The sequence below is a fragment of the Populus alba genome, chromosome 17 (assembly GCF_005239225.2).
Source record: "Populus alba chromosome 17, ASM523922v2, whole genome shotgun sequence".
NCBI classification, from domain to species: domain Eukaryota; kingdom Viridiplantae; phylum Streptophyta; class Magnoliopsida; order Malpighiales; family Salicaceae; genus Populus; species Populus alba.
The window spans coordinates 3891238-3953529 of NC_133300.1; the positions used below are offsets into that span (position 1 = coordinate 3891238).

At 34.2% G+C, this 62292-nt stretch overlaps 1 protein-coding gene and 1 long non-coding RNA gene across 6 annotated transcripts; both read left to right on the top strand.

The window, feature by feature from the left end:
• The first annotated feature begins 4259 nt into the window (after positions 1 to 4259).
• On the top strand, positions 4260 to 5850 carry LOC118041012 (UPF0481 protein At3g47200). Its single transcript, XM_035048104.2, has one exon. It carries the CDS (start codon positions 4359 to 4361, stop codon positions 5682 to 5684), a length of 1326 nt encoding a protein of 441 aa, XP_034903995.1. The 5' UTR covers positions 4260 to 4358; the 3' UTR covers positions 5685 to 5850.
• Positions 5851 to 11649: 5799 nt separating this feature from the next.
• Positions 11650 to 60545, top strand: LOC118041011 (uncharacterized). Of its 5 annotated transcripts, XR_004686236.2 has the most exons (7): positions 11650 to 11832; positions 11931 to 12115; positions 12376 to 12618; positions 12710 to 12786; positions 13460 to 14244; positions 60045 to 60126; positions 60207 to 60545. It is a non-coding gene; the product is annotated as an uncharacterized lncRNA (long non-coding RNA). The 5 variants fall into 5 exon arrangements; XR_012168557.1 differs by lacking the exons at positions 11650 to 11832; positions 11931 to 12115; positions 12376 to 12618; positions 12710 to 12786; positions 13460 to 14244 and adding exons at positions 55438 to 55621; positions 55720 to 55904; positions 56165 to 56575; positions 56938 to 58044; positions 59634 to 59717 and having other exon boundaries at positions 60045 to 60545; XR_012168558.1 differs by lacking the exons at positions 11650 to 11832; positions 11931 to 12115; positions 12376 to 12618; positions 12710 to 12786; positions 13460 to 14244 and adding an exon at positions 58759 to 59717.
• The last annotated feature ends 1747 nt before the right edge of the window (positions 60546 to 62292 follow it).

The following is a 62292-nucleotide window of genomic DNA, read 5'->3' on the forward strand; positions in this document are numbered from 1 at the left end:
AAAGTGAACAGTACCGTATGGATGAATAGTGCCGTATAGGTGAATAGTGTCGTAGACGTGAATAGTAACCGTATACACGAATAACTTTTGTGTGTTAACAACACCAACCAGGAAGGCTCTGATACCACTGTTAGGATACTGGCATGCAAACCCGACAAGATAAAAGGCTTAAATGAGAAATGAGACACACAAGAATTTACGTGGTTCACCCAATTAGGCTACGTCCACGGGCAAGTATAGAAGGATTTTACTAGTAATGTGGGAATTACAACCTCTCTCATATAATAGGAGAACAACTAAGAATCTCTCTATTACTAGGAGAAAACACCTCACTTACTCTCTCACAAATACCTCATAACTTTGTGGGATTATTTTCCCTCTTCACTCTCCTCTTCCTCTCTTGTTTCTCTCTTATGGTGTGTTTTCAATGCTTGGATGCATTGCCTATTTATAGGCAAACATCCATGCAAATACAAGGGGCAAGGCAAGTGGCATAAGTTTGGCACAAGTTTGGTGCCTACAATTTGTGACTAAGGAAGGATGGCTTCACCACCATTGTTGACTCCCACCATTGTTGACTTAGGTGGCTCGTTTCACATTGGCTGGTTTCACAGAAAAGAATCCACAATTATATGTTTTATGTTAAAAACACTATTTATACTAAGAGAATCGAACACTAAATATGATAATACCCACATTCCATAATTCGAAATAAAGCTTTCTCACATAATAATGCAAGAATTCCAATTAAGATAAATTTAATTTGTTGTTATAGATTTTTTTTTTTTTGTTGCAATTGATTTCTTTTATTTTAATAAATTTATTCAATTGCTAAATTATTTAATACAACTTATAACAGGTTTTTGGCTAATTTATTAAGCCAAAAACTTAGTTCTAATTAAATTCAACTTGTAAAAATTAGCAATATAAATTTAACTCATAAATATCTATAATATTTTTAAAAAAAATTTAGCCTGATATAATATATTCAATCTAAAAAAAATAAATAAATTGGGTTTATAATTTATAAAAATATAAGAACTTTGAGTTGGATATAATTATGAGCTCAAATCCAACCTAACTATATTATTAATACATTTTTTTCCATCCACATACAATAATCTAAAAATTTAGCTTAGATTAGAAGACTCTATATTGTTAACGATACAAGATTCTTTTAGATAATTACTTCAATACTTCAATTAATCATGGTAAGAGATGTGGATTCTATTAATTTTTTTTTTTGTGTTTATATACTCGGCATATCATTAAAGTTATTTTTATATGTGGTATCATAGCACGCTTCTTACTATATTGATATTTTACATGTGGTATTATATCCTCCTTCTCATTAGTATATCGATTAGTGTTAATTTGATTCAATATTCGTGATTATTGTATATAATTTCTCAAAATAATTCACCATAGTTCTGCAACTGATGGTAGATTGTATATATGTCTTCATGATCACAACAGTCTCTTTGAAATCCAATGTTTTTATAGTCATTTTGTAAGTGAGAAAAGAAAGCAGATTTAGGCTATGACTTATCAATTAAAATGCTAACTGATCATATCATTGTAGTTACTTCCCACCCGATCTTACTTTTAATTTTCAACATTTTAATTATAATCAATTATTGTGGGACCCATGGGGTGCAGATTAGAAACTAAAAAAACTTGATAAATATCTTAATATATATTTATCTCTTAACTTCTCAACTTAATTAATGTTAATAATTTATTTACTATTTATTGATATATATGATTCTTGGTTTATTTTATTAGAAAAGTGGTTATGTACATTCAAAAAGAAAAGAAAAATGAAATATAACCTATATGAGTGTGAAAAAAGTTGTCTTGATTCTTCTTATCAAACTCATACATTCTCAAAAACAAAAGAAAAAAAGTGTTCATATACTTTCAGAAAGAAAAGGAAAGAAAAGAACAGAGAAGTGAATTATGCTAAGATCCTAACAAGCTAGGGATAAAGTGTATAACAAGTTATTCTTAATTAGTTAGCTTCTGGCTGTCTGCATGCAATCCCTGACATACCAAGTTATAAGACGATTAAGTACATGTAAACTAGGATAATGACAACATTTAAAAGGGTTTTTTTTCTTTGTTTTGTTAGAAAAAAAAACTCTTAATTCCGCACGTGGAGAGTGTGACTGTTTGATCATTTAAAAAAAAAAATTACTATAAAATTGCTTTTTAAAATATCTATCTAACTTACAAAATGCATATTGTATGTCTCAAATTTCTTTTTCTCAACGCCATAAAAATACAATATCATATGTGATGTGATATATTTTTTTTTTTAAATTTTTTTTTTTTTTTGTGAAAGGCAGATCATGAGAGTTGATAAGGTAAGGTTGTCTTTATTCTTCTTATTAAACTCATACAGTCTTAAAAAAGAAAAAGAAAAAAGTGGGTCATATACATTCAAAAAGAAAAGAAAAGTGAAATATAAACCCATATGCGTGTGAAACAAAGGTTGTCTTGATTCTTCTTATCAAACTCATACATTCACAAAAACAGAAGAAAACAAAATGGTCATATACTTTCAGAAAGAAATGAAAAGAAAGAAAAGAGAAGTGAATTAATGCTAGTGTCCATGCTAAGACCCACCATTGATGGGAAACATACACAATAAGAACAATAATTCAAAAGTTGCTTTTTATAAATAACTTGGGATAATAATAATAAGTTAAAATAATCTTAAGTTAAAAATATGCTTGATGACAATGATTTGAATCAATTTTTTGAAGAAGAGAAGAAGTATAAGAAGAATCTATAAATTAAAAGTTAAAGAAAAAAACTTAAATCAATTTACGAAAATCATACAAAACAGAATCTAATACACATGCCTCTTTATTATTGTGATTTTCAATTACTGGTCCTGGCATATATATTTGGCGCAACCATTTGGCTTGGTAAGAGCAAGAGAGAGAGAGAGAGAGAGAGAGAGAGAGAGAGAGAGGGTCGCTGCAATATATAGGAAAAGAGGCTCGGTGCTTGGGAACATATATATAGAGATACAGTCGTCTGATCTCGCTCAGGTCAGCACTAACTTGTTTTGTTCTTTGAAATGTCTGGTTTTTTTGAGAGTTTACGTTGTGGAATTATTTTAAGCTCTGCAGACATTACGTGCATGGTTCAATATATGTATAAGCATTCCAAGCTGACTTCATCTTTCTTTCTTTTTTTGAGATAGTGCCAACATCATTTTCAATTCAATAACGAAACACAAATATCAAGTTAGCTTTTAGTTAATCCATTTTAATAATAAAAAAAAAAACTTAATTTATAAGAGAAAATATAATAGATATTAGGAGTGAGCATCGTTCAATAAATCCTAAATTATCCAAACCAATAGGGTATAAAATTTAGATAATTTAGTTTACCAGAATTACTCGACTTGTTTAATTGATTATAAAGATTCTGAGTAAAAAAAACGAATAAGAAATCAAAAAATTCAGAAAATGACAATTTTCTATTCAAATTACCTAGATGCTAACCCTTGGTAGATTTTTAAAAGGTGAGGTTATGTGTTAAGATGAGAGGGATGGAGGGAGGAGTGAAATAGAGTGTAGGAGACAGAGGAAAAGAGAATTGGTTGGAATTTAAAAGAGATTGATTTAGAGCAGAAGAGGTGGATATGAAGAAAAATTGTATGTTTAAGTGATAAAAAGAGAGAAAAGAATGAGTTACATTGAGGGGGATACATAGAGAAGAAGAAAATGAGTTAGAGGAAGAGAGGTAGAAAAAAGAAGAAGAAAAGGTGTTATTGGTGAAAGATATAGAGTCGTCAAAAAGGACATGAAAGTTGAGTTATATGTAGGATATAAAGATTATTGATAGATTGTAAATGAGAAAAATAAAATAAAAATGTATGTGCAACAATGGAGCCATAAGGAGTCCTTTAAAATGTAAAGACATCTCTGGTTTAAATTTATTTTTTGTATTTTTTAACTCACTTGCAAGTGATGACGAGTTTTCCTCAATGATTTGGTTTTTGGGAGTAGTTATTCACCAATTGATGGCATCTAAAAGTTTATGCCTTGAAATTTTGATGTAAATTTAAATTTAAATATAAAAAAAGATGTAAATTTTGAATGTAAATTTAAATAAAAAAGATGTAACTTGAAATTTCAAAATTTTACATTTTTTGTGATTGGTGCTACTAAATTTTAGGAACATAAAATGTCATGAATAAAAAAGTGCCTTAATTTTGTGAAATAACACAGAAATTACTATATTAGTACATATATCTCAAAAAAAAAAAAAATCAAAATTGAGCTATATATATACCCCTTCCATTCATTCTTGGTTTGTTTCACCGAACCTGCAGACCGGAAATGGTTAAACTCAGTACTGCATGTGCTTCAAGAATGAATATCGAATTTGAAGGAGCAAGAGCATCAAATGGGGAAGATTATGATATGACTAGAAATATTATGACACGGCTTAACATTAAGTTGGATTCGTCCCCACCTCAACAGGACCTGTCTAAGCGCTGTATCTACAAGGTTCCCAATTTGCTTAGAAACGTAAAACCGGAAGCCTACACTCCACAACTGATTTCAATAGGTCCTCTTCACCACGGCGATGCCAAACTAGAGATCATGGAAAGGGAGAAATTGATATGTTTTAGAGAGTTTAAAAGGAATCATAGGATGAGTGAGGAGAGAATTATGGATCTTGTGAACATCATTCGGAATAAAGAAAAGAATATCCGACAATATTATTCAAAGAACTTCGACAAAATTGGGGGCATGGATTTCATAGAGATGATCCTGCTGGATGCCGTCTTCATTATTGAGTTTATAAAGGAGTCAAATGATGGTCCTAAGAATTTAGAGCCTTGGATGATGTTCGACATAAAAGAAGACTTGAAGCTACTTGAAAACCAACTACCTTTCTTCATTATTGAGGAAATATATGACGAGGTCCATAGCGCTCGCCAAGAGTTACCAAGCATTCCTTTTCTTCGTCTTGCTACCTTACATTTTGGAAAGAATGCGTTTCCAGATTTAATGCGGGTAAACAACGACCCGAAAGTAAAGGAAAGCAGGCACCTCACTGATTTACTTAGGAATTTAATGCTGCATGGAGTCAGTGAGAGAGATTTTACTTTCCGTAATATCAAGCTGAAATATAGCGCCGTCATGCTTCGCAAGGCAGGAGTGAGGTTTCGGGTCGCCGAAGAGAAATGCATGGTTAATATAAGATTTGAGAAAGGAGTGTTGGAAATGCCACGCTTGGAAGTTGATTACAGCTTCGAACGTTTTGTACGAAATATCATGGCCTTGGAGCAGTGCTACAAACCGTTTGAAGCTTACATATGCAATTACATTAAGTTTCTGGACCATCTTATCAACAGTGCAGAAGACGTGGGTTTGCTAGTCCGAAAGGGAATCATTCTCCACTGGCTAGGTGACGATGCCGCACTTTCAAATATGATTAACAAGCTTAACGAAAATATTGGCGAAACTTCCACTTGTTACGATGATATCTGTCAGAAGATGAATGACCATGGAAAGAACCGCTGGAACTATAGAAAGGCAACCTTGAAACTTGTATATTTCACCAATGTTTGGAGAAGTACGGCAACTGTTGCAGCAGCTATCCTGCTGATCCTCACGTTGATACAGACTATCACTTCCGTAAAATCGCTATTCTAGGATTTTATCTTGTTTAGGTTCATTATTCCTACGTAATGATGGGCTGGACTGTTATTGTTTAGATTGCCGTTTCATTTTGGGTTTGTGTAGTTCTGAACTAATAACATCGTATCAAATTCTTGTTGTATTGTCCTAAAATTGAGTTTGTACTTGTTTCCTCTCAAAATTCTCTTCTTTTAAGATCATCTTCAGATTAAACGAAACCTCAATAATTAATGCATGATCTCGGTTTCAATATCCCCATCTCACCACCAACGAATTTATCAGGTTTTATATGTTGTTGATCACTTTTTTTCTTGTTTAATACCTGGATATTTTTTTATTATTATTATTTATTATGTAAGTCTCTAGTGAGCTTGAAAATATTTAAACTTGTAATTATTAAAAAATAAACTCAAAACATGATCAATTAAATTATTTCTTAATGTTATACCCAGGAATTTTTTATTTTAAAAGGAAGTGGATAGCAGCAACGGTACTTTTCCATGTCTCTTATATAAATAGGGGATAGAGGGACCATTTCTTGTACTTGTACTATCTTCTATTTTTCATCTTTTCTGCTCATGAACAATTACATGTCCATATTTATTAAATCTGTCAGGTTTTATTCAATCAATTTTCCTCCTGTTTAATACCTTAACTTTTTTAAAAAATCTTTTTAATGTAAGGTATTAAACCTTAAAATGTCTATAATAAGTGTTATGCTTAATATAATGTTGTTACTAAACATAGAGATGGATGTACCTAAATATCTAAATGCATATGTGAAGGATGAGACTTGACTTTGATATGTGAGATTTAGGCATATAAATTTTGATAGCTTGAAGATAATGACACAAAACAAGATGTTGAAGGGTCTACCATCCATTATACACCCAAATCAGTTATGTGAAGGATGTTTAATGGGTAAGCAATTTCATAAGAGTTTTCCGAATAAGGTTACATCAAGAGCAAGTCAACCCCTACAAGAAATATGTATCGATGTTTGTGGTCCCATCAAACTATACTGAAATTTCAGCAAAGTCTTCTCTATACCAGGAGATTCCACATTATCAACTAGAACTTGTTCTCAATTTAACAATCATCAAACACAACTTAAACATCATCCAATCATCTTGGACATTCTTGTATCAATGGAATTAAAATAACATTCAATCCCATATTCCAACACTTCCATCGTTGTAATTTATTTATCATATAAATTTTATAAATAAATATACAGATTATCATAAAAACATCAGAAGTTAATTATATGCATTCATAATTTTGTCATAACAAAGAGTTATAAATCATAAAAATTGATTAACATATTCTAATTTAAATAGTTTAGTAGGAAAAAAAAAGATTCACGTTTCTTACATGCCAAGTAGATATTACAAAAGAAATATAGATTACATAATTATTAATTTTAACAAAATAAGATCCTATATATTTATCAATTTGCTAAGAGGGGAAGTACCTTTAATTTAATTCAACATAAATATGGCAAAGTTACTTAATAAACAAAACAAACAGCCTTAAATTTTGCTTTCATTGCAACTATATTATTTCATTGTCAATTATTTCTTTTACAAACCAATTAATCTTAATTAATTCAATACAAATTGTAGTCACCCTCAACCCTGAGTTACCGACCCATTTTTGGGTCTTCGCTCACGCATTTGGATATTTATTTTCATCCTTCATATCTAGGAGATAATCCGTCGTCGGGCAATTAAGTCTCTCTACCTATTTTTTGGGTGCTAGTTTCCTCACTAGTTAATTAGTTCCTCCACCTATTACCGGATATTAGTTTCATTTCTGAGAAACTATCTCCCATGCTTATTATTGAGCACGAGTCCCCTTACCGGGAAGCTAGTTCCTTCGCTAATTATCGTAGTTCCATTACCAAGAAGCTAGTTCCTTTACTTATTAGTGAGCACTAGTCCCATTACCGAAAAGCCAACTCTTTATCTTCAATTTTTCCACATGAATTAAAATTCTACATTGATAATTGATTCACTTTTAAAAACTTGATAAATAAAAGAATTAAAGTGTTAAACACCAACCTATTGTTGAAGCTCTTGGCACGTCCCCCTGCTGCTAAAGTTATAAAAATAAATGTACCACTGTTAATATTAAGACCTCTCCAGTACCAACAGGTATACATCATTATATTTCATTTCACTCTTACTACCTTAACAATTTAGTTCTAATATTACGACAACTCTTAAACAAAAATAAATGTTAGCCAACCCCGCTCAATCTATCTTAACGATTTAAAACACAGTTTCTTATTATAATTGTAACTAAAGTTATAAAAATTCAGTTTTGGGCATGACTTGTTTCTTTTGAAACCTAAGATTTGAAATTGTCCATTACAATTTTCAGCTTGACCTCCCCTCATATTTTGATCTATATTTGGATTTTTAGAGTTCCAAATTAAGCAATGTCAATCTTGTTGGAAAAAATAACACCTCAGGTTATAACTCCCATGAAGAAAAGTATCTTAAATTTTATCATTTTCATGCCCTAATCTACTTTATACTTTAAAAGACAAGGTTGTCCAGTTTTCCTTTCTATGGCTTTACAATAAACCGAACATTCTTATTCAATTTCTCACCATTCAAACAATCATTTCCATGTTATTTACATTATAACATCATTAAATACAACTCTATAAAACTTATCAACCCAGCTCATATTTATTTAAAATAATCAAAACTATTTCAAGAAAAAAACATGCTTATGGTAGGAATCCATACCAAATTTACATTCCAAAATATTAGCATAGTCGTATATACTTCCAATTCATCACAAACATTTATCATAATTCACACTAACAATAGTAGTGTAATGAGATAAAAATGTATATTTTCCATTAATTTACCCCTTATATGCAAAATCAACCAATCACAACGATTCTCATCTCTAAGTTCTATGACCATTCTCAAGGTCTCAATTCACAATGAAATTAACCCCATCTTTTCATTTAATTCTCAAGTCCCCCCCCCCATTTTCTAATTGATTTCTCCTCTTATCATTTCATTTCAATTTTTCCCTTGTCATTAAGTTTTAATTCCCTCAATTTTAATTTAACTCATTTTATTTTCAGGTTAAAATTTTTAACATTTCATAAAGAATTTAATCGAGAGTTTATATTAAAGTTGAACAACGCCTTGTATAGATTGAAGCAAGCCCCTCGGGATGGATTTTTTTTAAAAGAATGGACTTGTTAAATGCCCTTATAAATATGCTATCCATGTGAAGATTAAAAAAAAAGAAAAAGTAATGATACTCTTATTGTATGTTTATATGTTGATGATTTGATCTTTACAAGAAACAATCCAAAGATGTTTAGAGACTTCAAATAAGCAAGATATCCGGTATTTCATGATAAAAGAAAGCATATTGACAGAAGATTTCATCATCTATAAGATTACATTGCAAATAAGAAAGTTAAAGTCAAGAACGTGAAGACACAAAACCAAGTAACAGATATATTCACAAAGTCACTCAAATATGATGTTTTTATCAAGATAAAAGATGTGTTGGAAGTTATGAAGAAATCAAGTTTAATGGATGTTGAAAATAAATCAGATTTTGGTTTTGAAAAAAAGAGGAACCGGTCCACCGGATAGAATAAGTTCAAATGGTGGACCATTTCAATTAGCAAAATATATTTTTTATTCAGATTATGATTTTTTTTATATTAGTTTTAATTCTTTGATTGACTATGATTTTGTGCCTATAAAAAGGCTTGTAATTTAGCATTAGAAAGCAACATAAAAAAGTGAGAGAATAACTTAATAAAAATATACATTCCTCTCAATCTTCTTTTTATTCTTGAGTTTTTGAATTTGCATTACTATTTTGATCTTATACCACACATGTTCTTCTTCCAACAAAAATCAAACATTTAATTTGAACAATTTAAAATTATAATACTTTTACTTGACAAATCACCCCATGTTGGTACAAGTCTACACAGTTCCAATCTAGGAAGCAAGAATTGGTCTTGTCAAGTAATTAAACATTGTATAAACTGAATGATACTTAGTTTTTTTTTTTAAAATATTATTGAATTAAGTAATAACTTTACTATGTTCTGCTAGATGTAGTTTATCGGCTTTACATTATGAGCCCTGCTCTCTCTACGTTGCTTTCCAGCTGAGTCTGCGTGGTGGCCAAAAAGAGTGACCCTGCGTCGTGCAGTCGGTGCTCAACAAAGCATGAGGCTGGTGGGGGTATGTGTGAATAGTGAAGCAGTAGATATGGCGGTGAAGGAGATAATGCAAGGTGAGAAAGCAGAGGAAACGAGGAGTAGAGCAAATAGTTTTGGGGATATGGCAACGAAAGCTGTTGAAGATGGAGGCTCATCTTACGATGATTCTAGTCCGGTGGATTTTACGAGTGATATAGGGAGACGATGTGAAATTCACCCATCTGTTCTTAAAATGTCTCATCCACCAAGAATACTATCCTGAATGGCAAATGGAATTGGTAGCAGTCTTTGTTAGCTTTCAACAGTCTTGATGCTCTCTTCCTGAACAGATTGAATCACGGCGGGCTGAGCATCGGCGGATTCTGTACTCCTCCGCTGTAAAATACATAATATGTGCTCAGAGAATGATGATCTTGCTCCTTATCTAGACATTTGCAATCTCGGAGTTTTTGCGTTCATTTTACTCTTTCCCGCCCCTTATCTTGGAGTTTTTGCTCTTTTTGCAAATTATTTCCTAGCTCAAAAGGGATTCTACTTGCTTGAAAATAATACTAATCAAATCAATTTAGAACTCAGAACTCCTCAAGTGAGAGACCAAGTTCTTCGAGGTTGAGTTGTTGTCTCCAAGGCTATTTCTGTCACATATAAAGCCTCTTAAATCGCGACTCTTCTTCTCCTTTTCCTTGTAGGAAACTCTCTTTGTCCAGTTGCCACAAGAAAACTTCCTCTGTTTTCCAACTTATAGAAAATGGAGTTCGATGGTGGTTTTATCTTGTAAATAATTGTGATTTGTGAGTGTTTTTATTCTAATTGACTTATAGTTTTTAAATAGATTAGAAGATGTTTCGCAGTTAAAAATAAATTTATTGAGATTTTTATAATGTTTTCAAAATATTTTTAGATAAAAATATATTAAAACTTGGTATTTTAAGATACACAAAACTTTGATAATGAAAAAATATTATTATAGTATACTTTAGGCATAATTTTCAAATCTGACCAAGAATCTTACTGAAAAAAAGGTATTGATATTGGTTCCTAAGTTAACTTATGGGTTATTAAATTATTTTTATTAAAACAACATCATTTTTATTTTTATTTTAAAAAAATTAATATTAATCTAGTCATGTCTATATTAGGCATGACCAAATCGGTTAAATATCTTTTTATAATTCAACTTAAAACTCAAACCAGATCGAACTCTCAAATATAAATTTCTCGAATTAACTCTATATTTAACAAATGTATTTTTAAAACATCCTAAGAAAATAAAAGATACAAACTAAGTTTATTGAGTGGTTGTTTGGGATTGTGGTGACAATTTCTTTTTAAAATGTTTTTTACTTAAAAATATATAAAATAATTTATTTTTAATATTAACATATCAAAATAATTTAAAAATACTAAAAACTTAATTAAAAATTAAATTTAAATAAACAGTATTTTCATCACAATATCAAACACATTTTAATTTCAAAATATGTTTAGCAAATTAAAAATGTGTTTAGTAGTAATTCACTATTGTTTTATCAAATTTTAATTTTTTTTATTTTAAATTAATATATATATTTTTTATTTTATTTTTATTTTAATATCAAAAATAAATTTTAAAAATTAAAAAAAATATATTATTTTAATATATTTTTAAATAAAAAAAATATTTTAAAAAATAATAACCCAAAATTAATTTGATTGCAATTTCAATGGAAATGAAAACGAGGCAAAAATGTCACGTGCATCACACGTGACAGGAAGGCCAGTTTATGTGACAGAGAAAATGGAGAGAGATTGCGAGACAGCATAGGAGACCTGCTAAAATTCACTCTTGAATCCCACGTTAACCAAACGCTAGAATTCAATCTGGGACTCTCCAAAGAGTTCTGCATTGACCTCCTAGAAGAAGACCCAAATGACATGTCATGTCATGTAACTGTCCAGCAACGGGTAATGAAAAACCGTGAAAAAAAGTTTTCTGTGTTTTTTTTTTCAATTATTTGATTAAAGATTTGATTTTTATGCATAAATAATTGAATGGACTGCAGATTCTTTTGATGGGGTCGCTCAATATCCTTTGTATAAGCGTTTAGTTTTGTATCATTCTGTAAAGTGTGGTGCTTTATGGAGAACTCATGTGAAGATGATGTTTTGTGATGAAGATAGTAACTTGAAGTAGAAATAAGAGAATTGGAATCAGTTGATTAAAGAAAAGGGACTTGAATTGATAAATGTAAGCATTTTCTGTTGGTTATTGAGTGTTTTTAATTAATATTGATTGGTGATTTACGGGTTTTTCTTTGTCGGGTTTTGGAGGGTGTATTTTGTGAAATTCATGTTCAAGAACCTTACTTTTCACTCTTGAAAGGTGTTGTTTTTGTTTCTTTGATATGTGGTTTTTCCATCTTTTTTAGTTTTCATTTTTTTAATATATTATCTGCTGTTTATGTGGTTCAAGACATTTTCTTTTGTAACCTGGGGTTGTGTGTGTAGATGGGAGCAAAACAGTCGAAGGAAGGTGTGCTACTGGTGATTACATAATGTAGATGGTTTGCCATATGCTTCAAGTACATCATCATGAATATTTGCAAGTTTATGATTGTGCAACCTTTGAAGAACTCTCTTCAAGAAAGTGGATGGATGTCTTTATTTTCGTATATATTTTTGTAGCTTATATTCAGTTTGTTTTGCTATAGAATTGGGCTGGGAGATGTGATACTCATAAACAAAACTGTGGTGAGTTGAGCCTGCATTGTCGAGATATAATCATTCATTTATATTTTCAGTATGGGCTATATACTTTTATCTGTTTCCTGAATGTTCACAGATATGCTTCATTTTTTAAGATGTTGCAAGCTGAGAGTCTCAAGAAAGTCCTTCCTGGAGTTAAAACTGTTGAAGAAGGTAAACCTAGTTCTGTGTTGATGTTTATGCGTTGCTGTCGAAATGATGTTCTCAGTTGAGACATAGCGAGGATGACTTGCTAGAATAAGCTGTTATACCTTGTAACTGCCTATAATGCTGGTAAAATCCAAGATTTTAGTTTGGCTAGTTAGGGATAAGGAGTAGGGTTTCTGTTATTTGTGCATAACAGTTACTGGGTAGTAAACTTCTAAATATTTCGGTTTGCATTTGTGCAAGAATCTTTACATTACACTCCTTGCTCCCAGAAATCATTTAAAACCTGTATTGTTTGAAATGAGAGACTTGTTGAAAAAATTGTTACTGGTGATTGCGTTCTTGAATTTATAAGGTCTGAATTGTATAACAGAGCAAACCGGGTGTCAAGATTTATAGGAAATTATATGCAGAAGAAAAGGAAGTGTCTAATGGTGTCCTGGCAATCTGTGTTTCAAAACTGGCTGCCCAGCCATACCTTTCTCTGGATAGCATACCTTCCTGACCCTTTTGATTCCTATGTTTCATGTGTGGGACTTAAGTTTAATTTTATAATGGAGATCTTTGGGATACAGATGTGACATAATATTTATCATGTGGATCATGTTTTGAAATAGTCATACCTGTAAAATGGCTTTTAGAGTTAAAAGTTCTGGTTATTTTGGTGTCTCTAATGCAGGGATTGAATTATGAAGGTGTTTAAAGTCAACAGGGTACTGCAGGTACTGGTTGAACAGTTTCTAATGCCCTACCTATTCCAAGATCGACACTTCTCTCATCCTTCATTTTTCCATATAATCTGAATGTAAGATCATGGTGCATAATGTATTGTTTCATGCCGTAAGCTATCTCAAGAGATTTTTTTTTAGCTTTTTCTGGGCCCTATGATAAGAAATTGGGTTGCATTGAATTGATCTGTTCAAAATTTGGATTCAATAGAAAGTCATAGTAGAGAAAGCTCATAGGAGAATTTACTTATCTCTTAAAATGCAAACAATGACTATTCTAGGGAGAGCAATCATCTACCTTGTTTTTTCTTAATATCTGATATGTTAATCGATCTTGTTCCAATTTAGTCATCCGTGAGAGAATTATTTTGTACAAAGGGAACAATTTCTTGCTTGCTGGACTTAATATTCATGTTGCCTTTAGACCCCTCAAGTAGTGGCAACCAAGGTTGATTTTCAGCATTCTTTGTGGGTACATTTCCTAACGTTTTTTTCCTTTTTGTCAAACTGTCAAGGAAGCAGCTGTCTTCTCAGTTCATTATATGTTTGAGCAGGTTTATGCATGCCAATTGTAGAATTGTTTCAAGCTTGATTTTGTAAATATATTGTGGTTCATGATTCTAAGGTTTTTTATTTATTGGCTTGAGATCAAAGGCAGTGCCTTGGCAAAGCATGCTGAAAGGAGCAGCGATAGATTTCAGTCCACTAACCGCTTGGGGTGTTCTTGGTGGAAGTGGTGAGTACCTTTCAGGATTTCAGTCCTTGATCGAGATTTCTTACTTCATTATTCTGTATGGAATTTATCTTACAACTAACCACTTTGCAAGACTTGTCATTCATTTCTAGATTTGTCAGTGACACAAACATCGCCCACTCACACTCAACAACCACTGTTACATAGATACTCACTTTCCAATTCCATTTGCAGTACTATGGTTGAATATTATAGTGGTAATCTTAGTGCTATAGCTAGGATGTTGTGTTTTAAATAAAAGCCAAAGCATAAGTTTCTCTTGAGGAAATGAAGACGAAACCTCTTTGATATGCATTTGAAAACTCTTTCTGCAAATTATAAGGTCAAAGGTTCAAACTTTTTCCAACAACCAAACATCCATAAAACTCTTGCTAAATGCGTCACTTATTATAAGAAAATGGATGTGTCTTGCAAGTTACATGGTTGTGCAGGGCTATGGTCCATTGTTAAGGAATTGAGTTTCTCATGACCAAAAAGAACACATGGACTTTTCTTTTGTTGGCCTTACCATTGCATGCTTGGTGACTATCTAATATATTATCATCACTTTTATCTTACTAAATTCTACAAAAAAATAGGCTTGCAATGGATGTCATAAATCGCTTAATAGCTGCTTCTTGCTGGCAAAACATTCATGCTGTTCCACAACACGGGGCTGTCTTTGGGATAAGGGTAGTTGATGGTTATGGAGCAGCATGTTGATCTAAGGATGGAACGAAGGTATATTTATGCTATTGTAGTGATCCTTGCAACTTCATGTATACTTGCATTGATGGATAACGTGCTAGGAAACAGAAAAACATGTACAGATGAATAAGGGTTGGCTTAGGCTTAAAACATGCTAAATTTTCAAGAAAAACATGAAAGTTATGCTAATTGAGGCCTCTTTTTTCTTGTGGATAAAAGAACAAATTCCAAAAATCTGGAGAAGACATCCAAAAGAGAAGAATAAGAGAGAGAGCACCAAAGGCAATGTATAAGAGCACCTAAATCCCATTAAGACCCTATTCTATTCTATACTGTTCTTTTTTTTTTGATAGTAAACGAGATAATTATATATTAAATAAGCAGCCCTATCAAGTAAGTGGGGCTGAACGAAAGATAGAATACAATGGGAATATGAAGAAAGAAAAGACCAAAGTGATGAGGGACTTAATTAGTTAGTCCAGTTCATAATACATTCAGGATTTCTAAAAAGATCTGAGCCTGTATAGCTGAAATTTGTAACTGAGGACTTCAACCAGAAAGCCAAACGGTGAAAAGTGAGATCAAAAATCATATCCCAATCAGGAGCCTTGGATTCGAAGATTAGGCGGTTGCGCGCTATCCAAATTGACCAATACAGACCTTTACAGAGGAGTGTAATAGCACGACGCTGAAATTTTCCATTAATCAATCCGGACCATTCCTGCAGATTTTGATTTGGGTCTTTGTGTAGACAACCTGAGCACCCGAACCATTTCAAGAAACGACCCCAAAGAGACCATGTTATAGGACACCAATGGAAAAGATGATTAATTGTCTCGGTTTCCTTGCAGCAGAATGGGGCAGTGAGATTCCTCATAATTTATGATTCTCCTCTCAGCTAAAAAACTTCTTGTACTCAAACCTCCATGAAGAAGAAGCCAAATGAACACATCCACTTTTGGGGGGGCATAACCATTCCATAGCAGAGTAAGGGAGTGATTATTTTCAATGACCGATAGACTATCAAAGAAGAGGCGACCTGATTGAGCTGAGTACATGCCAGAGCTGTGGAATTTCCATAACTTGCAGTCTGCACCATCTGAGAAAAGGAGACCACGCTGCACCTCTGCGATCAAGCTCTCCCTTTGGCAGATCTCACGAGGCCGAAGGGTTCTTCTCCAGGAAAGGTTTAAAGATGCATCTGTCAAATTGTAATATATCTGCAAGGTTGGTGTTTTGCTGCAAGGAGAGGTTATAAAGTCTGGGGAATAAGAGTTGGAGATTGGTTGCAGAGCCGAGCCAAGAGTCAGTCCAAAACCGGATGTTCCTCCCGTCACCCACCTTGACCCGACATTTGCATGTAAAAGATTGGCTATGTTTTGTGTTGAGAAGATTGCCGAAACAATGCCATGCCAAGTTGGAGATAAAGAACCTGCAAACTCAGGGATACCATTTATAAAGTGAGGTCCGGTATTTTAGAAGAATGTGTTCTTGCCAGCCTCCTGCCACTCCATTGTCTAGATTCCATATCCATTTAAAGAGCAAAGCCAGATTTTTGTTGTGGATGGATCCCAACCCGAAGACCACCAGAAGATTTATCCTTTATTACCTTATGCCAAGCCACCTTAAAAAAGGCCATGAGAAGTTGAGCTTCCTTTCCAAAGGAAAGACCGGGTTAGAGAAGAGATGGCTTTAGTAACACCCTTTGGCATAGCAAAAAACTGACATGTAAAACAGAGGAAGAGAGCTCAAGACTGATTTAATTAGACATAACCTTCCCGCCATGCTCAAAAAATTCCCTTTCCATGTGAGTAGCTTTGCTCTGATAGTGGACAACACTGGTTTCCAAGTAGAGATTCTGCTGGGATTGGCTCCAAGAGGTAGTCCAAGGTACCTAACCGGGAAAGTATCACTACGACAGAAGACTGAGTTCGCCAGGCTAGAGGTGTAGTCGTTGTCCAAGTTGATACCTATTAGTGAGCTTTTATAGAAGTTAACTTTCAGTCCGGAAATGATCTCAAACCAACGTAGAATCCTCTTGGCATGTAGAAGAGAGGGAAAATCATTTGGCAAGAAAATCAGAGAGTCGTCGGCATATTGCAAATGAGTTAAGTAATGACTTGGGGTAGTCTGTAAGCCTTTGAAGTAACCTGAAGCTGATGCCCTATTGAATAAAACTGTCAATCCCTCAACTGCAATGTCAAATAGGAATGGAGAGAGTGGGTCCCCTTGCCTGAGACCCCTCTCCAAACTAAATTCTCTACTAGGAGAACCGTTTATCAAGATGGCTAATTTTGAAGTGGATAAGCATTCGAATATCAGCTTCCTCCAGTGTGAGCCAAAACCCATGTATCCATACTTGTGTCAATATGTTCCCATAAAAATTGAGTCAAAGGCTTTATGGAAATCTACCTTCAATAAGAGACCATGCTTCTTCTTGCTACGCACACCATGGACAACCTCATTTGCTATCATGAACCCATCTAGAATCTGACGCCCAGCAATAAATGCAGACTGGTTAACACTGATCACATCTGTCATGACATGACGAAGCCTAGTGGACAGTAGCTTTGCCACTATTTTGTATAGCCCGTGAATCAGGCTTATCGGACGAAAATGGGAGAATCTGCTCGGCTCCTTTGATTTCGGAATCAGAAGTTACAAAAGAAGAGTTGATACCCTTTGGAAGTTTACCAGTTCTGAAAAAACTTTTAACCAACATAAAAACCTCTGAGCTGATGATATTCCATACCTTTTTTATAGAAACAAAAGGTGAAACCATCAGGGCCAGGGGCTTTGGAACCATCACAGTCCCACACAGCTTGCTTCACTTCTTCCATTGAAGGTGGTCTTTCTAGCCAAATTGATTTGGCTTCTGAAATTTTAGAGAACCCCGAACCTCCCATTTCAATTCTTTTGCATGTTGGTTTGCGAAACAAGGATGAAAAGAAGTTGACAGCGCCTTCTTTTATATCATTTGAGGAGACTAGATGACTGCCATTATGATCAATCTTACTAATGTAGTTGCGACCCTTCCTTAGACTTGCTGATATGTGGAAAAAACGAGTGTTCTTATCCCCCATTTTACACCAATTTTGACGAGATTTTTGCCTCCACATATCTTCCACCCTTCTGTTAACTTCCCATTGCTCAGAATTCAGCCCCTGGAGCTTTGTTTTTTCGGTCTCCGATAAGAGACGCACTTCGCTTAAGTTCTCAAGCGTTGTGATGGAGTTCTGGATGTCTGCAAGTTTTAAATTTTGATCCCCGAAAGTGGATTTATTCCATTGTCTCAGCTTTTTTCCCATGTTCCCCAACTTCTTAATCAAACTAAACTCACCTGGAAATTCCTTGCAGCTTTCAGACCAGAGGGCCTCAAAATCTGTTAAGAAAGAAGGGTGCGACAGCCAGCAATTTATGAAACGAAACGGCTTCCACCCCCAGTCTACCTCCGGGCTTTGGAGAATCAGCTGACAGTGATCGGACAGCCCTCTAGGGTAGCGGCAGAGAGATAGAGACGGGAACTGTAGATGAAAGTCCGGGGAAGCGAAAGCTCTGTCAATGCGGCTCATAGAACCACCCCTAAACCAAGTGAACCGATGCCCTTGCAAATTGAATTCAACCAGTTCACAGTCTGATATGAATTTGCGGAATGAAGTTGAACCTGAAGAATTGAGGTGACCACTACTTCTCTCATGAGCGTGTAAAGTTTCGTTGAAGTCGCCTAGCACCACCAATGGCAGTTCGAAAGCAAACTTAAGAGTGGTGATTTCTTCCCACATATTAGCACGGTCCTTCACTGAAGATGCAGCATATACACCAATTATCATACAAGTAAAGGAAGAGGGAATATGCGTGCCGCATAGGCTGATCCACTGCCCCCCAAATTCTACCGAGCTAACTTCAAAGACAGAGCTATCCCACATTGCTATAATCCCTCCTGATTTCCCTATAGATTCTAGAAAAGCCCATTTGACAGTTGCAATATTCCACAGATTTCTAATGAAGGAGTCACAACAGTTGTTTTTCTTTGTTTCTAAAAAGAAAACAGATGCCAATATTATTTTTTATAAGCCTATTCCGGATTGAATTTTTCTTGTGTGACATGCCTAAACCACAGCTGTTCCAAGCAAAGATATTCATAAAAAGAGCAAAAGACCAAGGCAGGCTAGACTTATCAGGATAAAGAACTTACAACTGGTTAACTGATGTCCACTCATCAACTTCTCTATCAATATTTCTCATTATTCCTTCTTTGAACCCTTTTAGTTCTTGCGGGTTTCCCAAACCTAGAGCCACAGCATCTTGTATCATTTCTTGAGTCTCCTTTTCACTGTCAAACCCATTGTCTTGATGCTTCGTACAAGTGATCTGAAACCGAACATTTCCTTGTTGGATTCCTGAGTTTAAGGAGTCAGAAGAATCACAATCCTCCATAGTGTTAGCAACACTACCACTGGCTTGCAACAACTTCAGTTTTCTTGTTTTGCTGCTTTTCTCGTTTGTGTTTTCAATGGTTGCGTCTGAAAATGTTTGTGGGTTGCTTTGAGGGTTCAACAGGGGTGGTAAATGGTGATGCATGACACTGGTTTCATCATCCGTGGAGGCATAGTTATGGTTCTTTCCAATGTCGGATGACTTAATAGCAGGGGATGGTGTGGTGTCTTGTAGAGGTGTGTTGTTTTGGGTGTTGGTTACCTTCATTGCAAAAAGGTTGGGTGCTCCATTAGGTATATGAGCTGCAAAAGATTTAACTTTCAACACATTCTTCTTTTTGTTGAAAGAAGATTTAGGCGCAACCCTTCTAGCTCTTCTAAGCTTTTTATCTTTCATCTTTCCTTCCAACTCCATTTCCACTACTTCTTGTGGCTCTGCTAGGTCACGTATGAAGGCAGAGAAAGATTGCTGATGTGTATTGTGGCTCCGGCTTTTGGCTAGTATCATGGGTCTGGTTTGTTTCGGGGTAGGCCTTGTAACTTGGACAGAGGAGGCTTTAGTTTGTGTTTGTTTTTTTATCGAGGCCCACTCTCGAAAAGGATATTGATGCTGAGTCATCTGAGTTGCTGTAGCTGGTTTCTACCACTTGAATTTTTTCCTTGATGGTGTCGTAGCATGGCTCTATAAAGGACAATTGGTGAGAGGCAATGTGTAGTTGCTGGTTTTTTGTTTGTAGCTTGAGTGTTTCCTTAGTTTCAGGAAAGAGGCAGAAGGTTTTGTATGTTGTGTCAGTTTGGTCTTGGTTGTTGAGTGATTCAGTGTATCTTGTGCAGAGAATGAGAGAGGGGTCATTTTGCATGTCCTTGTCATGTTGCTCTGTTGAGGTTCGGTCAGCTTCTGGTTCATTTATACTGGCTGGCGGACACTCCTCTGAAGGTGTGATTTTACTGCATGACTCTTCATCTGATTCTTCAGTGCCTGATGTATCCATTGAGTATTTAATTGTGGTAAGCATGGGGCTAAAACCTGGCTTCATTTCCATGACTGATATATCAAATTTCTCTCCGTCTAGAATCAGTGAAAGCTGTTTGTTTAAAGTCGTGAAAGAGGTTGTGCACAAAAGAACCTTGACTCCCATAAGTGAACCTTGACTCACACTTGTAATATCGTAACCAATCATCTTGCCTGCATCTTCAACCATTGATTCAATACATCTTCGGTTCCAGCCAATTAGAGGAAGTCCCATAATAGACACCCAAACAAATCTATCCACTGCTTTTACTTCCCTCTTCCATGGTTTGATACTAGAGAAGTAGTTTGCCAAGGCAGAGCTACTGTTTGTTAACTCTTTCTCCATAGTCTCTCTGTCTGTAAAGGTGATAACTGCTTGGCTTGCTCCTAGGAAGCGAAATCCAATTGCCTTCTTGACAGTTTTCAAAACCATATGCTCCAGTTTTGCATAGTCCACTTCTGTGGCTATAGAACCGACCAGACTTCTCAACAGCCATTCCTTGTCATCCTGAGTGGACTCATACATCACAGTCTTCTTTGATGGTTGTTGGACCAAAAGAGCTTCAACAAAGGTCCTGTTGTCTCTAAGGGCTAGTTTGGGTGGGATTTTGATTTCTGGCTTTGTAGAGTGGACTGTCTTTTTCTTGGAATCTATAGGTGTTTGAAATCTTGCTAGGTTAGCACGAATTTTGAAAGAGTCGAACCATACCAGGTTCAATCTATCACAAAGGTCTGTATCTTCTAAAAGGGAGAAGAAAGATACAAAACCAAACCGTCTCCCTTGTTTTGTTTTTTTCCTGGAAACAAAGAGGTTGGTGACAGGACTTATCTTTGAGAAAGCCTTTTTGAGATCTTGGTAATCAAGCCAAGACGGGAAACGTTCAAAATAAATCTTAGCAGAGACAGAGGGAGTGAGAGCTGTTTTAGGTAAGTGCTTGTTGTTTTGGCTGTTGTTTGTGTAACATATAGGTTGCAAAAAGTTCAGGGTGGCGGGATTAATAAGGGCATTAGCAGGTGTTTGTGTGGTTGGATTGTAAGGGGGAGGTTTGAAGCAGGTTGCTAAGACCTGGGAAGCAGGGGAGGGGAGGATCGACATAATTGGAGGTTTGTTTGAGGGGGAGGGGAGGATAGACAGAATTGGAGGCTTGTTGGAGGGGAGCATTCTGAGTTTTTATGGATTTTTTATTGTTTGTTTCTATGCTTACAGCATTATTGTTTAGCTTTCTCTGGTTAGCACCACCTCCTGGGTTGTTACAAGCAGCAACACTAAAATGACTATCATCTTCATCGGCATTCTGTCAAACAGCTAGGGTGTGTTCTTAACTGCACTCCTACTCCATCACTGCTTGAAAAGGTTAATGGCCCAATATTTGTTCCCGAACATAACACTCAGCAAAACATACTAGATTCTCATATAGCGAGTGACACGCATAAACATCAATGATGAGGAGATCTAGCTGCTGTAACTTAGAAGCAGAGAAAACCAAACTCTCAAAGAAAACCAGACAGCATCATCTAGCAACGAGCAAAGCAATTCAAGCTTGAAGTAGCAGTACAGAAAGAGAGAGACTTACTCCGATCTCTCTTCACATTCCCTTCATGTCCGCGTCATTCCCTTCATGCTAACTTAGTGATGGCTTGTGTTTCGTTTCTTCATCTTTCTCCAGTCTTTAGTGATGATAAAAGAATATGGAGGTGACGGTGGCTGAGAGGCTGGTTTGGTGGAGCCTGCAGATGAGATCGGGGGAAGAGAGGTAGAAGAGAGGCTGTATCTTCTTGTGGCTCTGCTAGGTCACGTATTCTATACTGTTCTCTGTACAATATCTTGGTACGCTGCTGAGTACTCCTAATCTGAGTGCATATAACGATGGATTCCTCATGAAATCGACAGATTGGTGAATCCAATCAGCTATCAGAGTAGCTTATTGTGAGATTTGCTGGTTTTGTACAAGAGAGTGGAGTTAACAAGTGACTTTTAGTGTTCTTAAATTGACTACTCAAAAGTGCCCATATATTATTGAAAAGCATGCATATAACTGTTTCTTTTAGTGCTAAAACCTATTATTGGATTGTAAATTTTGTCCTAAAAAACGCATCCTGTAACAATGCAAATTCTGTTGGCTTTTTGCTGACACAGAACCTGACCCTGTTATCAATGCCCAAGTTTCAACTCACCCATTGTTTTTGTTCATTTCACTCAAAGAAATGGAAGCATTAGTTTGCTTGAGGGGGCATTTCGACTGGCATCCTTGAACTATATACTGTCTCATTGTGCAACTTAAACAATTAATTTTTAAAAATAAATATAAAATCTAACTAGTTAGCTCATTATGCATTGTTATTATAGCTCGAGGCAAAGACATATGTACGACAAAGCCACCATCGTCGTTTTCTGGGTTTAAAGAGAGAAAAGAAGGAGAAATCATAGAAGACAAAAGAAAATTAAAAAGAAAAGAGTCTAAAAAAATGGTATTTAAATTGTGATTAAACGACACCGTTTTATATTTATAGATCCATGTGTTAGCCTGTAGCCTGACCCAAGGGTCCGCTCCTCGACCCGCAACTAGCTTTACTCATCTACTTTATTTTGTTTGTTTACAAAACTGCCACCAACCTTTTTATTTTGTTTTGTAATTAAAAAAATTGAAATTATATATAAAAAATATAAAAAGAAAAAAGAAAATCAGGAAGAAAAGGAAAGAGAAGAGAAAAAATAGTGAAGTGAAAAAAAAAGGAAAAAAAGAAGAAAAAGACTAAGAAAGGAAATTGACGAATTTCCATCCGACTGTTTATGCTCTTGTTTTTTTAGCAAACTTCTCCGGTTGTCCAAGTAAGCAAATTTTGATTTATTTGTTTATTCTTTTATTTCTTTGTTGTTAATTCTTTTGAGAAACAAAAGAATTTTTGAAGACAATTGCACTTTAGCTGATGTTTTATTTGGTGTTGCATTTCCATGAACAGAACCATTTCCTTACCAGTCTTGGCTGATATTGATCTCTGGTTGGTCGTCCCTCTGCTGGATTTAGTGGTTTCTGATGGCTGACTTATGCCATGTGTTCTGGTTGATGCTGCATGCCATGCTGTGCTATATATGTTGCTCACTCCTGCTCTCATCGCTGTATGGTCATGCTTTTGTAGTCCCTGGCTTGATGGGCATAAATGGATGTATGCTGCATGCCATGCTGTGCTATATTATATTTATCAATAATAATAATATTGTTATTATAATCATAATAACAATATTAATAGCAATAAATGAATAACACCATTAATATTTTAATAGCAACAATAAATTCTGACAAAAATAATTAGAAAAATTATTACTCTCTTGGAAAAAATCTCACGTAAATGAGAAATATTTGACGACACAATTCTGGCAAAATAATTACTCGCGTGGAAAACATCTCACGTAAATAAGAAATATTTGTAAAATATTCTCACGTAATTTTTAAAAGCCAATTTGTGTTCTCAGCCAATTTTTTTTTAAATTATTTTAAATCAATGTGGGTATCTACTTGAGAAGGAAAAATAATTATAAAAAACATATTCAATTAAAACATGATTTAAAATTTAAATTGTGTCAACTTTGATCAAACTATCAAACCTGTAATCCATATCATAAATTCGAGAAATTTTATAAAAAGTAAATAAAAAAAATTATAAAATTCAATTAAAAATATATTTAATTTAAAAAAGATCCAAAAAAAAATCAACATGGGTCCACTTCCCAATATCATGGCATTGGTTATATAAGAGATGGAGATAACCTTACACAAAAAATATAAAAAGTATTATGATGCTCTATTTTTAACGAATTCAATTTTAAAAGATAAAATCAAGAAAAATAATTAATTAATAAAAGATGTGCACAAAAAATTACTTAAATTAAACTAGGTTAACTTGTTAAACTGAAAACATGAGTAATGAGATAATGATAAGTTCATAAAAAAACATATCAAAAAAATATATGAAACCATCTTCAACAAATCTAATATTGAATGTTAAAATCGAGAAAAAAATTAAATTCATGGGATCAATATATAACCTAATAAAAAAATTATGAAGCATAATTTTCAAAAAAAAATCTAATATTAAATGAAGAAATATAAAAAAAGATGGTGTTGTTAAAGAGTGAAATTAAAATAAAAAATATAAAAATAAATATAAAATGTTATTCCAATAAATAATATATTATAAGTATAGATCCTTTAATAGTTTGATAATTCAATGTTCACGAAGCAAATAATTGGAGATCATAGTCTACAATGACAGCTCTTTTTGGCTGTTTTCCAAAAATCAAAGATTAGTTGTTGGCTTAAATTAATTCTTACCTTTAGGTTAATTCTCTCTTTAAGGTCCCTTTACTGAATTCAGATGGAAAATTAATCAAAGATCGGTTCCTGATCGGTAAAAGATCTTGTTCTACTTTTTTTATTATTATTTTATTATTATTGAAGCTGTAAAGATTTTTTAAAATATGCATTAATTACATTGAAAAATGGTTCAAATTAGAAAAGCGTTAACTTTAGTTTTTAATTTATATTAATAAAAAATAGATGGAATTATACAAGAAAAATATTTTGTTTTGATAAAATTTAAATTATAACTTTTCTTATAAAAAATAATTTTATTGTTGTATAATTAAATAAAATAATTTTGAAGAGCTATTCTCAAGATTAAATATCTTAATATATATATATATATATATATATATATATATATCTGAATTTCTGGACTCAATCTTTTAGCTAACATTAATAATTTATTTAATATTTATTAATATATATAATTCTTAGTTTATTTTATTAAATGCAAACATAAAGTTTTTAATTTCCAATTAATTTTTTTTATATATACTAGAAGAAAAACATTGACAAAACTTAAAAGGTTTTTTTTTTTGTTGCAAAAAAAACTCTTAATTCCACACGTGGAGAGTGTGACTGTTAGATCATTTAGAACAAAATCACTATAAAATTACTTTTTAATGTATCTATCTAACTTACAAAATGCATATTGTAGGTCTCAAATTTCTTTTTCTCAACGCCATAAGAATACTATATCATATGTGATGTGATATTTTATTTTATTTTATTGTGAAAAGCAGATCACGAGAATAGATCTTATTAAGCTCGTGCGTTCTCAAAAACAAACAAAAAGAAAAAAGTGAAATATACTTTCAAAAAAAGAAGAGAAAAGTGAAATATAACCCATATGATGGGAAACATCATGCTAAGACCCACCATTATTGGGAAACATACTCAATAAGATGATAATGGTAGTTGCCCTTCTTGCCTGTCATATATATTCTTAATTAATTACCTTCACTGCTAAAAAAAAATGGGGCTATTAGCATAGATTGTAGTAACAGATAATTTATTTGTTAATTTATTAATAACAGATTTGCAACGAATTATATATATATAATCTGCTAAATAGACTTAATTACCTTCAGTGCAAATAGCACAAAATAGCCAAATTATTAATTGAACTTTTACAAGAGGAGTAATGATGGGCTGTCCAACCTGGGCCATCGATCCTCTTAATCAAATGCTGGCTTTCATGTGCCCGAAACTCACGGTCAAGGTTGTTAAAATTGTATTTTAACTCGTAAAATTATATAATTTTATGAGTTAAAACATGTATCACGAGTTGAATTATTTAAAAAAATTAAAAATAGATAAAATCGGATTGAAATTGAGTGAAATCACAAAAATAAAATGAAATCGCATAAAATCACAATTTTAAAATCAATTTTACGATTTTGACAAAATGAATCCATGAAACAAAATCCTTTTTCTTGGACAGCTGTCAGATGCTTTCCCTTCCCTTCCCTTTTGTATTATCGACAGAGGCCGCATTTATGCTTGCTTCGATAGAAGATATTTCTACGGTTTGGCACGCGGCGTCGCTTTCAAGACATTATTAAGTGTTTGAGCACAGAAAGGGACATAAAGATGAAGAGAGAATGCGAGAGAGAGAGAGAGAGAGAGAGCGATTCCTTTAGATTTTTCTTATTTTTTTTTTTTCAAATATGCACACTGTGATTCTTTCATCATTTCTTACTCTCATATGTGCGGGCATCTACATATATGTCTATATCAATATTCCCTTGACATCAGACAATAAGAATCTCAGTGATCTCTAATAGATTAAAGAAATATATTTTATCTACATATTTCAAATGCCTTGAATTTAAAAAAAAATCTTTATTTTTATTTAAAGCATGAATTTTTTTTTTATATTTTAAAATTATCCACGATTTTTTTACGATTTTATGATCCGATTGATGTTAAAATAATATAGCGCCGTCATGCGTCGCGAGGCAGGAGTGAGGTTTCGGGAGCAGTGCTACAAACCGTTTGAAGCTTACATAAGCAAATCTTATCAACAGTGCAGAAGACGTGGATTTGCTAGTCGGAAAGGGAATCATTCTCCACCGGCTAGGTGACGATGCCGCACTTTCAAATATGATTAACAAGCTTAACGAAAATATTGGCGAAACTTCCACTTGTTATGATGATATCTGTCGTAAGATGAATGACCACTATGAGGACCGCTGGAACCATATGAAGGCAAACTTGGGACTTGTATATTTCCCCAATATTTGGAGAGGTACGGGAACTGTTGCAGCAGCTATCCTCCTGGTCCTCACTTTGATACAGACTATCACTTCCGTAAAATCGGTTTTCTAGGATTTTATGTTGTTTAGTTTCATTATTCCTACGTAATGATAGGCTGGACTGTTATTGTTTAGATTGCCGTTTCATTTTGGGTTTGTGTAGTTCTGAACTAATAACATCGTATCAAATTCTTGTTGTATTGTCCTAAAATTGAGTTTGTACTTGTTTCCTCTCAAAATTCTCTTCTTTTAAGATCATCTTCACATTAAGCGAAGCTGAATAATTAATGCATGATCTCGATTTCAATATCCCCATCTCACCAACAATGAATTTATCAGGTTTTATACATTGTTGATCACTTTTTCTCTTGTTTAATACCTGGGTATTTTTATTTTTATTTTAACATTAGATATTAACCTTAAAACGTCTAGAATATGTGTCGTGTTTAATGGCAAAATTTATTTCTGTTTCACGGTTTAAAATGGCAGAGTTTAATTCTAGCAGCAACGGTTTTCCATATCTCTTACATAAATAGGGGATAGAGGGACTGTTTAGAGACATAGAAACTGAGCAAAGTCTTCAATCCACTACCTTCTTATACTCTTTTTTTTTTTTTTTTTTGTAATTGTCACGGGATGACGTTGAACGACACACTAAAATGTTTTCTGAGAGGTATTATTGAAAAGAAAAAGGTTTCGGATTTTGTTGTAATCTATTTTTGGGTCCCCGCACAAGAAAAGAGAAAATACAAAAAATAAATAAAAATAAAAATAAAAAAATAATGCCAATGCAAGCTTTATAGTGTAATGTTGACTTTATAGTGTAATGCCAATGCAAGCTTTCGAGCCTTCAACATTATATTCTTTGATTGTGTATTATTTCAATGATATGCATCTCTAGAACTTGCTTCATATCTTGTTTGATAGTATTCTATTTTATTTTGCTTTAGCCTATATAACATCCAAACCCCTCTCCCTCAAATTGCATATCATCTAGCATAAAAATCTAACTTGAATCTTCCGCGTGAGATCGACCCCTTGCTTGCTCTATACTATCTTGTGTGTTGTGTTTGAAGCTAGGGTAATTAATTTATGTGACCGCGACATCGCAACAAATTTTGGCGCCGTTGCCGGGGAAGTAATTTTAGTTGATTCTTGTGCTATTATTTTTATTTGTTGTGATTGTTATTTTTTTTCTGAAAAAACCAAAAAAAAAAAAACAAGAAGAAACAGAATTTTTGCTTGCTGCGGTATTGTTCATTACGGCAGCGGTACTGTTCAAAACATGTTTGTTTTGTGGAATTAGGTATCGGTCTTTTGTTTCTTGAAGGGAAACGACGTTCTGAACAAGACTGGTGGTAAACCATTAGCCCCACCCTATCGAGGCCAAATTCCACTGTTTTCTAGGTTTTTAGGCAGTTTTAGTGTTTTTAGCGTAGGATTTTCATACAATTTGCATTGTTTTCGATATCTTGTGTGATTGGTTTCTTTTGAGTTTTCTTGATGATTTATGCCAGTAACCTGTTCTACTAATCAAAGTCAAGTGCAGTTAGATCTCGAAATAGAAAACACTTTACGTAGGTTATGAAAGGAAGCTCGTGTCAACACCATGGCTGTTCCACGACAACAAACACTCAAGGAGCTTGCTGCTCCTACCGTGGAAAATCAACCATTATGCATAAACATCGACAATAATGTAAACTTTGAGCTCAAATCTGGTTTTATACATTTGCTACCAACATTTAATGGTCTTGCAGGAGAAGATCATCATACTCATCTCAAGGAGTTCCATATGGTTTGTGTTGGCATGAAACCGAATGGAGTTGACGAAGAACATGTTAAGTTAACAGCTTTCCCTTTCTCTCTGAAAGGGCCAACAAAGACATGGTTTTTCTCCATTCTCCCAGGTTCAATTAGAACTTGGAATGGCATGAAAAAGATCTTCCTTGAGAAGTATTTCCCAGCATCTCGAGTTGCCAATATAAGGAAAGAAATATGTGGGATTCGACAATCTCATGGAGAGACACTTTCCGAGTGTTGGGAAAGATTTGAGCAACTGTGTATTCAATGCCCTCATCATCAAATACCCAATCAGTTACTCATTCAATATTTCTATGAAGGATTGATACCTACTGACCGTAGTATCATTGATGTTGCAAGTGGAGGGGCATTGGTAGATAAGACACCTGAGGCTGCACGCCAATTGATCTCAAACATGGTAGCCAACTCGAAACAGTTTGGCACCAGTGGAGACTTCGCAAACAAACAAGTAAATGAGGTAAGTATTTCTAACATTGAGAATAAAGTTAATGATCTTACTGCTCTTGTACATTCTTTGGCTTGTGGCAATGTACAACATGTGAAAGCTTGTAGCATATGCTATTTACAAGGACATACCTCAAATATGTGCCCAAAAATGCAAGAAGATTACATTGAACAGGTTCATGCAGTTGATGGAGGATTCAACGGACAGCCTCAGCGTAAGTATGATCCTTTTTCACATACGTACAATCCTGGATGGAGAGATCATCCCAACTTACGCTATAGCAACCCATCCCAACAAGGCAATCAAGGCCGACAATTCCATTCCCATAGATTTCAGCTCCAACAGAATTATCAAGCAAGACAACCCTCTCCATTTACAAACTCCAATGTTATGAGGTCGTCATCCAGTGATGATCTTCATGAGATGATGAAAACTTTGGCTTCTAACACTATGACCTTGCAACAAAATGTCATGTCTTTTCAACAGGAAACAAGGTCAAGTATTCACAACTTGGAGAAGCAAATGGGGTAAATAGCTTCAAGTGTAGGGAAATTGGAAGCACAAATGAATGGAAAATTGCCCTCCCAAGCATTGAATCCAATAGAAAATGTTAGTGCGATCATGCTGCGAAGTGGGAAAGAACTTGAAGAGAAAAGGTCGAAACAAATTGAGATGGAGGAAGAAGAAGAGATAGAAACCGAATTGAGTACAAAGAAGGAACATCCTCCTCCTCTACAAACTGAAACATCGACCAACACTCCAAAGGTAAGTCCTCACTTAATGAATTCCAGTTTTAAAACAATTCCACCCTTTCCTGTGAGTTCTTCTAGGTCAAAGAAAGAGGAGAGAAAAAGAGATTTTAGAGGTTTTCAAGAAAGTAGAACTCAACATTCCTTTGCTTGATGCTATCAAGCAAATTCCTAAGTATGCCAAATTTTTGAAGGAGTTGTGTAATACCAAGAGAGCTTTCAAACCGAAAGGTCATGAAATGGTAAGTATGGGTGAAGTTGTATCTGCTGTTGTTCAAAAGAATATGCCTTTGAAGCAAAAAGATCCAGGTGCGTTTACTATCCCATGTGTTATTGGTAATGCTAGTTTTAAAAGGGCCTTGTGCGATTTAGGTGCATCCATTAGTGTTATGCCTAAACATGTTTATGATTCTCTTAGTTTTGAGCCTTTGAATAAAACTAGCATTGTAATATGACTTGCGGATTGTAGTTTTGTTTACCCACTTGGTGTGATAGAAGATGTCCTAGTCAAGATTGATAGTTTGGTCATTCCATGCGACTTTTATATTCTTGATATGGAACATGAATCTTATGATTCATCAAACAACACTCCTATATTGTTTGGGAGACCATTCTTGAAAATTGCCAATACAAAGATTGATTGTGGTAAGGATACTTTGTCTATGGAAGTAGGAGATGAAAAGATTGAATTTAATTTTCATGATGCAATGACATATCCTTATAGCAATGTTTATTCTATCACATGCAATGACCAAGTTGATAAGTGTGTGTAGCAAGTTTGTGATTTTGATTGCAAGGATGAATTAAGCGTGGCTTTGAGCAATGACTATGATTTTACCAAGATAGAAGAGATGGAAAGGCATATATGTGTTCCCCAAAACATGCATGAATCAGCATTGGATTTGCAAGCTTTGCAAACTGTTCTCCATAATGCAGGAGTCATTTACCCCATCACGAACAATGAATGGGTGGCGCCTATCCTTTTGGTGCCTAAAAAGATTGGAATTACGTTGGAAGAAATACAAAATAATGCTCATGAGAATGCAAGGATTTACAAAGAAAAAACTAAGAGTCTCCATGACCAAGTGATTACAAGAAAAGAGTTTAATATTGGAGACAAAGTCCTTCTTTATCATTCGCGTTTGAAACTTTTCCTGGAAAATTGCACTCTCGTTGGATTGGACTCTTTGTTGTTTCTAATGTTTTTTCTTATGGTGCAGTTGAAATTACAAGTTTAGAAACCAACAAAGTACTCAAGGTCAATGGGCATCACTTGAAACCTTTCTATGAAGGTTGGACGGTAGAACTCACCGCTTTTATGGAGTTAGCTGAACCAATCTACAAAGAATGAGCATGCAACATGTCAAGCAAATGACTTAAAACAAAAGCGTTTACTGGGAGGCAACCTAACCAAAAAAAAAGATTTGCTTTCTTTTTCCCTTATCTTTCATTTTTCGCTTTATCATTCTCTTATATTCCTTTTCTTTTGTTTCAACATTGAGGACAATGTTGTGTTTTAAGTGTGGGGGTATTGGGAGAATGTTGGTTTTCTTATTTTGATTTTCTTTGTTGTTAAAAAAAAAAAAAAATTCTATTTTTGATCTTTTGAATTGCTATTGGTTTATGAGAGTGTGAGTATTATATATGAGAATTAATTAAGATAGATGAAGATATGAATCGAATGAAGGAGTATGCATGCAAGTTTTAAGGTTTAATTGGTTTAGGGATTGACTTTGAGAATATGTCATGTTGACTTTATAGTGTAATGCCAATGCAAGCTTTTGAGCCTTCAACATTATATTCTTTGATTGTGCATTATGTCAATGATATGCATCTCTAGAACTTGCTTCATATCTTGTTAAAATTACATTCGCATTACATATATACATGAAGATGATAAAGGCATTATGAATTTTAACCACTTGAGTCAAAAAGCCAACCTAAAGCATATTATCCTTAGTGAGCCCCTTTTGAGCTTGTTTATCTTTTCTTTGCTTTATCCATGTATAAGCCTTAACTTTATATATGTTTTCCTTTTCCCCTGGCCAAGGATTAGTAGAGCATATACTTGTGATATTTCATGGAATTATGGTTGGAAATTATATGAAAAGAAAGAAGAAGTGATGCTTAATGAAAAGATGGGCAAAGAAAAAGAAAAAGAAAAAGAAAAAAAGAAAAAAAAAGTTCATTTATGTTCTTAAGATTTTATGTTGAAAAAGCTTGAAATCAAAAGAAGTTAAGCATTGGTGATTAAAGATGGAAAATTTATGTGCTTTGATGGAATTATCTTGTTTGAAATATTATTTTTCAAAATGCTCCACTTTCTTTGGTTTGAACCTTTTCTTTTACTCTCTTTTACCTCACCTTAACCTTAGCTCTATTACAACCAGAAAATAAGACCTTTTGATTCATGCATTGCTTGTAATATGTTAGTAATGGAGATGAGGTTGAAGAGCAAGCTTATGGTAGAACATATTCATTGATTGAATTTGAGAGATTTCAACACATAAGCCCTAAACACATGAGTGTTGGAGTGTATATCAATGAGAGGACCTATCACTTTGGCATGGCATAGATTTCATTTAAATCCCGACAATTAATTGAGTTTTGAAGTTTACATGTAAATAAATTCATGAAAATTCATACTATTTATCCTTCTTGATTTTATTCTTGTTTATAATGCATATATTCTTGGATATTGATGGGATATTAGGAGATTGGTCATAGTGATTTGATTTAATTTAACTTCGATTTAATTTTACCAATCCTTTCTCGAGGACGAGCAAGAGCTAAGTGTGGGGGTATTTGATGCAACCATATTATTCGATAGTTTCACCCACATTTAACTAGTGTTTTGCATATTTTTTTATATAAAATGCCTTGATATTCTTTGTTTTATGTTTTGAAGGCATTTTTGGATGAAAGATGCAAAAAGGAGTAAATTGGAGGTAATTGGCATATTTGACCTTTAGTCGATGTTTTGTGCAGAGCGTGAGCTCTAAAGGTCAAAATGAAGTGATTCCAGTGGCATTAAAAAGCTAACATCCATATCTTTCTGGAAATCTAAGGCAAGACAATAAAATAAGGAATAGCATGGAAATCACAGCTTTCAAAGTCAAATCTTGCAATCTGCCAGTGTTGACCTTTGGTCATTTCGACTTGAATATCTGGAGCTACAAAAGTCCAATTGATGAAAACTCAATTGTTTTGGATTCCTGATTCAAATACCTATAAACGCTCCAAATTTCAGCCAACAACGATTTCATATGAGGGAGATATGAGTTTTCAAATATGACAACTGAATTCTACCAGCAAACAGGTTTTGTGAAGAAACGAGTCCAAATTACGTTCCGAAGCATCTAAACCGATATCCAAGTTTTTATTTCAGCAATTTAGCTCCTCTTAGTCAGATATTGAAGATTTCATGCAAGACTATTTCTTTTTTTTAGGAAAATATTTATTGAAGTACTTAAATGTAAACAGTCTACTTAAAAGAGGACTATTTTGTAAAATAGAGATTAGGGTTTCATAGGATATAAAAAGAATGAGAGAAGAGAAGGGGGGCAGCCACCCAAGAGGAGAAAAACACCCCCCTACTCTAATAAACCCGAAATCATGCATTCTTCCATCTTTTTGATTAGTTATTCAACAAACATGCAAGGCTAAACTTGTTTTCTTGGTTGCAAGGACACGAAAACCTTCGGATTTCAAGAACTGTGAGATTTATTTTACCTTTTCTTTTCAGTTTATATGATGAATAGGTTTGTTCTCCTATGCTTATTTTTCCTATGATTGTTTATTTTAATTGCTAGAGCGGACTCTAAGTTATTATTGTAGACAATTTATTGCTAAGTTTGATATCAAAACCGGAGTTGTGGTATATAAACTTGTGAAGCAACTAAGCTTGATAATTATAGCGGAACTACGTTATTAAACTTAGGGAGAACATTTGATCAAAGCAACACAAGCAGACAACTTGGTTGTTAAGATTAATGAATTTATCTAAATCTTAAGGCTGCCATTGGATTAAATCATTAGTGCGGACACTGCGATTGTTTGTTGGTTAGGGTTAGTTATACGACGGGTCCGTTAACTAACCAATATTAAGAAGAGATAAATATTCAGAATATAAATTGATGTTTTGTTTCCATGATCAGCTCTGATTTCTATAGGTAGATGTGTGCTTGCGACCAAGGTTTGTTCTCTTGATAATTTTCTGATTTTATTAAATTCTGTTTGATAGTATTCTGTTTTATTTTGCTTTAGCCTATATAACATCCAAACCCCTCTCCCCCAAATTGCATATCATCTAGCATAAAAATCTAACTTGAATCTTCCTCGTGGGATCGACCCCTTGCTTGCTGTATACTATCTTGTGTGTTGTGTTTGAAGCTAGGGTAATTAATTTATGCGACCGTGACATCGCAACAACAGTGTCGTTTTAAGGCGGCACTGTTTCTTCTTCTTCTTCCCCTGGATGTATAGTAGGGGAAGAGAAGCTTTTTTGTTTTCTTCCCCTTGTTTCTTCCTTGCTCCCCATGTGCCTTGTTAAAACCAAAACTGGACACCACCCGCACCTCCTCATGATGAGAAGACAGAAAAGTCGTGCCCTGCAAGCGACACCTCCATTGGCCACCTCGACCGACGCTGCAGTAGTGCAGGAGACGTGCGCCCCATGCATGGGCAGCGATGGGACGGGGCAGGGTCAACCCTGCTCCCCCTGCCCCTATAAACAGTGACCTGAAAGGAAGAAGAAGGAGGGGGAGAAAATGATAGAAAACAAGGGGGGGAGAGGAGAAAAAAAGGAGGGAGACCGAGAGACAGAGGCCGACAGTTTCTTGGATGAAGAAAGGAGAGGCCGAAAGAGAGAAACATATGGGTTTTCAAGAGAGAAAGGAGAAGAAAAGAGGAGAGAAAGAGAAGATAACGGGGAGACAAAATATAATTTCAATTACATTGAAAAATGATTCAAATTAGAAAGTATTGACTTTAGTCCCATATAACTTGACAGATCAAGACTTTAAAAATAAAATAATGAGCACATAGTCTAACTCAATTTTTTTAGAATGAGGATTATTGTATTCTTATTTTTTTAAAGATATTCACATTAAAATTATTCAAATAAACTTTATTTTATTCAAGCTTCCTTCTATGATTCTTATAAGTTCTTGTCTATGAAACAAATATTTTGTAGAGAAAAATGCCAAAAAAAAAGGAAGCACATTAATAAGATAAAGACATTTTAATTAAAGAGATCCTTTTTTTAATTGTATTTCAAGTCGTCCAGATTTATTTTTTTATCTTTATTCTAATAAATTTTGGTTTTTATTGAATTAAGAACCCATATAAAAATTGTTGAAAAAAATTATATGAATAAAAAATAGATATATGGAATTATACAAGAAAAATATTTTATTTTGATAGAATTTAAATTATTACTTTTCTTATAAAAACAATTTTATTGTTATATAATTAAATAAAATAATTTGAAGAGCCACTCACAATACAAGATTAAATATCTTAATATGTATTTATCTCTTAACTTCTCGACTCAATTAGTGTTAATAATTTATTTACTATTTATTGATATATATGATTCTTAGTGTCGCACCCGACATCGCGGCGGCCCTAAAAAATAATTCTCTTGAATTATTTATGGAAAAATAACAGATTTTTGGCATCCGGTTCTTTTAGGAAAAAATGTCTTGTTTGAGGAGTCGCCACCTAGTATTATGGTCACTAGGAACCCTAACTGGTCAACAGAGATTCTATGACTCGGGATTGGTTACGTAAAAAGGAAGATATTATCACCCCTTAAACGTTCTAACTAAGGCAGACTGCATTGTTGGTTTTGTCTTAAATTGCTAAATATTTATTAATTTATGTTGTGATGATTTGTCTATAATATTCCTGACTCTGGCGCCAGTGAATATTCGAGCTCGAATAATTCCAACTCTGGCGTTGGTCAAAATTCGTAGCTACGACAAAAATTAGATCAATATATTTTATTCCCTACTCTAGCGCCAGTGAATAAATAAATAAAAAAATAAATTTATTTTTTTATGCATGCACACTTTTTTTATTTTTCTAGCTAAACAAAAATAAAAATACAATGAATAAAAATAATATAAATTTAAACCGGTATTTTTATTCCTAACTCTGGCGTCAGTGAATAAACCAATAAATTTACATTATTTTTATTTATGCATACACATTTTATTTATTTTTTTTTTCTATTTTTTTATTTTTTTTTGGGCTGGGCGCGGCCTGGCCACTGGCCCAAGCCAGTGGCCCGGCTGGGCAAAAGAAGAAGAAGCACGCGTGAAGTTAATTCACGCGTGCATGAATAGTGTGAAGGTAATTAAATTACCTTCACACTGCATTTGACACTTATTGAATGCAGAGAAGGGAAACTTACCTGTGCAGCGAAGAACGACGATGAAGACGATGGCGCGATGGCTCTTATCTTTTGTTTCCCGGTGTAGCTCCACTGTCCTTTGGATTTTTCTTTGTCTGCAGGCGTGAAATGGTTTCTTTCCTTCTCTGTTTTCCTTTTCCCCCTTTGAGTTGTGTATAGGAAGGAAAAAAAACTTTGGTCCCTGCTTTCAAACTCCCCTGCTCTGGACGAAGACTACTATGCTAAGGATCCTGGAACCGGGGATTGGCTGGACCCAAGCTTTCTCGGGTTCGTTGCTTTTTTTTTGCTCTGGTTCTGTGACTCTCCGTCTCTGTTCTTTCCCTCTCAGCGGTTCTTGGCGTGGCTGCTGGGATGAAGAAGATGATGAGCTGACGATGGCGTTGGCAGTGCTGGTGCAGTTGTGTTGGAGAATGGCAGTGGCTGGTTTCTGGAAGAATTGAAGATGATGACAATTCTGGTGTTGCGTTCTTTTTATTATTCTGGACTTTCTCTCTGGTTTTTTTTCGTTTGGGATCTTTAGCCTCCCGGTCCTGGGTTTTTCTTCCCCTTTAACCCTGGATTTATACTCTCGGTTCTGTGTTTTCTTTCCCCCTTGGGTATTTTTTTTGTTCTGTGATTTCTTCCTCCCTTTTCTGGGTTTATTCTCCATTCAATCCCCCCCCTCCTTTTGTTCTGTGATTTCTTCCTTTTATAAGGCCAGAACCGGTGGTAACAGCCGTCTTCAATGAGTAAGCATTGCTGCCAACGGATGAAACGTCTCTGCCTTTAATGGCAGAGCCGTTGCAGAGGAAGAAGACGGTGAACAGTCGCTGCAAAACGGCCCCGTTTTCTAGTTCTAAAGGCTGCTTTCAATTTGGTCCCTGGAATTCTGAAATCGTGCAATCAAGCCCCCTGGATAAAATTTAAATTTGGACCCCTTTATTTCGGCGCTTTTCCAATGTCGTCCTTGTATTTTTTAATTTCAAAATTTGGACCCCAAACCTTAATAGTTTTTTCAATTAAGCCCCTGAATAAGTTAATTTAATTAAATCCAAAGTCCAATTAAGTCTAAAACTTATCAATTCTCTAATTAAACCCCTGATTGAATTAATAAAATTAATTACAAGCTTAATTAAGTCTCCAAACTTATCAATTCTCCAATTAAAATCCTTAACTGGATTAATTAAATTAATTTCAAGCTTAATTAAGTCTCAAAACTTATTAATTCTCCAATTAAATCCTTGATTGGATGAATTAACTTAATTTCAAGCTTAATTAAGTCTAGAAATTTATCAATCCTCCAGTTAAACCCTAAATTGGATTAAATAAATTAATTCCAAGCTTAATTAGATTAATTCCAAAGTTTATTTAAACCCCAAAACTTCCATTCATATTGCCCGTAACCCAAAATTTAATTCATTCTTCATTTATTTTATTTTACTTGTTTTTTTTCATCATCATTATTTTTTTATCCTTTTCATTAAATAAAATAATAATAAAGATGAAATGGTCAAAAATTGGGTTATGACAGTTGCCCCCTCTTTATAATATTTACTATGCAAAGATATTGAAAAATTTCATTTTCTTTTATCTTTGTGTAGTAAATTTATAAAGAAAAGTAGATAAAGAAAGAACACCTTTTTTTTTTTTTTTTAAGACTTATGAAACAATAGATTGACACACGACCTTTACAGAGAGATGTAGAAATCAAGAAACAAGTCATTGGGAAGACGACCCATTTTTTTTTTTTTTAAACAGTAGATGGACACATGACCTTTACAGGGAGATGTAGAAATCAAGAAACAAGTCATTTGGAAGACGACCCACTTTTTTTGTTTTTTTGTTTTTTTTTTGTTTTTTTTTAGAAGTGGTCTCATTGTGATGGGTGACCTACCCAAGTAAAAAAAAATAAAAATGAGGGCTCGAAAGCACACTCACAAGAATGTGAGGGCTCAAAGGCGCACTCAAAAGAATGTGAGGGCTCGAAGGCACCCGAAAAGGAAAGTGAGGGCTCAAAGGCGCTCGAAAAGGAAAGCGAGCGCTTGGAGGCGCTCGAGGAGGAAGGGGAGTGCTCAAAGGCACTTGAAGGGGAAAGCGAGTGCTCAAAGGCACTTGAAGGGGAAAGCGAGTGCTCAAAGGCACTTGAAGGGGAATGTGAGTACTCAAAGGCACTTGAAGGGGAAAGCGAGTGCTCAGAGGCACTGGTGCTCAAAGGCACTTGAAGGCGAAAACGAGTGCTCAAAGGCACTTGAAGGGAAAAGCGAGTGCTCAGAGGCACTGGTGCTCAGAGGCACTGGTGCTCAAAGGCACTTGAAGGGAAAAACGAGTGCTCAGAGGCACTTGAAGGGAAAAGCGAGTGCTCAGAGGCACTGGTGCTCAAAGGCACTTGAAGGCGAAAGCGAGTGCTTAGAGGCACTGGTTCTCAGAGGCACTTGAAGGGAAAAGCGAGTGCTCAGAGGCACTTGAAGGGAAAAGCAAGTGCTCAAAGGCACTAGTGCTCAAAGGCACTTGAAGGGGAAAGCGAGTGCTCAGAGGCACTCAAAGAGAAAACGAGTGCTCAAAGGCACTTGAAGGGGAAAGCGAGTGCTCAGAGGCACTAGTGCTCAAAGGCACTTGAAAGGGAAAGTGAGTGCTCACAGGCACTCAAAGAGAAAACGAGTGCTCAAAGGCACTTGAAGGGGAAATCGAGTGCTCAGAGGCACTTGAAGGGGAAAGCGAGTGCTCAGAGGCACTTGAAGGGGAAAGCGAGCGCTCAGAGGCACTCAAAGAGGAAGGCGAGTGCTCAAAGGCACTCGAGGAAGAATGCAAGTGCTCAAAGGCACTCGAGGAGGATGGTGAGTGCTCAAAGGCACTCGAAGGAGAAAACGAGTGCTCAAAGGCACTCGAGGAGGAAAATGAATGCTCAAAGGCATTTGAAAAGGAAAGCGGGTGCTCAAAGGCACTCGAAGAGGAAGAAAAGCAAGAAGATTTTTCAGATGGATTGTTGCTTATGGGCGGTCTTCCTATGTTGAACAATTCTCAAAAATGAAAAACATTCAACAACAATTTTGATCTTTGGCCATTTCAAGTTGGCCTTCCACTTGATGGATTCCATTGGAATTTTCTCATATGAAATTTAAAAAAACTAATTGTCCAATGTCTCAAATTTAGATGATATGCATGAATCTTTACCTGTTTTGAAATATAGGCCCCCATTTCTTCTTAGTCTTCTTCTTGCTTGACTAACGAGGACTTGCTACCTCTGATTCGGGTCATCTTTGTCGCTTGGCTTCTAGTCCACTCGAATTGGCCCATGTAAGTTTATTTCCAGATTTGTTTGCACAACTTAGCCTTTGTGGTGCCCATCGTGACCCACTTGCTTGCTAAAGATTTTCTGACTCGTCAAATATTTTGAGAGGATCATTCATTACTCCTCGTCTCACTGATAAAAACATTCAGTGTCACTTGCTGAAAGGATCAAATTGTCTTTCGTAAACCAAAATGCCCCCTTGTCTTGTTGTAAGAAATATTCCTCTCTTTTTCTAGAAGAGAAAATACAATGTTGCCCCCTTGTACTGGTCATTGCCCCCAAGTGTACTTTGCCAGCGATTCAGACAAATAATGGTTTTAAAAGACCATTTTCCCATTTCTCTTTTTGTTCATTTTGGTGAAGGAATATGGGTCTAGAATGAATCTTGAAATCTTGATCTTGCATTTTAAAAACAAAAATTATTTCGATGTGAATCTAAAACAATTTGCTTTTGAAATCTTGCAACTCCTTGGTTAGTTTCTTTCTTGGAAAAGAGGTTATTTGCTCTTGTGTTTGGCAATGAGATCTTCAGTGAAAATACGTCATGAGATGACCTTTTGTTTCAAAGTGAAGGGCTCGAGAAAAAGCTCGAGATTTTGTATGAGAAAAATTTGTCTCTTTTTGAATCATTCATTTTTATCAGCATGAATAATAATGAGTAGTTTATTCTTGATATCATGAATCTTATGAAAAAGTATTCTTTGCATTTGGAGAGCATTGTTTATTGTTCTCGGTTGCTTGCTTGCTTGATTAGAAAGGACTTTTACAGGGACGTAACGTAGGCTATGTTTTTTGCTATGAAAGAAAATGATTCATAAGGCTCAAAGAGTGTTTCAGGGTTTCAAAGACTAAGGATCACTATCAACAGTTTGACTCTTGACATCATTCCTATTTTCTTTTGCCGCACTTCTTTGATTTGTTGCTTCTTCTTTTTTATTGCTTTGCTAGGGTATACTCACTTTATCTTGGATGTCATTTTTCTAGTGATTTAGGCATACCCCTAGCATTTGAGTTTCTTAAGCTCTTATGCCTTTTTGGCTTTCTCACGGCTTTTTTTCTTTTCTCATTGAAATTTTCTCTTGCCCCCTAGTGTGGGGTGTGATCCTAGTCGGGATTTTTTTCATGAAAGAAAAATTATTCATGCACAAAAAGGAATCGCAAGGGATATACTTATTTCAGAACGTGAAAGGAAAAAACAAAGATGACCTTTCCTCATTTCAAGCGCAAGCAGTTGAGATCAATAAACTTTGACCTTATCCAGTATGATGGTTTGGTCTTTACAAAGATACATTTCATGAGTCATGAGTAACGAGTTCATTACATACCATTATTCATACATTTAAAAACACATGATTCAAGAGTCATGGGGTAAGGGTGTTTATTCATTTCTTTTTTCTTTCTTTTTTTTGGTTTGTAATTTAGTCACCTCAATGATGGAGTTGCTTGATTCAATTGTCATTCTACAAGTAGAATGTTAAAAATATCATTTTTGAAAGAACATCAAATTATTTTTTGAAATCAAAATACCAGATCAATTTTTCAAAACTTCAATAGGGAAATGGATTTTAGTACAAGAGATGAATTGCGTCTATGAGATCACGCGAGGCTTCAAAGGTGTATTCGTGAGTTCTTATAAGAAAACTCTCTTAAGAAGATGAATAATGCTTGGTCGTAAACACGATTGAATGAGAAACTCATTATTTCATTGAAGCTTAGGAAAAGAAGTTCAACAACAAAGATCTTATGCCAACATGAATACTGGCATGATAACACATAAAGGGGCTAAACATTTAGTGATCATTGATTGGAATTTCTGGAATCTTTCAATCATTCATTCTCCTTGACAAGGGCATCTTTTCAACACTTAGTTGCAGTCGCATGTAGACCATTCTCGACCTATTATCACCATAGCTTTATCTTCAAAATAGTTGATTTCTGGGAGTCGGTGTGAAGCAATTAGCTATAGGAAGGATAAGTGTCTTGGCAACCACCTTTAGTGAAATTGTTCTTCTCAGTCGGGTTAGCAATCTCACCTAACCCAATGGCTTGTTCAATCCTCTCAGCTATAACAACTAGGTCAGTGAAATGTTGTGCAAAGCTTCTAACCAAGTATTCAAAGTATAGAGCTTTAAATGTATTGGAAAATAAAATGATCATCTCTTTTTCCAACATGGGAGGATTAACTTGTGCAGCTACCTCGCTCCATCTCCGGGCGTATTCTCTTATGGACTCCTTGTTGTTCTTCTCCATAGCTTGCAAGCCTAACCGATCAGGGCCCACGTCTATATTGAACTTATATTGCCTCATGAAGGCATCAACTAAGTCCTTCCATTTTTTAACCTTGGTATTGTCCAACCACATATACCAAGTGAGGGCAGCATCACTCAAGCTGTCTTGGAAGAAATGAATCAACAATTTCTCATCATCAACCACCTCAGCCATTTTGTTGCAGTATGCTTTGAGATGAGTTATAGGGCATTGAGTTCCCGTATATTTAATGAATTCTGGCACCCTAAACTTCTTAGGAATGATTATGTTAGGTACCAAACACATATTAACAACTTTCACCAAGCCACACAAATGGTTTCCCTCAACTACCCTTATCCTCTCTTCTAGGGCGGTCCATTTTTCCAAATCCTCTTCTTTCACCATCTTGCCCTTTTGAGATTCTTTCTCGGTAGAATCAATGGTAGACGAAATTCTTGAGGGGTATGCTGGCTGGAAATGCATAGCTTGTTGAAATTCAGATGACACCCTATTTGCCCCCAAATTCTGTGGATCGAAATGAGTTACATGCATATCTTCAGGTTGAGCTATAAGTGTTGCTTTTTTGGATTTATCTCTCAAGGCCTGCTCGAGTAGACTAGTAAGCCTTGCGAGTTCTTCCTTAAGATTGTCCACCTCTTTTTGATGTTGGGCTTCCAACTGGGCTCTTTCTTCATTTTCCATTTGTCTTTTTCTTGAATGAGTGTTATAAATGAGTTTCAATAGGGACCTATATTTCAACCTGCTAAATGTAAATCATGCAATTATGCAAAAATGCTAAAGCAATAAAAAAATGCGTATGAAATGCGAACTTACCCTTCACGAGGTGACAACCTAATAGAAAGATCCTAATTATTGAGTGCATCAAAGGGTTGGTCATTATCTAGTTTCAAAGGGTCTCTCGCATGCTCAGTGATCGTCCATGAAAGGTCGATATGAGGCTTACAAGTAGTGTGAAGATAGAGGCCCTGAGTAATATCAGTTTGGCATATCAACCACTTCCAAGTAAACAATCAAGCAAGAGTTGGATGGTTTCACGAGTCTTACCCAGGCTAAAGCCATTGGGGTACCGTTACTTTCCCACTTATCAGGTTGTAAAGTGTGTGCTTCCAAAGTGATGCATAACAACATAAATAAGAATGCATGCTAAAGCAGTAAATACAGGAAAAATAAACAAATAAACACAACAAAAAAAAATAATAATAAAAAATAGCAATAATAAGACAAAAGACAAAGCTTAATCCTAGTCCCAAGTGGAGTCGTCATTCTGTCGCACCCGACATCGCGGCGGCCCTAAAAAATAATTCTCTTGAATTATTTATGGAAAAAGAACAGATTTCTGACATCCGGTTCTTTTAGGAAAAAATGTCTTGTTTGAGGAGTCGCCACCTAGTATTATGGTCACTAGGAACCCTAACTGGTCAACAGAGATTCTATGACTCGGGATTGGTTACGTAAAAGGAAAGATATTATCACCCCTTAAACGTTCTTCCTAAGGCAGACTGCATTGTTGGTTTTGTCTTAAATTGATAAATATTTATTAATTTATGTTGTGATGATTTGTCTATAATATTCCTGACTCTGGCGCTAGTGAATATTCGAGCTCGAATAATTCCAACTCTGGCGTTGGTCAAAATTCGTAGCTACGACAAAAATTAGATCAATATATTTTATTCCCTACTCTAGCGCCAGTGAATAAATAAATAAAAATAAATTTATTTTTTTACGCATGCACACTTTTTTTATTTTTCTAGCTAAACAAAATAAAAATACAACGAATAAAAATAATATAAATTTAAACCGGTATTTTTATTCCTAACTCTGGCGTCAGTGAATAAACCAATAAATTTACATTATTTTTATTTATGCATACACATTTTATTTATTTTTTTTTTCTATTTTTTTTTTTTTTGGCTGGGCCAGACCCAGCCCGGCCCGGCCTGGCCACTAGCCCAAGCCAGTGGCCCGGCTGGGCAAAAGAAGAAGAAGCACGCGTGAAGTTAATTCACGCGTGCTTGAATAGTGTGAAGGTAATTAAATTACCTTCACACTGCATTTGACACTTATTGAATGTAGAGAAGGGAAACTTACCTGTGCAGCGAAGAACGGCGATGAAGACGATGGCGCGATGGCTCTTATCTTTTGTTTCCCGGTGTAGCTCCACTGTCCTTTGGATTTTTCTTTGTCTGCAGGCGCGAAATGGTTTCTTTCCTTCTCTGTTTTCCTTTTTCCCCTTTGAGTTGTGTTTAGGAAGGAAAAAAAACTTTGGTCCCTGCTTTCAAACTCCCCTGCTCTGGACGAAGACTACTATGCTAAGGATCCTGGAACCGGGGATTGGCTGGACCCAAGCTTTCTCGGGTTCGTTGCTTTGTTTTTGCTCTGGTTCTGTGACTCTCCGTCTCTGTTCTTTCCCTCTCAGCGGTTCTTGGCGTGGCTGCTGGGATGAAGAAGATGATGAGCTGACGATGGCATTGGCAGTGCTGGTGCAGTTGTGTTGGAGAATGGCAGTGGCTGGTTTCTGGAAGAATTGAAGATGATGACAATTCTGGTGTTGCGTTCTTTTTATTATTCTGGACTTTCTCTCTGGTTTTTTTTCGTTTGGGATCTTTAGCCTCCCGGTCCTGGGTTTTTCTTCCCCTTTAACCCTGGATTTATACTCTCGGTTCTGTGTTTTCTTTCCCCCTTGGGTATTTTTTTGTTCTGTGATTTCTTCCTCCCTTTTCTGGGTTTATTCTCCGTTCAATCCCCCCCTCCTTTTGTTCTGTGATTTCTTCCTTTTATAAGGCCAGAACCGGTGGTAACAGCCGTCTTCAATGAGTAAGCGTTGCTGCCAACGGATGAAACGTCTCTGCCTTTAATGGCAGAGCCGTTGCAGAGGAAGAAGACGGTGAACAGTCGCTGCAAAACGGCCCCGTTTTCTAGTTCTAAAGGCTGCTTTCAATTTGGTCCCTGGAATTCTGAAATCGTGCAATCAAGCCCCCTGGATAAAATTTAAATTTGGACCCCTTTATTTCGGCGCTTTTCCAATGTCGTCCTTGTATTTTTAATTTCAAAATTTGGACCCCAAACCTTAATAGTTTTTCAATTAAGCCCCTGAATAAGTTAATTTAATTAAATCCAAAGTCCAATTAAGTCTAAAACTTATCAATTCTCTAATTAAACCCCTGATTGAATTAATAAAATTAATTACAAGCTTAATTAAGTCTCCAAACTTATCAATTCTCCAATTAAATCCTTAACTGGATTAATTAAATTAATTTCAAGCTTAATTAAGTCTCAAAAACTTATTAATTCTCCAATTAAATCCTTGATTGGATGAATTAACTTAATTTCAAGCTTAATTAAGTCTAGAAATTTATCAATCCTCCAGTTAAACCCTAAATTGGATTAAATAAATTAATTCCAAGCTTAATTAGATTAATTCCAAAGTTTATTTAAACCCCAAAACTTCCATTCATATTGCCCTTAACCCAAAATTTAATTCATTCTTCATTTATTTTATTTTACTTGTTTTTTTTCATCATCATTATTTTTTTATCCTTTTCATTAAATAAAATAATAATAAAGATGAAATGGTCAAAAATTGGGTTATGGCACTTAGTTTATTTTATTAGAAAAGTGGTCATATACATTCAAAAAGAAAAGAAAAGTGAAATATAACCTATATAAGTGTGAAAAAAGTTGTCTTGATTCTTCTTATCAAACTCATACATTCTCAAAAACAAAAGAAAAAAAGTGTTCATATACTTTCAGAAAGAAAAGAAAAGAAAAGGAAAGAAAAGAACAGAGAAGTGAATTATGCTAAGATCCTAACAAGCTAGGGATAAAGTGTATAACAAGTTATTCTTAATTAGTTAGCTTCTGGCGGTCTGCATGCAATCCCTAACATACCAAGTTATAAGAGGATTAAATACATGTAAACTAGGTTAATGACAACATTTAAAAGGGTTTTTTTTTTTTTTGTTAGAAAAAAACCTCTTAATTCCGCACATAGAGAGTGTGACTGTTTGATCATTTAGAAAAAAAAATTACTATAAAATTGCTTTTTAATATATCTATCTAACGTACAAAATGCATATTGTATGTCTCAAATTTCTTTTTCTCAATGCCATAAAAAATACTATATGATATGTGATGTGATATATATATATATATATATATATATATATATATATATATATATATATATATTTTTTTTTAAAAATTTTTTTTTTTTTTTTGTGTAAAGCAGATCATGAGAGTTGATAAGGTAAGGTTGTCTTTATTCTTCTTATTAAACTCATACAGTCTTAAAAAAGAAAAAGAAAAAAATGGTCATATACATTCAAAAAGAAAAGAAAAGTGAAACATAAACCCATATGCGTGTGAACAAAGGTTGTCTTGATTCTTCTTATCAAACTCATACATTCACAAAAACAGAAGAAAACAAAATGGTCATATACTTTCAGAAAGAAAAGAGAAGTGAATTATGCTAGTGTCATGCTAAGACCCACCATTGATGGGAAACATACACAATAAGAACAATAATTCAAAAGTTGCTTTTTATAAATAACTTGGGATAATAATAATAAGTTAAAATAATCTTAAGTTAAAAATATGCTTGATGACAATGATTTGAATCAATTTTTTGAAGAAGAGAAGAAGTATAAGAAGAATCTATAAATTAAAAGTTAAAGAAAAAAACTTAAATCAATTTACGAAAATCATACAAAACAGAATCTAATACACATGCCTCTTTATTATTGTGATTTTCAATTACCGGTCCTGGCATATATATTTGGCGCAACCATTTGGCTTGGTAAGAGCAAGAGCAAGAGAGAGAGAGAGAGAGACGCTCGCTGCAATATATAGCAAAAGAGGCTCGCTGCTTGGGAACATATATATAGAGATACAGTCGTCTGATCTCCCTCAGGTCAGCACTAACTTGTTTTGTTCTCTGAAATGTCTAGTTTTTTTTAGATTTTACGTTGTGGAATTGTTTTAAGCTCTGCAGACATTACGTGCATGGTTCAATATATGTATAAGCATTCCAAGCTGGCTTCATCTTTCTTTCTTTTTTTGAGATAGTGCCAACATCATTTTCAATTCAATAACGAAACACAAATATCAAGTTAGCTTTTAGTTAATCCATTTTAATAAATAAAAAAAAAACTTAATTTATAAGATATAAAATATAATAGATATTAGGAGTGAGCATCGTTCAATAAATCCTAAATTATCCAAACCAATAGGGTATAAAATTTAGATAATTTAGTTTACCAGAATTACTCGACTTGTTTGATTGATTATAAAGATTCTGAGTAAAAAAACGAATAAGAAATCAAAAAATTCAGAAAATGACAATTTTCTATTCAAATTACCTAGATGCTAACCCTTGGTAGATTTTAAAAGGTGAGGTTATGTGTTAAGATGAGAGGGATGGAGGGAGGAGTGAAATAGAGTGTAGGAGACAGAGGAAAAGAGAATTGGTTGGAATTTAAAACAGATTGATTTAGAGCAGAAGAGGTGGATATGAAGAAAAATTGTATGTTTAAGTGATAAAAAGAGAGAAAAGAATGAGTTACATTGAGGGGGATACATAGAGAAGAAGAAAATGAGTTAGAGGAAGAGAGGTAGAAAAAAGAAGAAGAAAAAGTGTTATTGGTGAAAGATATAGAGTCGTCAAAAAGGACATGAAAGTTGAGTTATATGTAGGATATAAAGATTATTGATAGATTGTAAATGAGAAAAATAAAATAAAAATGTATGTGCAACAATGGAGCCATAAGGAGTCCTTTAAAATGTAAAGACATCTCTGGTTTAAATTTTATTTTTTGTATTTTTAACTCACATGCAAGTGATGACGAGTTTTCCTCAATGATTTGGTTCTTGGGAGTAGTTATTCACCAATTGATGGCATCTAAAAGTTTATGCCTTGAAATTTTGATGTAAATTTAAATTTAAATTTAAAAAAAAGATGTAAATTTTGATGTAAATTTAAATAAAAAAGATGTGACTTGAAATTTCAAAATTTTACATTTTTGTGATTGGTGCTACTAAATTCAGGAACATAAAATGTCATGAATAAAAAAGTGCCTTAATTTTGTGAAATAACACAGAAATTACTATATTAGTACATATATCTCAAAAAAAAATCAAAATTGAGCTATATATATACCCCTTCCATTCATTCTTGGTTTGTTTCACCGAACCTGCAGACCGGAAATGGTTAAACTCAGTACTGCATGTGCTTCAAGAATGAATATCGAATTTGAAGGAGCAAGAGCATCAAATGGGGAAGATTATGATATGACTAGAAATATTATGACACGGCTTAACATTAAGTTGGATTCGTCCCCACCTCAACAGGACCTGTCTGAGCGCTGTATCTACAAGGTTCCCAATTTGCTTAGAAACGTAAAACCGGAAGCCTACACTCCACAACTGATTTCAATAGGTCCTCTTCACCACGGCGATGCCAAACTAGAGATCATGGAAAGGGAGAAATTGATATGTTTTAGAGAGTTTAAAAGGAATTATAGGATGAGTGACGAGAGAATTATGGATCTTGTGAACATCATTCGGAATAAAGAAAAGAATATCCGACAATATTATTCAAAGAACTTCGACAAAATTGGGGGCATGGATTTCATAGAGATGATCCTGCTGGATGCCGTCTTCATTATTGAGTTTTTAAAGGAGTCAAATGATGTTGATGGTCCTAAGAATATAGAGCCTTGGATGATGTCCGACATAAAAGAAGACTTGAAGCTACTTGAAAACCAACTACCTTTCTTCATTATTGAGGAAATATATGACGAGGTCCATAGCGCTCGCCAAGAGTCACCAAGCATTCCTTTTCTTCGTCTTGCTACCTTACATTTTGGAAAGAAAGCGTTTTCAGATGAGGTAAAGGAAAGCAGGCACCTCACTGATTTACTTAGGAATTTAATGCTGGCTGGAGTCATTGAGAGACCTTTTACTTTTGATAAAAAGCTGAAATATAGCGCCGTCATGCTTCGCAAGGCAGGTGTGAGGTTTCGGGTCGCCGAAGAGAAATGCATGGTTAATATAAGATTTGAGAAAGGAGTGTTGGAAATGCCACGCTTGGAAGTTGATTACAGCTTCGAACGTTTTGTACGAAATATCATGGCCTTGGAGCAGTGCTACAAACCGTTTGAAGCTTACATATGCAGTTACATTAAGTTTCTGGACCATCTTATCAACAGTGCAGAAGACGTGGGTTTGCTAGTCCGAAAGGGAATCATTCTCCACTGGCTAGGTGACGATGCCGAACTTTCAAAAATGATTAACAAGCTTAACGAAAATATTGGCGAAACCTCCAGTTGTTATGATGATATCTGTAGTGAGATGAATGACCACTATGAGAGCCGCTTTAACCATAGAAAGGCAACCTTGAAACTTGTATATTTCACCAATGTTTGGAGAGGTACGGCAACTGTTGCAGCAGCTATCCTGCTGATCCTCACGTTGATACAGACTATCACTTCCTTAAAATCGGTATTCTAGGATTTTATCTTGTTTAGTTTCATTATTCCTACGTAATGATGGGCTGGATTGTTATTGTTTAGATTGCCGTTTCATTTTGGGTTTGTGTAGTTCTGAACTAATAACATCGTATCAAATTCTTGTTGTATTGTCCTAAAATTGAGTTTGTACTTGTTTCCTCTCAAAATTCTCTTCTTTTAAGATCAGCTTCAGATTAAACGAACCTGAATAATTAATGCATGATCTCGGTTTCAATATCCCCATCTCACCAACAACGAATTTATCAGGTTTTATATGTTGTTGATCACTTTTTCTCTTGTTTAATACCTGGATATTTTTTTATTATTATTATTTATCATGTAAGTCTTCAGTGATCTTAAAAAGACTCAAACTTGTAATTATTAAAAAATAAACCCAAAACTATTTCTTGATATTATACCCAGGAATTTTTTATTTTAAAAGGAAGTGGATAGCAGCAACGGTACTTTTCTATGTCTCTTATATAAATAGGAGATAGAGGGACCATTTCTTGTACTTGTACTATCTTCTATTTTTCATCTTTTCTGCTCATGAACAATTACATGTCCATATTTATTAAATCTGTCAGGTTTTATACAATCAATTTTCCTCCTGTTTAATACCTGAACTTTTTTAAAAAATCTTTTTAATGTAAGGTATTAAACCTTAAAATGTCTATAATAAGTGTTATGTTCAATAGAATGTTGTTACTAAACATAGAGATGGATGTACCTAAATATCTAAATGCATATGTGAAGGATGAGACTTGGTTTTCACATGTGAGATTTGGGTATATAAATTTTGATAGCTTGAAGATAATGGAACAAAAAAAATTGTTAAAGGGTCTACCATCTATTATACATCCAAATCAGTTATGTGAAGGATGTTTAATGGGTAAGCAATTTCATAAGAGTTTTCCGAATGAGGTTACATCAAGAGCAAGTCAACCCCTACAAGAAATATGTATCGATGTTTGTGGTCCCATCAAACTATACTGAAATTTCAGCAAAGTCTCCTCTATACCAGGAGATTCCACATTATCGACTAGAACTTGTTCTCAATTTAACAGTCATCAAACACAACTTAAACATCATCCAATCATCTTGGACATTCTTGTATCAATGGAATTAAAATAACATTCAATCCCATATTCCAACACTTCCATCATTGTAATTTATTTATCATCTAAATTTATAAATAAATATACAGATTATCATAAAAACATCAGAAGTTAATTATATACATTCATAATTTTGTCATAACAAAGAGTTATAAATCATAAAAATTGATTAACATATTCTAATTTAAATAGTTTAGTAGGGGAAAAAAAATTCACGTTTCTTGCATGCCAAGTAGATATTACAAAAGAAATATAGATTACATAATTATTAATTTTAACAAAATTAGATCCTATATATTTATCAATTTGCTCATAGGGGAAGTACCTTTAATTTAATTCAACATAAATATGGCAAAGTTACTTAATAAACAAAACAAACAGCCTTAAATTTTGCTTTCATTGCAACTATATTATTTCATTGTCAATTATTTCTTTTACAAACCAATTAATCTTAATTAATTCAATACAAATTGTAGTCACCCTCAACCCTGAGTTACCGACCCATTTTTGGGTCTTCGCTCACGCATTTGGATATTTATTTTCATCCTTCATATCTAGGAGATAATCCGTTGTCAGGCAATTAAGTCTCTCTACCTATTTTTTGGGTGCTAGTTTCCTCACTAGTTAATTAGTTCCTCCACCTATTACCGGATATTAGTTTCATTTATGAGAAAATATCTCCCATGCTTATTATTGAGCACGAGTCCCCTTACCAGGAAACTAGTTCCTTCGCTCATTATCGTAGTTCCATTACCAGGAAGCTAGTTCCTTTGCTTATTAGTGAGCACTAGTCCCATTACCGGAAAGCTAACTCTTTATCTTCAATTTTTCCACATGAATTAAAATTCTACATTGATAATTGATTTACTTTTAAAAACTTGATAAATAAAAGAATTAAAGTGTTAAACACCAACCTATTGTTGAAGCTCCTGGCACGTCCCCCTGCTGCTAAAGTTATAAAAATAAATGTACCACTGTTAATATTAAGACCTCTCCTGTACCAACAGGTATACATCATTATATTTCATTTCACTCTTACTACCTTAACAATTTAGTTCTAATATTACGACAACTCTTAAACAAAAATAAATGTTAGCCAACCCCGATCAATCTATCTTAACCATTTAAAACACAGTTTCTTATTATAATTGTATCTAAAGTTATAAAAATTCAGTTTTGGACATGACTTGTTTCTTATGAAAGCTAAGATTTGAAATTGTCCATTACAATTTTCAGCTTGACCTCCCCTCAGATTTTGATCTATATTTGGATTTTTAGAGTTCCAAATTAAGCAATGTCAATCTTGCTGGAAAACTAACACCTCAGGTTATAACTCCTATGAAGAAAAGTATCTTAAATTTTATCATTTTCATGCCCTAATCTACTTTATACTTTAAAAGACAAGGCTATCCAGTTTTCCTTTCTATGGCTTTACAATAAACCGAACATTCTTATTCAATTTCTCACCATTCAAAACAATCCTTACCATGTTATTTACATTATAACATCATTAAATACAACTTTATAAAACTTATCAACCCAGCTCTTATTTATTTAAAATAATCAAAACTATTTCAAGAAAAAAACATGCTTATGGTAGGAATCCATACCAAATGTACATTCCACAATATTAGCATAGTCGTATATACTTCCAATTCATCACAAACATTTATCATAATTCACACTAACAATAGTAGTGTAATGAGATAAAAATGTATATTTTCCATTAATTTACCCCTTATATGCAAAATCAACCAATCACAACTATTCTCATCTCTAAGTTCTACAACCATTCTCAAGGTCTCAATTCACAATGAAATTAACCCCATCTTTTCATTTAATTCTCAAGTCCCCCCCCCCCCCGATGATTTTCTAATTGATTTCTCCTCTTATCATTTCATTTCAATTTTTCCCTTGTCATTAAGTTTTAATTCCCTCAATTTTAATTTAACTCATTTTATTTTCAGGTTAAAATTTTTAACATTTCATAAAGAATTTAATCGAGAGTTTATATTAAAGTTGCACAACGCCTTGTATAGATTGAAGCAAGCCCCTCGGGATGGCTTTTTTTAAAAGAATGGACTTGTTAAATGCCCTTATAAATATGCTATCTATGTGAAGATAAAAAAATAAAAATAAAAAAGTAATGATACTCTTATTGTATGTTTGTATGTTGATGATTTGATCTTTACAAGAAACAATCCAAAGATGTTTGGAGACTTCAAGCAAGCAAGAAATCCGGTATTTCATGATAAAAGAAAGCATATTAACAAAAGATTTCATTATCTATAAGATTATATTGCAAACAAGAAAGTTAAAGTCAAGAACGTGAAGACACAAAACCAAGTAACAGATATATTCACAAAGTCACTCAAATATGATGTTTTTATCAAGATAAAAGATGTGTTGGGAGTTATGAAGAAATCAAGTTTAATGGGTGTTGAAAATAAATCAGATTTTGGTTTTGAAAAAAAGAGGAACCGGTCCACCGGTTAGAATAAATTCAAATGGTTGACCATTTCAATTAGCAAAATATATTTTTTATTCAGATTATGATTTTTTTATATTAGTTTAATTCTTTGATTGACTATGATTTTGTGCCTATAAAAAGGCTTGTAATTTAGCATTAGAAAGCAACATAAAAAATTGAGAGAATAACTTAATAAAAATATGCATTCCTCTCAATTTTCTTTTTGTTCTTGAGTTTTTGAATTTGCATTACTATTTTGATCTTATACCACACATGTTCTTCTTCCAACAAAAATCAAACATTTAATTTGAACAATTTAAAATTATAATACTTTTACTTGACAAATCAGCCCATGTTGGTAGATGTCTACACAGTTCCAATCTAGGAAGCAAGAATTGGTTTTGTCAAGTAATTAAACATTGTATAAACTGAATGATACTTAGTTTTTTTTTTTAATATTATTGAATTAAGTAATAACTTTACTATGTTCTGCTAGATGTAGTTTATCGGCTTTACATTATGAGCCCTGCTCTCTCTACGTTGCTTTCCAGCTGAGTCTGCGTGGTGGCCAAAAGGAGTGACCCTGCGTCGTGCAGTCGGTGCTCAACAAAGCATGTGTGAATAGTGAAGTAGTAGATAAGGCAGTGAAGGAGATAATGTCAGGTGAGAAAGCAGAGGAAACGAGGAGCAGAGCAAATAGTTTTGGGGATATGGCAAGGAAAGCTGTTGAAGATGGAGGCTCATCTTACAATGATTCTAGTCCGGTGGATTTTACGAGTGATATATAGGGAGACGATCTGTAATTCACCCATCTGTTCTTAAAATGTCTCATCCACCAAGAATACTATCCTGAATGGCAAATGGAATTGGTAGCAGTCTTGATGCTCTCTTCCTGAACAGATTGAATCACGGCGGGCCGAGCATCGGCGGAGTCTGTACTCCTCCGCTGTAAAATACATAATATGTGCTCAGAGAATGATGATCTTGCTCCTTATCTAGACATTTGCAATCTCGGAGTTTTTGCGTTCATTTTACTCTTTCCCGCCCCTTATCTTGGAGTTTTTGCTCTTTTTGCAAATTATTTCCTAGCTCAAAAGGGATTCTACTTGCTTGAAAATAATACTAATCAAATCAATTTAGAACTCAGAACTCCTCAAGTGAGAGACCAAGTTCTTCGAGGTTGAGTTGTTGTCTCCAAGGCTATTTCTGTCACATATAAAGCCTTTTAAATCTCGACTCTTCTTCTCCTTTTCCTTATGGGAAACTCTCTTTGTCCAGTTGCCACAAGAACACTGCCTCTGTTTTCTAGCTTATAGAAAATGGAGTTCGATGGTGGTTTTATCTTGTAAATAATTATGATTTGTGAGTGTTTTTATTCTAATTGACTTATAGTTTTTAAATAGATTAACAGATGTTTTGGAGTTAACAATAAGTTTATTGAGATTTTTATAATGTTTTTCAAAAATATATTTAGATAAAAATATATTAAAACTTAGTATTTTAAGATACAAAAACTTTGATAATGAAAAATATGGTTATAGTATACTTTAGACATAATTTTCAAATCTGACCAAGAATCTTACCGAAAAAAAAAATATTGGACATTGGTTCCTAAGTTAACTCATGGGTTAATAAATTATTTTTTAATTATTTTTATTAAAACAACACCATTTTATTTTTTAAAAAAAGTATTCTTGATATTAATCTAGTCATGTCTATATTAGGCATGAGCAAATCAATTAATTCAGGTTAATATCTTTTTATAATTCAACTTAAAACTCAAATTAATTTGAGCTCTCAAATATTAATTTTTCGGATTAACTTGCTAAGATAAGCTATATTTAACAAATGTATTTTTAAAACATCCTATGAAAATAAAAGATACAAACTAAATTCATTGAGTGCTTGCTTTGTGGTAATAATTCTTTTTTTAAATATTTTTTACTTAAAAATATATTAAAATAAATTTTTTATATTTTTTAAAATTTTAATTTTAATATCAGCATATCAAAATAATTTAAAAAATATAAAAAACTTAATTAAAAATTTAAATTTTAAGCAAACAATATTCTAATCACAATATCAAACACATTCTAATCTCAAAATATGTTTGGCAAATTAAGAATATGTTTAGTACCAGTTCACTATTGTTTTTATAAAATTTTAATTTTTTTTTAAATTAATATATTTTTTTATTTTTTTATATGTTAATATTAAAAGTAAATTTTAAAAATTAAAAATATATATTATTTTAATATATTTTAAAATAAATAAAAAATATTTTAAAAAATAATAACCCAAAATTGATTTGATTGCAATTTGAAATGAAAACGAGGCAAAAATGTCACGTGCGATCCAGTTTATGTGACAGAGAAAATGGAGAGAGATTGCGAGACAGCATTGGAGACCTGCTAAAATTCACTCTTGAATCCCACGTTAAACAAACGCTAGAATTCAATCTGGGACTCTCCAAAGAGTTCTGCATTGACCTCCTAGAAGAAGACCCAAATGACATGTCATGTCATGTAACTGTCCAGCAACGGGTAATGAAAAACCGTATAAAAAAGTTTTCTGTTTTTTTTTTTTCAATTATTTGATTAAAGATTTGATTTTTATGCATAAATAATTGAATGGACTGCAGATTCTTTCGATGGGGTCGCTCAATATCCTTTGTATAAGCGTTTAGCTTTGTATCATTCTGTAAAGTGTGGTGCTTTATGGAGAACTCATGTGAAGATGATGTTTTGTGAAGAAGATAGTAACTTGAAGTAGAAATAAGAGAATTGGAATCAGTTGATTAAAGAAAAGGGACTTGAATTGATAAATGTAAGCATTTTCTGTTGGTTATTGAGTGTTTTTAATTAATATTGATTGGTGATTTACGGGTTTTTCTTTGTCGGGTTTTGGAGGGTGTATTTTGTGAAATTCATGTTCAAGAACCTTACTTTTCACTCTTGAAAGGTGTTGTTTTTGTTTCTTTGATATTTGGTTTTTCCATGTTTTTTAGTTTTCATTTTTTTAATATATTATCTGCTGTTTATGTGGTTCAAGACATTTTCTTTTGTAACCTGGGGTTGTGTGTGTAGATGGGAGCAAAACAGTCGAAGGAAGGTGTGCTACTGGTGATTACATAATGTAGATGGTTTGCCATATGCTTCAAGTACATCATCATGAATATTTGCAAGTTTATGATTGTGCAACCTTTGAAGAACTCTCTGCAAGAAAGTGGATGAATGTCTTTATTTTCTTATATATTTTTGTAGCTTATATTCAGTTTGTTTTGCTATAGAATTGGGCTGGGAGATGTGATACTCATAAACAAAACTGTGGCGAGTTGAGCCCGCATTGTCGAGATATATTCATTCATTTATATTTTCAGTATGTGCTATATACTTTTATCTGTTTCCTGAATGTTCACAGATATGCTTCATTTTTTAAGATGTTGCAAGCTGAGAGTCTCGAGAAAGTCATTCCTGGAGTTAAAACTGTTCAAGAAGGTAAACCTAGTTCTGTGTTGATGTTTATGCGTTGCTGTCGAAATGATGTTCTCAGTTGAGACATAGCGAGGATGACTTGCTAGAATAAGCTGTCATACCTCGTAACTGCCTATAATGCTGGGAAAATCCAAGATTTTAGTTTGGCTAGTTAGGGATAAGGAGTAGGGTTTCTGTTATTTGTGCATAATAGTTACTGGGTTGTAAACTTCTAAATATTTCGGTTTGCATTTGTGCAAGAATCTTTACACTCCTTGCTGCCAGAAATCATTTTAAATCTGTATTGTTTGAAATGAGAGACTTGTTGAAAAAATTGTTACTGGTGATTGCGTTCTTGAATTTATAAGGTCTGAATTGTATAACAGGGCAAACCAGGTGTCAAGATTTATAGGAAATTATATGCAGAAGAAAAGGAAGTGTCTAATGGTGTCCTGGCAATCTGTGTTTCAAAACTGGCTGCCCAGACATACCTTTCTCTGGCAAGCATACTGTTTGTGAGTTCTTCCTGACCCTTTTGATTCCTATGTTTCATGTGTGGGACTTAAGTTTAATTTTATAATGGAGATCTTTGGGATACAGATGTGACATGATATTTATCATGTGGATCATGTTTTGAAATAGTCATACCTGTAAAATGGCTTTTAGAGTTGAAAGTTCTGGTTATTTTGGTGTCTCTACTGCGGGGATTGAGTTATGGAGGTGTTCAAAGTCAACTGGGTACTGCGGGTACTGATTGAACAGTTTCTAATGCCCTAACTATTCCAAGATCGACACTTCTCTCATCCTTCATTTTTCCATATAATCTGAATGTAAGATCATGGTACATAATGAATTGTTTCATGCCGTAAGCTATCTCAAGAGATTTTTTTTTAGCTTTTTCTGGGCCCTATGATAAGAAATTGGGTTGCATTGAATTGATCTGTTCAAAATTTGGATTCAATAGAAACTCATAGTAGAGAAAGCTCATAGGAGAATTTACTTATCTATTAAAATGCAAACAATGAATATTCTAGGGAGAGCAATCATCTACCTTGCTTTTTCTTAATATCTGATATGTTAATCTATTTATCTTGTTCCAATTTAGTCATCCGTGAGAGAATTATTTTGTACAAAGGGAACAATTTCTTGCTTGCTGGACTTAATATTCATGTTGCCTTTAAACCCCTCAAGTAGTGGCAACCAAGGTTGATTTTCAGCATTCTTTGTGGGTACATTTCCTAACGTTTTTTTCCTTTTTGTTAAACTGTCAAGGAAGCAGCTGTCTTCTCAGTTCATTATATGTTTGAGCAGGTTTATGCATGCCAATTGTAGAATTGTTTCAAGCTTGATTTTGTAAATATATTGTGGCTCATGATTCTAAGGTTTTTTATTTATTGGCTTGAGATCAAAGGCAGTGCCTTGGCGAAGCATGCTGAAAGGAGCAGTGATAGATTTCAGTCCACTAACCGCTTGGGGCGTTCTTGGTGGAAGTGGTGAGTACCTTTTAGGATTTCAGTCCTTGAACTAGATTTCTTACTTCATTATTCTGTATGGAAGTTATCTTACAACTAACCGCTTTGCAAGACTTGTCATTCATTTCTAGATTTGTCAGTGACACAAACATCGCCCACTCACACTCAACGACCACTGTTACATAGATATTCACTTTCCAATTCCATTTGCAGTACTATGGTTCAATATTATAGTGGTAATCTTAGTGCTATAGCTAGGTTTCTCTTGAGGAAATGAAGACGAAACCTCTTTGATATGCATTTGAAAACTCTTTCTGCAAATTATAAGGTCAAAGGTTCAAACTTTTTCCAACAACCAAACACCCATAAAACTCTTGCTAAATGCGTCACTTATTATAAGAAAATGGATGTGTCTTGCAAGTCACATGGTTGTGCAGGGCTATGGTCCATTGTTAAGGAATTGAGTTTCTCATGACCAAAAAGAACACATGGACTTTTCTTTTGTTGGCCTTACCATTGCATGCTTGGTGACTATCTAATATATTATCATGACTTTTATCTTACTAAATTCTATCAAAAAATAGGCTTGGAATGGATGTTATAAATCGCTTAATAGCTGCTTCTTGCTGGCAAAACATTCATGCTGTTCCACAACACGGGGCTGTCTTTGGGATAAGGGTAGTTGATGGTTATGGAGCACCATGTTGATCTAAGGATGGAACGAAGGTATATTTATGCTATTGTAGTGATCCTTGTAACTTCATGTATACTTGCATTGATGGATAACGTGCTAGGAAACAGAAAAACATGTACAGATGAATAAGGGTTGGCTTAGGCTTAAAACATGCTAAATTTTCAAGAAAAACATGAAAGTTATCCTAATTGAGGCCTCCTTTTTCTTGTGGATAAAAGAACAAATTCCAAAAATCTGGAGAAGACATCCAAAAGAGAAGAATAAGAGAGAGAGCACCAAAGGCAATGTATAAGGGCACCTAAATCCCATTAAGACCCTATTCTATTCTATACTGTTCTCTGTACAATATCTTGGTACGCTGCTGAGTACTCCTAATCTGAGTGCATATAACGATGGATTCCTCATGAAATCGACAGATTGGTGAATCCAATCAGCTATCAGAGTAGCTTATTGTGAGATTTGCATGGTTTGTACAAGAGAGTGGAATTAACAATTGACTTTCAGTGTTCTTAAATTGACTGCTCAAAAGTGCCCATATATTATTGAAAAGCATTTTCCATCGGATTATATTATTTGAGCTGAAAATTAAAAGAAGAGATTCACAGAAATCAGTTGCTATAAGTCCCTCCACTCATTGACAAACAGTAAGGTAGGCAGTTCCACCATCTAGATTTTGTGGCACGGCCCTCCATTCCCAACTCTCTCGCAGCTGGTTTACTGGTGCTAATGGTAGTTTTAGGAAAGCATGCATATAACTGTTTCTGTTAGTGCTAAAACCTATTATTGGATTGTAAATTTTGTCCTAAAAAACGCGTCCTGTAACAATGCAAATTCTGTTGGCTTTTTGCTGACACAGAACCTGACCCTGTTATCAATGCCCAAGTTTCAACTCACCCATTGTTTTTGTTCATTTCAGTTCATTTCACTCAAAGAAATGGAAGCATTAGTTTGCTTGAGGGGGCATTTCGACTGGCATCCTTGAACTATATACTGTCTCATAGTAATGCCTTAGCCCTACCCTCGCTTTCCTTTTGTGTCATTTCAGTTTATAGGATTTCTTGAACTACTCATGGAAGATGGTCACTTAAAGGGATTGGAGCATAGTTTGTGTGAGGGGGCATTCCTAGTGGTGTCCTTGATCTGTAAAATTGTCATCATGATAGCAACTTGAATACAAAGTTTTCAAAGAAATGATATCTTAATAGCAGTGCTCAGTTCCATCTCATGATACTGACTGGGACTTTAGAGATCATTGATCTTTATTGATGTTCAATCTCTGCTTGATTTAAAACTTGAATAGAAATTATTTCTGAGCTTGGCTGGTCAGGGGCAATAATCGTTATGGCACTAGCATTGGTTTGGTGGTATCTATGCACATCTTGATGTATCGTATGGGAAAGATATCATAGGTTTGCAATCATTCCTTAAGTAGCTATCACTCGGTAACATGTCCTGCCTCGTACTCACATGTTCTTTGTTTATGTGACAGATGTATTTATATTAAGGTCGAGAAGCAACCTATATAGAGTGTGACATGTCACGGTACAGGTTATTCAGGCAACCTGGAAGAATTTTTGAAAATTTTGATTGATGATGGCACCAAGATTGCATCAATATTATCTCAAGGCAGTAGCAGATCAAGGGCTGATCGCAGTCGGCAAGTGCTTGTGCATATTACAACTGTTAAATGAACCATCCTTGTCAACCCCTCCCTCCATTAACATTTAGTGTATGTAATTATCTTGGGGACAGTTGATGTTAACATTTTTAAGGATTCTCAAAAGCATGCAACATACACCGGCTAAGGACAATTGATGTTTTCCCCTCACTTTGTTACTTCTCTCTAATTATCTGAATGGTCGTGCAGTTTGGATTTATTGCTTTAGCACTGTTGATATTTGAAGTTCTTCTATTGTCAATCTATTAGCCCCATATGTCTCCTGGTCTAGCATGAATGTCACTTCATTTTCTCATGAACACCGTGGTGTCATGGTTCCATCAATTTCTTTAGAATAAGGTTGATGTGGTTAAATCTCCTTGTGTTTGTAAGTGGTGTTCGTCCTCTTGTTTAAACTTAAATGCGTAGTTGCTACAAGATTTCTAAAAGATACAGAATAATGAGAGCTGCATGGAGAAGATTGCAAACACAAATACTAGGGTTTCATTGATCTGACACTGATGTTACCTGCTTTGCACTCCTGTTTTAGGTGCTTTAGGTAGTCCATCGTCGGTCAGTCTCTCCCAGGTCATTGTCGATGTTGAAGCAAATTACAGTTTACTTTTAGTAGCACTATCTCCAAATTGATCTGCTCTATCGTTTAGTTTCTGCAGATAAAAACAAATTCAGAAAAAGAAACTGGTTGCTTTATCATAAAACTTTTTGATATTGTCCAGAGAGCTTTCTGCATTTGCAGATGATAAATAACTGAACAGCTTTCGGCGATGCTTTGTGTAGCTACTCTTTGCACGTTAAAGTCCTTTTCTTCTTTTTCAGTGGGAAGGCCTAGAAATGCTGCAAGAGCTGTGGAAATCTGATGCTTGTCAAGATAGAATCAGCTGGTAGGGCTTTGTGGTGGCTTTTTTTTCTCTTGAAATAAGATAACAAGACCATCTTCTTCTTCCAGTTACCTCATTGTGCACTGTTATTATAACCTTTAATCGCTTGTTTTTCTTTTGATTCAAGCGGGAGGCTTGATGAGTCTTAGACAATACAATGGGATGCCTATCTCCTAGGATCCCATATCTCCTTTCCGAGATGTTTTTTATTTCGGTTTGTTTTTCATCATGTTATCATAATCTCGAATAGATATCTTAATATAAAATTTTTAAAGGTAGAGAATAATCGGAAGATCCAAGTTTTTGCCCTCATTGATGCATTTTCTACACGAGTCTTAAATATATTAATTATGTAATTTTTTTTTTAAATAGCTTGAATGGATAAGTTTTTTCTTCTTGTTGTTGAAAACTCATAACCAATTAATAGCAATTACATTACAAAAATCACAAGAATAGATACTTTGCAGGCATCATTACAGTCAAGTTTTGATCTCGGTACATTATCAATACATGACATGTATGATCATCAAGACGAAGAAAACAAGCTAAATCTACATGATAAAATTGAAATCGATGAATTAATGGAAGCATGTAACATCCTCCTACCAAAACTCTACTTTTCCTTTATAAATTATTAGAACATGCCCCCTGTTGGCTCATTAGTTTTCTCATCTGCCATCATAATCACTATAATTTTTTTTTGTTAATGTTTGTGTTTGAGGCAGTTTAAGACTAATCTTATAAACAATTAAAGTTAATAATTATATAAATCTCTGACTATTATATTAATAATTAAAAGATTTAAACTTGAAATTACAGAAAGAACAAATCTCTTAATCATAAATTTTTACTATTGAATTACTACTAATAATTAAAACCATAATAATTATTATTAATTAATAGCGATAGTGGTGATGGTCGTCCTCTTCGTCGTCATCTGTATAGATGTTGTTCCTTGAGAATCAAAATCCAAGAAGATAATTAAATAGTAATGAACGTAAGCAAAACACTAAACTCCC

Bases quoted from the DNA above. Each gene is read 5' to 3' on its own strand.
- LOC118041012 (XM_035048104.2), top strand. From the start codon at position 4,359: ATGGTTAAACTCAGTACTGCATGTGCTTCAAGAATGAATATCGAATTT.